Source organism: Lathyrus oleraceus, chromosome 5 (genome assembly GCF_024323335.1).
Source record: "Lathyrus oleraceus cultivar Zhongwan6 chromosome 5, CAAS_Psat_ZW6_1.0, whole genome shotgun sequence".
In the NCBI taxonomy this organism is placed as follows: Eukaryota; Viridiplantae; Streptophyta; class Magnoliopsida; order Fabales; family Fabaceae; genus Lathyrus; species Lathyrus oleraceus.
In genome coordinates, this window is record NC_066583.1 from 634,509,662 (window position 1) to 634,581,750 (window position 72,089).

Consider the following 72,089-nt stretch of genomic DNA (forward strand, 5'->3'; position numbering starts at 1 on the left):
TTTTGGGGCACGCGGGGTTCTACCGGCGCTTCATCAAGGACTTCTCAAAGGTGGCTAAACCTTTGAGCAATTTACTCGCCAAAGATCAGGTATTTCTCTTCACCGACGATTGTTTGCAAGCTTTCGAGGTTTTAAAAGAAAAATTGGTTACCGCTCCAATAATAGTCGCTCCCGATTGGAATGAAAATTTTGAATTAATGTGTGACGCGAGTGACTATGCCGTTGGAGCGGTACTTGGCCAAAGAAAGGACAAAACTTTTCATGCTATACATTATGCGAGTAAGGTTCTTAACGAGGCTCAAATAAATTATGCCACAACGGAAAAAGAACTACTCGCAATAGTGTATGCGCTAGAAAAGTTTAGGTCCTATCTTATAGGGTCTAAAGTCGTGGTGTACACTGACCACGCGGCGATTAAATATTTGCTGACCAAGCCGGATTCGAAGCAAAGGCTCATCCGTTGGATCCTCTTGTTACAAGAATTCGATGTCGAAATTAAAGACAAGAAGGGGTCGGAAAACTTGGTAGCGGATCATTTATCCCGCTTGGTGAATGTCGAGGTTACCGCATCTGAAAAGGAAATCCGGGAAGAATTTCCTGATGAAAAATTGTTTAAGGTTCAAGTAAGGCCGTGGTTTGCAGACTTTGCAAACCACAAGGCTAGTGGTTGTGTGCCGGCCGACCTAACTTCGAACCAAAAGAGGAAGTTCCTTTCGGATGCGAAGTATTATGTTTGGGATGACCCATACTTGTTTAAGTTGGGTAGCGATAACCTGTTAAGGAGATGCGTAACTGGTGATGAAGCCCAGAGCATCCTTTGGCATTGTCACAACTCGCCTTATGGCGGTCATTATAATGGGGTTAGAACGGCCACTAAAATTCTTCAATCGGGATTTTATTGGCCAACTATTTTTAAAGACGCACATACCCATGCGCAAAGTTGTGACAGTTGCCAAAGAAGTGGTGGGATAGGTAAGAGAGATGAGATGCCTCTCCAAAATATCCAAGAAGTGGAAGTGTTCGATTGTTGGGGCATAGATTTTGTTGGACCTTTCCCACCCTCTTACGGGAATGAGTACATGCTTGTTGCTGTTGATTATGTCTCAAAGTGGGTTGAGGCGATTGCCTCACCTCGGGCGGATGCCAAAACGGTGATAAAATTTTTAAAGAAAAACATCTTTTCCCGTTTTGGAACTCCCCGAGTGTTGATAAGTGACGGAGGGTCACACTTTTGCAATGCACCTTTGGAAACAATTTTAAAACATTATGGTGTATCGCATAGGGTGACAACTCCGTACCACCCTCAGGCTAATGGCCAAGCCGAGGTCTCTAATCGTAAGATTAAGAGAATCCTCGAGAAAACCGTGTCTAACTCGAAAAAGGAGTGGTCCCAAAAATTGGACGAAGCATTATGGGCCTACCGTACGACCTTTAAAGCTCCAATTGGCCTAACTCCGTTTCAATTGGTATTTGGTAAAACTTGCCATTTGCCGGTTGAATTGGAGCACAAGGCCTTGTGGGCCCTCAAATTTTTAAATTTTGAGAATGAGTCGGCCGGTGAAAAAAGGAAAGTACAACTACTTGAGTTGGAGGAGATGCGCAATGCCGCATACCACTCAAGTTGGTTGTACAAGGAAAAAGCCAAGAAATATCATGACAAGAAGATCCGTACCAAAGAATTTGTGCCCGGACAATTGGTCTTATTGTTCAACTCCCGGTTGAAGTTGTTTCCCGGGAAGTTGAAATCGAAATGGTCCGGGCCATTTCGGGTGAAAGAAGTCAAAGAGTACGGGGCCGTTATCATTGAAGATATGGACGAGAAAGACAGTTGGACCGTGAACGGCCAACGATTGAAAGTATATCTCGGCGGTCATGTGGATCGCGAGAGTTGTGCTCAGCCGCTCGATGCTCCTCTGTGAGCATCGCACCGTCGAGCTTAGCCGACGTTAAACAAGCGCTAGTTGGGAGGCACCCCAACATTGTAAGTATTTCCTGTTTTATGTTTTATGTTTTTCAGGCTGGATGACATGCAAGTGCTGCATTTGCAAAAGCACTTGCTGTCATGCTCGCTTGCAGCTCGCTAGGCGAGGCTGCAGCGAGCGCGCTCGCTGGCTGCTCGCTAGGCGAGGCAGTAGCGAGCGCACCAGTACTGTTATATTTAAACAGTTCAGCAGGGCAGTTTTGCCCTTACCCTAAAAATTCTTCTGAACTGCTCTGCTGAAGTGTGCGATTTCCCTTCTCAAATTCTCTACCGTGCATCCATATCAACAACATTTGTGTGTCGGTCATTTGCAAACACTTCCCACTTCTCCTTTCCAAATCCGTTTACCTCAAGGTTTGCCCTATTGCATGTTTCTTTTGTTGCATTATTTATTTCCAACTTTGAATGGTAAATAGGATAGGTGTGATAGGAACCTTGAGGTTGCATGCAATTTTGGGAGTTTGCAATGTTGTGCATTTAGGTTTTTAAATTGGGGATTTACTCTTACTTAGGTTTTCCATGAAATTAGGCATCCCCAATAGCATAGAACCATTCATAGTCTTGAGAAATCATTGGGTTTTGCTGTGGAAACCTTGTATGTACAGGTTTTGGGGGAAACAATTTTGAAAATGCAGAAAACCCCAAAACCCGTAAGGTTCGCTAGCACTCGCTAGGCGAACCTGGGGCGAGCATTCGCTGCCACTTCGCTAGGCGAAGCAGCAGCGAGCAAACCAGTCCCTTATAAAAGCTGTTTTGGTTCTAATCTGTTTGTTTCGTGTTTGTTGCTTTGTCTCTTGTTTTGCAGAATGGAGTCAAGAGCTAGTGCTGGCAAGAAAAGAAAGGGAGCGGCAACTACTTCACGAACCGTGCCAATCCAATTCGACCACGACAAGTTTGTGGGCCCGAAACAAGCGGCACGGTACATCGCTTTGGAGAAGCGAAACATTTTGCCTGAGAAGCGGTTTCTGATCAACCCACAGGGCACGTATCGGAGTTTTGCCGGGTTGATTGATACAAAGAAATGGGATAGGTTGATAAATCCCTTGGAACACTATGACATCGCTACAGTGCGGGAGTTCTACGCTAACGCATTGCCTGATGATGATGAGCCCTTCACTTGGGTCTCTAGAGTGGCCGGTCGGCCAGTTCCTTTTGACAGGGATACAATCAACCAAATCCTCGGGGAGCCGCTTCAGCTGGGTGCTGATGAAAGAGACCAGTACCATATTGACCTCCGGCTGCACAAGGATATCCCAGCAATTACAGCCGCCCTGCTTCTACCAGGGAAATCAGTTGAGCCGAACCCATCTGGGGTTCCTATGAGATATCATCGGGAGGACATGACTCCCATGGCTCAGCTGATTCTTCTTCTGGTTTTGACCAACATACAACCCAAATCCCACACATCTACTGTGCCGATCCCAGTGGCACACTTAGTACATTCCATCCTCGCCAATGTTGAGATTGATGTGGCGAGGATCATTGCCAATGAGCTGAAGACGGTAATAGAGAGCGGACTGAAGTCGGGGGCTCGGGTGAATTGCCCCCTTGCATTCCCTTGTTTGATTATGAGCCTGTGCATTAAGGCACGAGTGCGACTTCCGTCTCGGGGTCAGGTTAGGATCCCGGCTCCTATTGATGACCGGTATGTGGCAAAATACTGCAGAGCTAAGGCCACCGGCAGCAGTGCAGCCTCAGGTAGCACTAGGGTTTCTGATGGTCCTAGTGCTTCTACTCCCAGGGTCGATCCATACCTGCGGGCTGCGTGTGAATACAATTTCCAGTGGATGGCAGCATCGCAGAGGGCTATGATTGACATGCACGACTCGATGCAGCGTTTGCAGCTGCAGGGTAGTGGTGCACATGCTTTGATGACACGGGAGCAGTTTCTGACTAATGCAAATTGGCCCGTGGACGTGCCAGTCTATTCTGAGGGGGTGGGAGCTGATGATGATGATGAGGATGATGATGAGGCGACCGGTTCTGAGGCCGGTAGTGAGGAGGAGTCTTGAGCCCTTTGTGGGTTAAGTTTTTGTTTTTTGTATTTCAGTTTTTTTTATTATTATGGCATTTTTATTTGTACTTTTGAATTTTGTATTTTGACCAATGGGTTGTACTATTGGGGTGTTTTGTCCCCCACGAACAAAATTTTATTTTTTTCAGTTAATATTATTTATGTTTGTTGTTAATTTTGTGTGCTTAATAAAATTTTGGTTGAATGAGTGGCAAACCCTTCTAGATTGGTTGCTCCTCAAGAAGTACCCAATGAAGGTGCATCCGAGCTTGGATGGCAATGATAAGAATAACAAGTGAATGAAGCTAAGGTACATGGTTACCGTCGGCTAGAATTTTAGAATGCATTAGGAACTTTACTCTTTTTGGTAAATAGAATATTGTCTTTTTGCAACATAATTGAATGAATGTTTCATCTAGAACTTAGAACCATATATGGTGAGGAAACCTCCATTGTACACTTAAATGCTGGAGTCTAATAAGTTTTGTTGATTCATTTGATTCATTATTTGTCTGTTATTATTGTGAAATTGTGGAAGCAATTAGAAATGATCAAGGCACTTGTTTTCTTTCGAGCACAACTACATCCAAAAATATCTTACCTGTGAGTAGAGAGAGTATTTGTTAACCCCTTTGAGCCTGAACTGTTGAATCTCGGCTTGAAATAAAGCGAGATCTCAAAAATCTTTTTTTTTACAACCCGGAAATCTTGATTATTGTTCTTTTGCCGTAAAAAGTTAAGAGCATTCACTTAGGGTGTGGAAGAAATAAGTTGGGGAGAACGAAAAAGAATTGGTAAGTACCACAGCTTTTGAAAATGAAAAGAAAAACCGAGCAAGCATAGAAAAATATATGTATCGAAAATGTAGAAAATAAACATCTGTTTTGTATATTTGATGTGAAAGAAAAGAACAAAAATAGAAAGAATGAAAAAAAAAAAAATGAATGCTTGCTTGGAAGAAAAAAAAAAATTGTAGTGAGAAACAAGAATTGAGTTGTGGAATATGTGTTGTGAAGGTTACAAATAAGAAACAAAGGAAACAAAGTCGAGTAGTGTGAATATTACTGTGAATGTCTCTTTTGCATCGGCACTTTCGTTTCAATGGCCTTAGAAATGACCCTTGTTTGTTAACCCGACCAAGCTTCAACCGAAAAGCCCTTAGTGATCTTTTTGTTTCCACAGTACAACTTATAATTGTTAGACATTGTATGAATCTGTTTGATTTCTTCATTATTTGTTAGAGAGTGAGATTATTCCCGCGGTTGCAAACGCGTTAAATCTTCAATCCTTATTCGAAGAGGAGAGATAGGGTGATTCATTCAGAATAGTATTGTTGTAGATAGATAAATATTTTGCATTGCTATTTAAGTTTTAGTTCTTATGTATTATTTTATTCAAAACCGTTGGAAACGTGTATTTGCGGATTTCGCTTGTGTTTGAGCCGTTTATCCAACTTCGGAGAATCCGTTTTCTTAAAAGCAAATCCTCTTGTCTTTCAAGAGGCATACTTTGCTTGAGGACAAGCAAGAATCTAGTTGGGGAGAGTTGTTAGATGCCCAAAAGTGCTTATTTGAGCTATCATATGTGGGCATCTTTCACTCTTATACCTTGCTAATGTGGTCAAAACCACATTCATTTTACATGGAATGCATTACATTGATAAACAAGCTTGGTGCCTTTGATGTGTGTGATTATTGTGCAGGAAAGGCATGAATTAATTGATAAGGAAGACACAACAAAATTGGCAAAGGAACCAAAGCAAAAGAGCATTTCATCTGCCAGCTCGCTAGGCGAGGATGTGGCGAAGCAAAACCTTCGCTAGGCGAGCTCCTGGCGAAAGGCTCCAGTAAATTGGTTAATTAATTCGCTAGGCGAACTGAAGGCGAAGTGGCAGCGAATTCAGTCTGTTTTGGTGAAATGAGCAGCCAGCACTAGCTCGCTAGGCGAGGCTCTAGCGAGTCCCCAGCGAGCATTCCAGTAGCAAAACCTCTCAACCTCGCTGGGGCGAAGGTTGAAGCGAGTTCTTCGCTAGGCGAAGGTCTGTTCGCTAGGCGAACATGACAGTTCCACAGGCCCAGTTTTCTCTGGGCGCAGGGGCATTTTGTGCCCATTTTTGGCCTTCGCTAGGCGAGCCATTCTGCTCGCCTAGCGAACGTGACAGTTCTGCACTTGTCTATAAGTAGCAGGTGCCACCTTTTGTACAAGAGGACACTTTGAGACCACTTTTTACCAACTTTTCCATTTTTTGTACTTTCTCTTAGATATTTTACAGCATTGCTTTGTGGGGGATTTTATGCCCTAATTTCATTTCTCTTCATCTAGCAACCATCTTCCACAAAAAGAAGGTGGATTCCCATCCAACTTCGATCATTCGACTTGGATGTTGATCAACCCTCTTTTCTTACTTGCCGACCAAGCTACCATGAAAATGAGTAGCTAAGTCTCCATTTGTCAAGGTTAGATGTAGGTGATTTCCAAGCTTTGTATGTAAATGTAAGGATCCTCATATGTAAACTCTTTAACGGTAAATATATGATGAAAACTTTGTTTCTATTTAAAACTCTTTGTGTTGGTATTTGATCGAGAGATGTTTACCGATTCTTGACCTAGGTTTTCATCCAAACTTGTTTGTTAGCTAGAGATAGTAACGAATGATTTTGTTCACCATAAGGTTGAACCAAAACGTTGTCTTTTTGATAGATTGTGTTCGAGAGAAACAATGGATCAAAATGACAAAACTCACAATGGGTGTTCGAGAGAAACGCATTGAGAGGACTTTGTGAAATTATTTATCATCTAAAGGAGTTTATAATATTGTTGACCGTGCAAAAACATGCAAAGCAAATGTAATCATTGAAACCTAACTTTGACAATATTTCTCATATTAATCAAAACGTAACTTTTACCGCAATTAATTACTTTGTATGCAATATAACTTGATTAAAACCCAAAACCCTAGTGTTACTTTAAGTTAAGATTAATTCAACCATTGAACGGCAGCGATATCTTACAATCTCTGTGGATACGATAACAAAAACCCGACACTTCAAAACTGTCCAACCAACAAATACATCCATTCATATTATACGCCATACACATATTATGCAATGAGACTCCATGCATGCGGTACCGACTATTTGTGAACATATAGTTCACCTCACCGTCCAAATCCAGGCACGGCTACCAAGTCCAACTAGTCCCACTCATTTGAGACCTAGTGACTCACTCACTAATTCCTCGCCACGGGAATTAGCTACCACCCCTCAAGGGCTATGCTATGCACGCTAATTCACCTAGCATGCAAACATCGACAACAATCCATAATGACTAACTCACTAATTCCTCACAATGGGAATTAGCTACCACCATAAAGGCCACAATATGCATGCTAATCACCTAGCCATGCTACATCATCAACAACAATTCAAGAATAGACATATGCTCACACTCTAAGCCATAAAACAGTCTATTCACAAGTGCACACATAACTGATACATTCACAGCATCATGCATACCATCACACATCATCAGTATATTATCACATAAGCATATCATATCATGCCACATAATCAAAAACAGTATTAGCACACTCTACTAATGCCTATACTACTCAAGACCCAACAAAACAACAACAACATTACCACGATATCACATCTAGGAGTTTAAAACGCGAAATCTGCCCTTCAAACTGATATGGCGAACGCCATTAGGCTAATGGCGAACGCCATTAGCGTTACACGCTCTCATTCTGGAAAAACTGTCTGTCAAACTGATATGGCGAACGCCATTAGGCTAATGGCGAACGCCATTAGCGTTAAACGCTCTTATTCTGAAAAAAACCCAAACGGCGAACGCCGAAGGCATAATGGCGAACGTCATTTGGCTGTTATGTGCATAGATGTTAAATTTCTACGAATTCCTTTCAATTATCATCCAATTTCATTCATCCACTGGCTGTTATGTGCATAGATGTTAAATTTCTACGAATTCCTTTCAATTATCATCCAATTTCATTCATCCACTGGCTGTTATGTGCATAGATGTTAAATTTCTACGAATTCCTTTCAATTATCATCCAATTTCATTCATCCACTATTCCACAAATTCATCATACATCAATCTAATCAGAGATAAAACAATGGTTATCACTACCCAGTACATATTATCATATAATACCCTTTAACCGATGATAAACCCCCCTTACCTGAGTTAATCCGGCAAATCTCAAGCTTCAAGCTCTTCTCTTCTCCAACCTTCTTCCTCTTGCTCTGCCTTTGCCCTTTTCCTCTTTCACGATCGCTTCTCTGTTTTTCACGTAAAAACCTTTTTACTCCAAATGGGACTTTTTCCTTAATTCCAACTTATATATATTTTCCAATAAATAATTATCCCAATAATTATTATTCCAAAATAATAGTAATAATAATCCCAAATTCCAATTATTCAATTAAATTAATAAAAAAAATATTAATTTAAATTAAATAATTATCTTATTTTAATTGGGGTGTTACAACTCTCCCCCACTAAAAGAGTTTTCGTCCTCGAAAACATACCTCAAGCGAACAACTCCGGATAAGACTCCTTCATCTGACTCTCAAGTTCCCAGGTCACATTGCCACCTGCTGGTCCTCCCCAAGCTACCTTCACCAATGCAATCTCTTTACCCCGCAACTGCTTCAACTCTCGATCCTCGATCCTCATAGGTGATGCTTCAACAGTCAGGTCATCTCTCACCTGTACATCATCTATTTGGACTACATGCGACGGATCATGAATGTATCTCCTCAACTGAGACACATGAAAAACATCATGCAAATTCGCAAGCGACGGGGTAAAGCGATACGATAGGCTACCTCTCCTATCCTTTCTAAAATCTGATAGGGACCAATAAATCGAGGTGTCAACTTCTTTGACTTCAAAGCTCGACCAACACCAGTTATCGGAGTAACACGAAGAAACACATGATCTCCCTCTTGGAACTCAAGTGCCTTCCTCCTCTTATCATGATAACTCTTCAGTCGACTCTGAGCAATTCTCATCTTCTCCTGAATCATCTTAATCTTGTCCGTAGTTTGTTGAACAATCTCCGGTCCAACCACAGCACTCTCACCGGACTCATACCAACATAAAGGTGTCCGACATCTCCTACCATACAAAGCTTCAAACGGTGCCATACCAATACTCGAATGAAAACTATTGTTGTAGGTAAACTCAATCAACGGTAAATAACAATCCCACGCACCTCTCTTTTCTAAAACACAAGCTCTCAAAAGATCCTCTAGTGACTGAATCGTCCTCTCAGTCTGACCATCAGTCTGCGGATGATATGCAGAACTCAATCTCAGCTTAGTTCCCAAAGCCTTCTGCAAACCTTCCCAAAACTTCGATGTAAATCTAGGATCTCTGTCCGAAACAATACTCGACGGAATACCATGCAAACTTACAATCTTCTCAATATACAACTCGGCTAATCTCTCTAACGGATAATCCATTCTGATCGGAATGAAATGAGCCGATTTGTCAATCTATCAACAATCACCCAAATAGCCTCAAAATTCTTATTTGTCCTCGGCAACCCAGAAACAAAATCCATACTGATACTATCCCACTTCCACTCTGGAATAGCCAACGGTTGCATTAGCCCAGACGGCTTCTGATGCTCAATCTTTGACTTCTGACAAGTCAAACAAGAATAAACAAAACTCGCGATTTCTCTTTTCATTCTCGGCCACCAAAATAACCTTTTCAAATCATGATACATCTTCGTAGCTCCAGGATGAATACTCAGGCCACTACGATGTCCTTCCTCAAGAATACTCTTCTTAAATTCGATAACATCCGGAATACACACCCGATTACTAAATTTCAAAACACCATTCTCATCAATTCTGAATTCACCACCTTGACCTTGATTCACTAGAGTCAACTTATCAACCAAAAGCACATCGGATTTCTGACCCTTTCTAATCTCATCCAGAATACCACTCGTTAACTTCAACATTCCCAATTTAACACTATTGTGAGTACTCTCACCCACCAAACTCAAGTCTCTAAACTGCTCAATTAAATCCAATTCCTTAACCATTAACATAGACATATTCAATGATTTCCGACTCAACGCATCAGCCACTACGTTTTCTTTACCCGGATGGTAGTTCAAACCAAAGTCATAATCCTCCAGAACTCCAACCATCTCCTCTGTCTCATATTCAGCTCTTTCTGATCAAACAAATACTTTAAACTTTTATGGTCACTGAAAACCTCGAATCTTGACCCGTACAAGTAATGCCTCCACAACTTCAGAACAAAAACCACAGCTGCCAACTCTAAATCGTGCGTCGGATAGTTCCTCTCATGAACCCTCAGTTGTCTCGAAGCATAAGCTATAACCTGCTTATTCTGCATCAACACACCACCCAAACCCAACAATGACGCATCACAGAAACCTCAATGGTTCCGACGGACTCGGTAATATCAGAATAGGAGCAGTAGTCAACCTTCTCTTTAACTCTTGGAAACCTTCTTCACATTTGAGTCCCAAACAAACGCTTGCCCCTTTCTAGTCAACATTGTCAACGGTAACGCCAACTTAGAAAATCCCTCAATGAACTTCCTATAATAACCAGCCAAACCAAGGAAACTTCGAATCTCAGCAACAGACTTCGGAGCTTCCCACTGAGATACCGCTTCTATCTTAGAAGGATCAACAGCAACACCACCTCTTGAAATCACATGACCAGGAAACTAACTTCTTCTAACCAACCACACCGGTGCACCCCACGGTGACACCCTCGGACGAATAAATTTCTTATCCAACAGATCTTCCAACTGACTCTTCAATTCAGTTAACTCAACAACAGACATACGGTATGGAGCCATCGACACCGGCCTAGTACCAGGTACCAAATCAAACGAGAACTCAACTTCACGCTCTGGCGGTAATTTGTTCACTTCTTCAGGAAACACATCAGGAAAATCACACACCACGGCTAGATCGCAAATCACCAATTTATCTTTAGCCTCTAAAGTCGCTAACAGCATAAACAACTCTGCCTCATCTGCTACTTCCTCGTTCACCTGCCTAGCTGATAGAAACAAACTCTTTCCTTCCTCAATCTCAGGAAAGATCACAGTCTTATCAAAACAGTTGATATAAACTCGGTTAGACACCAACCAGTTCATACCCAGGATAACATCAATTTGCACTAGTGGAAGACACACTAGGTCCAATCCAAAGTCTCTACCAAAAATACTCAAAGGACAATTTAAACAAACTGAAGTAGTAGTCACTGAACCCTTCGCAGGAGTATCAATCACCATACTTCCATGCATTCAGATATCTCTAATTTAAGTTGCACAACACAATCCAAAGATATAAAGGAATGGGTCTCACCAGTGTCAATAATAGCTACGAAAGAAAAGCCATTAATATAACACGTACCTCGGGTCAAACGATCATCTGCAGAAGTCTCAGAACCCGATAAAGCAAAGACCTTGCCTTCCGACTGATTCTCTTTCTTCGGCTTAGGACACCGTGGACTGATATGACCCACCTCTCCACAGTTGAAACAAGTCGCAGTCTTCAACCGGCACTCTGCCGCCAAGTGACCACCTTTTCCACACTTGAAACACTTCTTCTCAGCACTGGTACACTCTTAGAAACGATGTCCAGCCTGACCACATCTATAACATTTGGCAGGGACACTGGAGTCTCCCCCACTAGGTCTCCTCATCCCACTCTGTCTCTGGAAACCTTTGCCAGCTGCATACGGTTTCCCACGATCATTCTGATTCTTGCCTTTCCTATCAACCCTCTGCTGATAGCTTTCCGCTCTGGCCTTGGTATCCCGTTCAAACATTCTGCAACAGTCGACCAAATTAGAAAACACTCTAATCCGCTGATACCCAATAGCCTGCTTGATCTCGGGACGTAACCCGTTCTCAAACCTCACGCATTTTGAAAATTCTCCAGTAGCCTCATCATAGGGAATGTAATACTTCGACAGCTCTGTGAACTTAGCAGCATACTCAGTAACAGACCGATTGCCCTGCTTCAATTCTACGAACTCTTTCTCTCTCCTTCCTCTGACCTCCTCTGGAAGGTACTTCCTCAGAAATCTCTCTCTGAACACCGCCCAAGTGACCTCAGCACTTCCGGCAGCTTCCAACTCAGTGCGGGTAGCAACCCACCAATCATCTGCTTCCTCTGACAGCATATGCGTACCGAGCCTGACCTTCTGGTTATCGGCACACTCAGTCACTCGGAAGATCCTCTCGATCTCCTTCAACCACTTCTGAGCACCATCTGGATCGTATGCTCCCTTGAACATTGGAGGATTGTTCTTCTGGAACTCACTCAGTTGACGAGCAGCTCCCATTCCCACAACATTCGGATTTCCCCCAAGTACTCCAGCTAGCATACCCAGAGCCTCAGCAATCACAGCATCGTCTCTACTTCTTCCAGCCATCTCTATTCTGAGAACCTAACAAGATGAAACAATAAGTACTGATAGGGTTACACAACACCTATCCCGTACAGGGGAAACAAAATAATTACGACTCGACACGACCGACTATGCTCTGATACCACTAATGTAACACCCTTCTAAAATACCCCAAATATTTCAATTAAAATAGCAACATATCAATCAGAGTAATTATGCCCCGAAGGGTGTCACACAATCATTTCACAACCATCATCAGAATATCCTGTCATGCTCATTTATTTAATCCAAATTATAAAGTATCTGCATAATACGCAGCGGATAAAATCAATTCAATTATTCACATCATGTAACATATTACATGCAAAATGGTTCACAACCAATCAATAAAATATTCAAACATCCCTTCCCGATGTTACATCTATCAGAGCATGACCCACTAGGAGACTACACTAGACTCCAAGCACTAGCTCCTATTCAACTCACTGCTCGTTACCTGAAAAATAGGTGTAAGGGTGAGTTCCTCAATCAATATAATAAGCATTATACAACATTATGTAATGTTAAGTAACTAACGCATCAAATCACTCTAACCAGACTACACACTCAATAACGGCAGTATCAATTCAAACATCATATTCAATACCAATACAACTCATATTCATACTCAATATCAATACAAACACACGTATAATATTGGAATACATCCATTCATATTATACGCCATACACATATTATGCAATGAGACTCCATGCATGCGGTACCGACTATTTGTGAACATATAGTTCACCTCACCGTCCAAATCCAGGCACGGCTACCAAGTCCAACTAGTCCCACTCATTTGAGACCTAGTGACTCACTCACTAATTCCTCGCCACGGGAATTAGCTACCACCCCTCAAGGGCTATGCTATGCACGCTAATTCACCTAGCATGCAAACATCGACAACAATCCATAATGACTAACTCACTAATTCCTCACAATGGGAATTAGCTACCACCATAAAGGCCACAATATGCATGCTAATCACCTAGCCATGCTACATCATCAACAACAATTCAAGAATAGACATATGCTCACACTCTAAGCCATAAAACAGTATATTCACAAGTGCACACATAACTGATACATTCACAGCATCATGCATACCATCACACATCATCAGTATATTATCACATAAGCATATCATATCATGCCACATAATCAAAAACAGTATTAGCACACTCTACTAATGCCTATACTACTCAAGACCCAACAAAACAACAACAACATTACCACGATATCACATCTGGGAGTTTAAAACGCGAAATCTGCCCTTCAAACTGATATGGCGAACGCCATTAGGCTAATGGCGAACGCCATTAGCGTTACACGCTCTCATTCTGGAAAAACTGTCTGTCAAACTGATATGGCGAACGCCATTAGGCTAATGGCGAACGCCATTAGCGTTAAACGCTCTTATTCTGAAAAAAACCCAAACGGCGAACGCCGAAGGCATAATGGCGAACGTCATTTGGCTGTTATGTGCATAGATGTTAAATTTCTACGAATTCTTTTCAATTATCATCCAATTTCATTCATCCACTGGCTGTTATGTGCATAGATGTTAAATTTCTACGAATTCCTTTCAATTATCATCCAATTTCATTCATCCACTGGCTGTTATGTGCATAGATGTTAAATTTCTACGAATTCCTTTCAATTATCATCCAATTTCATTCATCCACTATTCCACAAATTCATCATACATCAATCTAATCAGAGATAAAACAATGGTTATCACTACCCAGTACATATTATCATATAATACCCTTTAACCGATGATAAACCCCCCTTACCTGAGTTAATCCGGCAAATCTCAAGCTTCAAGCTCTTCTCTTCTCCAACCTTCTTCCTCTTGCTCTGCCTTTGCCCTTTTCCTCTTTCACGATCGCTTCTCTGTTTTTCACGTAAAAACCTTTTTACTCCAAATGGGACTTTTTCCTTAATTCCAACTTATATATATTTTCCAATAAATAATTATCCCAATAATTATTATTCCAAAATAATAGTAATAATAATCCCAAATTCCAATTATTCAATTAAATTAATAAAAAAAATATTAATTTAAATTAAATAATTATCTTATTTTAATTGGGGTGTTACAATAGCTAGTAATTGTTTTGCTTCTGCTGCTGTTTAAACTACTGTTAAGTTATTTAACTGTTGATAGTTTACCTTGTGAACAAAAAGGACAGATATATGTTTTAGCCAAAATTTGCCAAAGGGGGAGTTTGTTGATTCTAAGTGTTGGCAGCAATTTTGGTAAAACAAATAGTGTTCACAAGATGTTATGTGTGATGTCTTAACATGAGATATCCTATGTACCTGCTGGAGTTCAAGAACATGTTCATGCAGAATTGTTTCAGAATGCCACATACAATACAATGCCATGGCTTCTGATATTGGATGTACCTGTTGGAGCTTAAATGAAAGACATGTTCATGCAGGATTGTTTCAGATGACATACACAAGTTCATGGCATCTGATATGGTTGTTCCTGCTGGAAGTTATAAAAGGAATTTTTGGATTATGCAGGATTTTTCCAGGATGTCAAACCCGATGTCATGACATCCTGTACACAGAACATTCAGTATGAATGTCTGGTGTTTTGTGATTGCATAATTAAAGGCAATCTTTGTATGATTAGCTGGCACATTCAATCATGGATTACAACCAGGTTTACTTATTTTCCAAGGAGATCTAAATAGCTGTTATAAAAAGATTTGATTAGAAAATAGTTTTAGGGTTTTCAAGAGGTCCAAGCCCAGCTGGATGCTTCTATAAAAAGGGACTTAGAAAACCTGTTTGAATACACAACCAAGACTGAGCGAAATATAGAGAGAGAGCTAGGGTTTGTGTCAGTTTAGTCGTGAGACTTGTAGGTCATTCAAGTCATCCATTGATGATTGAATTGGACTGATTTGTGGTTGTAATCTGTCACTCTAAAGCTGTTAAGCAAGGGTGTGTGTCTTCTTGATCAAAGTTGTTAAGCAAGATCAAGAATGTATCTTCTTGATTGAAACTGTGAAGTAAAATCAAGAGTGTGTAATTGAAAAGTATTTTCTTTTCACAAGGGATTGTTGTTTAAAATCACTGGTGTGTGATTGTAGGGAAGTGAGTGAGTTCTCATATCTAAGAGTGCTTAGGTAGAAATTGCACGGGTAGAGATTAGGTGAGAAAGACTGTAACTTGTTGAAGTGTACGGAGAGTCTTTGAACTAATTCTATTTTAGTGAATTTCCTTCCTGGCTTGGTAGCCCCAAGACGTAGGTGAGTTGCACCGAACTGGGTTAACAATTGCTTGTGTTATTTGCTTTACCATTCTGTATATTTATCCATTGTGTGTGAACAGATATTAGTGTCGTGACATTATCTTCGACATCTTATATCTGATATCAGAATTTCACATATTTTAAATGTGGAAAAAGAGGACATGTCAAAAGTGAACGCCCTACACTTGAAAACAAAGATAAATTCAAAAGAAAGAATCACAAAAGGGAAAAGATAGCACATGTAGCATGGGATGACAATGCAATAAGTTCATCTTTAGATGAAGATCATGCAAGCAAGGCATTGATGGTCTCACATCATTCAAGTGATAAAGAACATGAAGTTAGTGATTATGAAACTAATGATATTCCATCTTATGATGAATTACAAAGTGTTTTTCATGAATCACATGATGAAATTTTGAAACTTTCTAGAAAATATTAAAGTCAAAAGAAAATCATTTTAAATCTAGAAAGAAAGGCTAATAACACTCAAGTGGAGTTAGACTTAATAAAAAATTCAACATGCAATAATTGTTCTTCTCTTGAGTCTAAAATTGTTGAATTAAACCAAGTAATTATGAATTTGTAAAAAGGTCAAATTGATTTGGAAAATATGTTAAGTAGTCAAAAAAAATCAAATGATAAATGTGGCATTGGCTTTACTAACTTTTATAAATCTAGTACAAGTCAAACCATATTCGTAAAGGCTACTAACAAATTCAATAATGAAGAATCAAAGATAGAATATATTGTAAATGATCATAAAATACCTTATAAAAGGAATCATGTATTTAGACCTACTTGTTTAAATTGTAAAGTGAAATACTATACTACTAATGCTTGCTAGATAATAAATTATGGTATTCCTTATAGTGAGTATGTATGGGTGGGGAAGATATCTAGCCCAAAAGGACCTAACAAAAATTGGGTACCTAGATGTAACTAATTATTTTGTAGTTACTTGAAGGTCTTATGCTAGCATTGTCAAATCAATATTGATTCTTCAAGACACAAGACCATATGATATGGTAGTTCTTAGGCATGTCAATGGGGCAGGACGGGGACAGTTTTTACCTATCCCAAAGTCAAACTCAATCTTCGTTCCCCACCCCAAACACAAACGGGGGATGGAGAATTAAAACTCAAACCCGTCCCAAACGGGTTCGGGTATCCCCACCCTGCCACCATCCATTTAGTAAAATCAATATTTTTAATAAAGATATTTTTTTTCCAAAATCAAATTACATTACAAATAATAAAATGAAACAACCTAAAAAAATTTCATATATACATTTCAAATATTTTAAATAATTAATACAAATCAAAATATCAAAACATTGATCACATATCTAATATTCCAAATTATGAAAACTAAATAATAATTTACATAATGAAATAAACGAGGTGTGTTTGGGGGCAGGTCAGGTGGGTACTAGTGTCCTTATTACCCAACTCGTCCACATATTTTTTAATCGAGGAAAATCCAAACCTGAACCCAAACCCATTCAAAATTGGTTTCTCCCTTCAACTTCGGGGCGGGTTTGGGTGGGTACCCGCGGGTATGAATTATGTTGTCATGCCTAGTAGTTCTATCAGTTTCATTGATTGAAAATATATTTTGAAGAAGCATCAACATTGATATCAACTTTGACATCAAATCCTTATGAAAGAGATAAATGTCTAATTTTGTGCTACTAATTTTGAATATAATAATTTATCCTTCCTATTTATCACATTGCTTTGTACCTTGTTCTACTCTCTCTTCTTTTTGATGATGTCAAAAGGATGAGAAATGATAGGTATTGTATTTGTTATTGTTCATAATATTTTCAAGTGATAAAGTCTTGCATTGCAAAAGAAATGGGGATATATAAAAGATAGGGGGGGTTTATAGTTGTTGCTCAACATTTCAAAATCTCACACTTTAAAGCAACTCATTGATGAACAAGTAAAATTTCAAAGGATGTTTTGTCATCATAAAAAAGGGGAAGAATGTGAAGAAGAGTTTTTCTTGTCCTTGGTTATAGTTTTGATGAAGACAAACGCATCAACAAAAATAAGTCAAAGCTTGAAGAATAAAGCAATCAACTTCAATGATCATAAGCTTTGGAAAATTAATGAAAGAATCAAGATGGTTTAATATTATTTACAATTCCAGTATATATATTTTAATTGCTTAGAATTATCATGATCATTTCATCTTGTGCATGCATTCATTTTAACACCATGTGGAACTTGTTTGAAACTCAATTTTTTAAGTATTTTTCACTTTCATAGCAGGTATAACCGGTTACACCAATTGGTTTACCAGTTACATAAACGTAAAAATGGGTTTTTAAAATATTATTTCAAACATTCTGTTTTGTTTAAATTGTGGCATTTGAAAACGTCGTAACAACATTTTACGGTTACACCAGTTACACCATTTCTGATAACCAGTTACACCATTTCTAATAACCAGTTTACACACTCAAAAAATTTAAATTTTCATGATAAATCTGATTCCAATATTTTGCAACTTTCATACATCAAACATGACAATGTTTCATGAATATACACTCTTTCAGAAGGGTATATTGCATGTATATATACTTGTGGTTTTAGTTTTCAAAATAGAGACTCTTAGACATAAAACTTTTATATTTCAAAAGATATTCTTTGATATACAACTTTAATATCTCATAATCCAAACAAATTTCTAAAATTTCAAATATCAACCTTTCTGCATGAGCTTTCATACATAGTCATTTAAGTTTCATTCATATTATTCTGAGCACTTAGGTGTATATGTATGGATTGTGATCAATACAAAGAGAAGATCAATTAATACATAATTTATTCAAGAGCTAAAACTTTTGTTACAAACTCAGATCTGTGTATACCTTGTTGTCTAGGATTATTGGAAACAAGAGAGTGAAAAAGAAAGGATTGATTTCTTTTTTTCTTGTGTTGCTTATGTTATAATATTGTAGGATAGATTTTGGTGGAAGAATTGTATAAAAATCTGACATAGTGGAAAATCTCTTACTGCGTAAGAGGAATGGATGTACTCTCAGATTATGAAGGGAGCCGGGATATATCATTGTGTCTTTTACTTTCTACATCTATTTTTCATTATATTTACTTTCATATCAATTATGAAAAATTACAAAACCAGTGCTAACGCATCAAATTGAGAAAATCCAATAAATCTAATTCACCCTCCCCCCTCTTAGAGACCGCGCATAAACTTACATGTGCCTCATTTGGGGGAGGAGGAGATCCATCCACCTGAAGTTATCATTGTAGATCCAACCAGGGAAGGCAATGACATAACTCATAACTAACCTTAGGAGAACCAAATAGATGACATCAAATTGAATGTATTATTGAGGAATCCATTGGTGTCCATCAATAAGAAATAAGATGTCTTAGAACTATAGTACAAGCAACTTTCAATGGAGAAATCCTAACTCGTCGTTGTACCTATAGTTCTAGAGACGAGGTCATTAATTGAAATGACTGATGCGTGTTTTTCGCAAGTATACGAACGCGTCAGAGTAATATAAAAGATTGTCGAATCCACAGAGATCAAGTGTCAATCTATCATTATCTATTGTTATGGTGTTTATCTAAGGTAATCAAAACAGGGGGTTTTAGAGTGTGCAATGAAAAGTAAAGTATTAAATTAAATTCAATTAATAAAGACAGACTCGAATGTAATTAACATAATCAATTAATAATCCAAGTACTTGCTAATAGAACTACTTATGGACAATGTTTCCTACTTTGAAAAGAACTAATTTAACAGGAACTGTCGCTTTCGCGTATTCAGAACCGAGTTGTACTCCCTAATCAAACCCTCTTATTGTCACTTATAAAAAGGCGCGCATTGCGTTAGAGTAGTAAACCTATTTTTAAGAAATATAGTATCTTGACTAAGTTGAAAAGTATTTTAACTTGAGTTTCTTAACCAAAAGAGGTTCTCGCGAACCAGACTCTAAACTTATAAACGCGTCCGAAAATAGTTTTAAAATCACTTTTCTTCTTAAGTTAAAAACTCCTAATGAACTAAACAAAGCGCTTTCGTTGTTTTTGAAATAGTTAAAAACAATTAAGTTTAAAAAGACGTTGGACGACTTTCGATCTTACCCAACGGAAATTAAGTGCGGGAAAACTTAAGTTGAAAGTCAAAATAGCCCTTAAGTGTTTCTATGAACAATTGTACGGATTATCGGTTCAATTACGATCCTTACATTCTAACCTTTTAGATTTAGTTAGACATGGTAAAGAAAAAAGATGCATTTTAATTTAAATAAAAGTAGTGCGAGTGCGAGAAATAAATAAAGTAAAGTGCGAGTGCGGGAAATAAATAAAGTAAAGTGCGAGTGCGAGAAATAAATAAAGTAAAGCGAGTGCGAGAAATAAATAAAGAAAAGCGAGTGCGAGAAATAAATAAAGTAAAGTGCGAGTGCGAGAAATAAATAAAGTAAAGTGAGTGCGAGAAATAAATAAAGTAAAGCGAGCGAGAAATAAATAAAGTAAAGACAGTGCGGGAAAATAAAATAGATAAAGGCAAAGCAATAAAAACCTGCTCCAATCGGAGGGTTGAATAAAATGCAAAGCGGAAATGAAAATGGCGGTAGGATTAACTTCCTTCCAAAGTGCTCCAAACTCGATTACAAACTCGATCACAGACTTGATTACACAATTGTGGTAACATCCCAATGCGAAACGATTACCACTTTAAAATACTGAATATATGCCTAAGTGAAACTAAGTTTGCATCTGCTCTAAGTTTGGATGATTAAACAAATGAATTCGAGTCTCTATTTATAGGCAAGTAAAATAATGGAAAAGACAAGGATGTCTTTCAGTTTGAAATTGGGAGGGAAAACTTTTCTTCTTGTGGCGCTCGCCACAACACCATGGCGTTCGCCACAAGAGCAAAGTGTGGCGCCCAAGTGGAGGTAGTGGGGAACGTGGCAGTTGATGGAAGTTGAGCTAGGACACGTCATGGCACCAAACAATCTCGTGATGCCACGAATCGGTCCACTTCCCCCATGTTGGTAAATAACTACCCACATTATTTGATTGCCCACGACTGCCTTCACCATTCAAGCACTTTGACTTCGACTGAAGCTTGTAAATGTCGACATACGGACGCGTCCACCATTCTGTCGAGGCTGCTCCGACAAGTTCCTTAGTCGAACTAGCTTTCTTTTCTGGCCGAAATTGGTCAGCTAACACATTTGCATTGGAAAAGTTTCGCTCATATCAAATTGGTTCCAAGATTATTATTTTTACAGATCATGCGTCACTCAAGTACTTGTTTGCAATGGGGGATTCCAAACCTAAGTTACTCACATTGATACTGTTGCTGCAAGAATATGGCTTGTAGATCAAAGACAAGAAAGGCGTAGAAAATGTAGCAACAATCCATGTATGAGGCAACCGTTAGGGTATACATTATACATCTTGTAGTATATACTTTCTTAGTGGATAAGTCTCATGTATATATTGATGTGAAGTACATGTGGCAATTTAGTCGCCTTGAGCATGTCAATTGGAATGGGTTATGTTGCACTGACTGTTCTATATGCTTGACTTGGAGATGCGTCTATCTTTGAGACGCGACAACTTCCTAATTATATGAGTCTATTTCAGGTATACAATTTTTTTTATTAATTTAATTCTTTTTTTGGCATTTCTAGATATGCCTTTGTTATTGTGCAATGTTAGATATACGGGCATTTACCTTCCATTCTACGCAGATCATAGAGTGCATCGAGAGTTTGATAACACTTCATTTTTTTTCCTGATTATTTATGATATGAGACCTTTATGGCTAGACACTTACCTGAGAGGTGTTTGCACCAGTTTAGATATGTCAAGGGCATCCCACGACCAATCCCTCCCATTCTATCTGAGGGCATCCATAAATGATTTGTTGGTAATATTATCAACTATGCCTGTTTCATTAGAGATCATGCATGGAGGTTTTGTTCCATACATAGTGTGTGAATGGATACTTGGGGTGATACCTTACTGTATCACACCCTCGCATCATTCCACTTGAGAAACATGGAGATGGTGTGAGACCTTATCATGTTAGGGACATTCTGATGGTGTGCCACCGCTTCTACATGGTGTGAATGACTAGCAGCATCTGCAAACGATATCAATTATTTTAAATAATATCATGGGTTTGGTAAAACTAGGATGGTGACGTGTATACTTTGACATCACATGCAACACACTTAGCCCATGAGGGGCATATTTAAATCTTATTATCATATTTTTGTATTATTTGTATATTATGTGTAATATTACCCAAATATTTGCACAACACACTTTATTAGATAACATTTTGGCATTTTCATTATTGCATGGTGAACATGACTTAACATTTGACAAACAGTTACATAACTTTATACGGACAATTACATAGCTTAACAAAACAATAATAAATAACAAAACCTAAACACTACTAGATGATGCTCGATCTTTTAACATCTTGATTATGTTGTCGATAGATCTAGAATTGTCACATCAAACTCGATCGTTCTCTTTGTTAGCCTATAGTGATATGATTTCCAAATAACCTTCAAACTCAATACGATTCTATTTTACCCTTCCATCAGTATCAATCCTTGATGCAAGAAACTCAATCTTACTCACTTTTTTATTTTCGATGTCAGGCAACATATTAATCAATTTGGATCTTAGAAAAGCGAGACATGTGGTGTCCTTCGAGAGCTCAAACTCAACAATAGATTTCACCCTCTTGAAGTACACTTATGCCTTAAACAAATCCTGATGCATTGTAAAATATTTTTCTTAACAACACATGATCCCTATTTATACAACTTTAAATTCACCGTGGGCCACACTAAATGGTCGGTGCAATCATAAATATACCAAACTATCGGACAAAATCCTAACCCTTGAATTAACCTACCAGATTTTTCATACTCCTAAAAAGATCAATATCTGTATGAGGATTTTGAAAATAATTGATAATTTAATAACACGATTTTTCAAAGTTTTACCAAAAAAAATCAGATAAAGATAAATAATTAAAGAAAACGGATAACTTTTTCTACATATTATTTTTTTTAAAATAATCAATATACCAAATTTTTTATAGACACTAAGGAATTTTTAAACTTGTAGAGGTCATTTCACTTGTTCAGATAAATCCCAAAAGATTTGGGCTTCAACAATAGGAGGCCCATTTGGCAAAACATTTGGGAAAGTTTCTGCCTCCTTCTTCTTCTTAGCTCTCTTCTGTTTCGCAAATGCTCTAAAACCCCCCAAAACCCTACTATCTCCGACCACCGCGATGGCATCGTCGCTAATTATCTACCGCCGTAGCTTGAGAGCACTCTCCTCCCTCCACCATTCCTTTTCAGCCACTTCATCACTCCCAATCAGCAGCCACATTTCATCATCACCATCATGTTCACGCCGGGAATCATCGCCGTATGTCATCGGCGTTCAATCGCGTTCATTCAGGTCTACGTCAATTTCTCTCCTGTCTTCTCGTTACACAGAAACCCCCGACGAGATTGGTCCTGATACCATCCTCTTCGAGGGTTGCGACTACAACCACTGGCTCTTCGTCATGGATTTTCCCAAAGACAACAAGCCTTCACCCGAAGAAATGGTTCGCACCTACGAAGAGACCTGTGCCAAGGGTCTCAACATCAGGTTTTTTATTATTATGAAAACTCACAAAAATATAGTTAAGATTCTTGAAAACTTGTTTTTAATTTTGAATGTGTATGTGATTTTAGTGTGGAAGAGGCAAAGAAGAAAATTTACGCTTGCAGCACAACCACTTACACTGGCTTTCAGGCTGTGGTCACTGAAGAAGAGTCCAAGAAATTTGAAAGTATTTTGCATACATTTTTATGCTTTCATTCAATAACCTTGTTTAGTTGAATTGATACATTTTTATACTTTTCAATAACAGGTCTTCCCGGAGTCATCTTTGTGCTACCGGATTCGTATATTGACCCTGTCAACAAGCAATATGGAGGTAACCGTTTATCTTAATTCTAGATATGCTTAGTTCAATTTCAATGTAAGCTATTTACTTTATGATCTCTTAAATATTAAGCTGCTTGCTGCTTTTGATCATGAGAATCACTTTTAATGTTTGATACAGGAGACCAGTACATTGATGGAACAATCATCCCTCGGCCTCCACCCATACAATACGGGAGAAACCAAGGAGGAAGACGAGACTTTAATCGACAAGGACAAGGGAATCCCTCTTACAATAATCAGGGTGGAAGAAACTTCGGACCTTCACAAAATTATCCACCCCAACAAGGATCACAAGGATATCCACCCCAACAAGGATCACAAGGATATCCACCCCAACAAAATTATTCACCCCCGCGCAACATTGATCAAGCCCCACAGAATTACTCCCAACAACAAACCTTTGGTTCTGCTCCACCACAACAGAGCTTTGGATCACCAGGACAAGGAGAAAGAAGAAATTATGCACCGCAGCAGAACTTCGGACCACCGGGACAAGGGGAAAGAAGAAATTATGCGCCGCAACAGAACTTTGGACCACCGGGACAAGGGGAAAGAAGAAATTATGCGCCACAACAGAACTTCGGACCACCAGGGCAAGGAGAAAGAGGAAATTTTGCGCCACAGCAGAACTTCGGACCACCAGGACAAGGGGAAAGAGGAAATTTCGCTCCACAACAGAACTTCGGACCAACAGGACAAGGAGAAAGAGGAAATTTTGCTCCTCAACAGAACTTCGGACCACCAAGACAAGGAGAAAGAAGAGACTCTGTGCCTAGTGAAGGTGGATGGGATTTCAAACCGTCGTATATGGAGGAATTCGAACAGGCCGACAAGGGGAATCATCATGCAAGAGAACAGTCAGGTTCCCAGCAAAGATTTCCACCTCCGGGCCCGGGCAATTTTCCCGGATAGGTATGATAGAATAGAATTGAGTAATATTTATGTTTATTTAAGAATAAGAATTTTTATTTGTAGAGAAGTAATGCTCGCCTTGTTTTAGGAATTTTGTGAAACGGGAAAGAAATGGCGAACCTATAACTCTAATATGTGCAATCAGAAAAAAAGAAGTATTTTCCTTGTTTCAGTTAATACAAAGTGTGATTTGTTCTTGTTATTTTATGCAGGGAAGATATTAATCGTTGTCTGAGTCATGTTGGTCAGCCTGTATCAAAGTTACCAAGTTTTTTCTTAGCTGATTGCATGTCCTTACTGATGGGGTCAAAATTGAATCTATTGAGTTGTCATTGTATATATCTTTCCATGTTCTGTTTTCATTACAAAGATGGATGTTGCGTGTAAGGCTCATACTAGCTGCCTCCTGGTTTGAATTGACATGTTTGAACTGGTTTACATGCTGGATGACTCTTTCTTTCCTTGATGATGAACATATTGGACATGGTTTTGTTATCAGTTGTGTTGCTTACTCTAAGTCTGGGGTTATATTTCGATTTCTACTTTGAAGTCCTCTCATATTATTATGTCTTTTTGTTGCCTTTTAAATTTTGTGTTTCTACTTTGTCTACAATGAGTTGTAGTAACCCTATTAATTCAATGAGGACATTGAGGCGTGCCTAATAATGTTGTTCTGTCTGTTCTTATTTATGTTTTTCTTGTCATCTTACTTGTAAATCTTCACTCTTTTCTTGGGTTGGATATTAAATGAAGTTTGATTTTCCTATATGCTAATTTTCTGTGTTTGAGCATGGGTCTTCTTTTCTTTTTTTTTTCTATGAAAGGTTTCAACTTTTTGTATTGATCCAAAGGCTGTGTGTAGTTTTGATGTAAGAAAAAATAATGGAGCATGTTGTGCAGCAAGGCCGTTCTCTGGCCGAGACAACTACGTTGCTACTGTCATGGTCCTTGTCTGCTTATTGGTTGAGCATTTTGGAAAGGTAAACAAATAAAATGGTGATTTTTTTCTCAATTTTGCTGCTCTTTTTTTCTGTGCATAGATGATGTATGAAAGAAACAAGAGTTAATATTTTTCACTTTGAGCCAACACAGAGTCAACCTACTGTTTTTAGACAATTTCCTCCCGGGTTACCGACTTATTCATGTGTATTTGGACTGACTTATACCTCCTAATCTCATCGCAGTCTCTCCTCCACCTAAATAACTTTAGTTGTATCAGGCACGCCTCAATGTCCTCGTTGAATTTCATGTGTCATCTTATCCCACCTTTGAAGAACATTCTAAACATATATGAAAAGGCTTTAGGGCATTAAGTTTATTTTTAAAAATTAGAAGTTGGTGTGATTCAATGCCACCAAGTGTTTGATAAAATGTTAATTATATAAATGATAATTGTTTACAATTGAATACTAACTTCCTAGAATGCATGTATGTATAAACATCTAGTCAAAATCAACTAACTAACAAAAGTGAATATTCGGGGGTATAAATATACTTGGGCGAATATTTCAGTTTTAGTTAGATGGTTGGAGTTTGGTCCAAGCATAAGCTATAAAACTCCATCTTGGAACAAACTCCAACAAGTATATAGATTAACATACATCATGTTGGTTTATCAACCGTAGACAATTGTGATCATATCAGCAACATTATGATCAATTGACACGTTCATTACTTTTACTTCTCCTCTTTCAATTATTTCTCTAACAAAATGCAGCTTAACATCAATGTGTTTGGTCCTTTCATGATAAGCTGAATTTTTGGACATATGTATGTTACTTTGAGTGTCATAATGGACATTGATTACTTGGTCGTGAAACTTTAGTTCCTTAGCAAAAACTTCCAATCACAATGCTTCTTTGACAACTTTAGTGAGGATAATGTATTATGCTTCAATGGTTGACAAGGCTATAATCTTCTGAAGTGTTACTTTCCAATTTATTGATGTGCCAAACATTGAGAAAACATATCCAGAAAGAGATTTTTTGGTGTCCATACATCCTGTATAATCAAAGTCCACAAATCCTTCGATTCCCCCTTGGTCATCATGATCTTTGGCTCCACCATAAATCAGGACCCTATATAGGGATCCTTTTATGTATCTTAGGATCCATTTCAAAGCTTGCTAACGAGCCTTTCTAGAGTTACCCATCTACCTGCTTACAATGCTCATAACATATGCCATGTCTGGCCTGATGCAAACCATAACATACATAAAAAAACCTACTATGCTAGCATATAATATGTTATTCATATATGCTCTTTCAACTTCAATGCTCGGAGTTTGTGTGTCACTTAGCTTGAATTGTTGGGTTATAGGAGTTATGTCAGGTTTTGAGTTTGACATTCCAAACCTGTCAAGAATCTTCCTTAGCTACATCTCTTGAGATAAGCACAACCTAGAATGCTTCCTATCCCTCTTGATATCAATGCCTAAGATCCTCGTGGCAGCTCCAAGATCCTTCATTTCAAATTCCTGGTTGAGTTCACCCTTTACTCTCATTATTTCTTCAACATAGTTGTTTGTTATGAGGATGTCATCCACATAGAGCAATAACATGACAAAATTTTTAGGGAGGAATCTAAAAATAGGCACAATGATCAAACTGACTCCTTGTGCCATGAATTGATCAAACCTCATATTCCATTGCCTAGGAGATTTTTCTAGGCCATACAGTGACCTGTTCAGTTTACACACATAATACTCCTTTCCCTTTTCTTTATACCCTACAGGTCACCTCCTATTACATTGTCTAGGAGATTCTTCTAGGCCATATAGTGACCTGTGCAACTTACATACATAATCCTCTTTTCCCTTTTCTTTATACCCTCCAGGTTGCTTAGTCAAAGTTGTGTCATCTAGGTCACCATATAGAAAATCACTTTTCACATCCATTTGCTCCAATTCTAGATCAAACATAGCAAGCATGGTAAGAAGTATTCTGATGGACCAATGCTTCACAACATGAGAGAATACATCATTGAAATCCAATCCATCCTTTTGAGTGAAGCCTCTTGCAACCAACCTTGCCTTGAACCTTTGACATCACTCCTTTAATTCCTTATTTTACCTTGAATATCCACTTGCAGCTGACTAATCTGGCATATGCAAGTTTCTTGATCAGGTTTCAAGTGTTGTTGTCACAAAGAGACTTTATCTCATCATCCATGGCTTTCAGCCACTTGTTATCTTTGCTTCTCATAGCATCTTTGTAGTCTCTAGGTTCTTCATCCAAAACTTCACTTGTAGAGATTAAGGCAAAAACTATAAAATCAACATAACAAAGTCTTTGAGGTGACTGATGACTCTCATAGTCTTGTCCATAGCTAACAATTAGTCATTTTTAGCTTCCTCGTTTGCTTTGTGCTTTTTCTGCAATGTCGTCATAGTTTGCTTTTTGATTGTGCACTTCATTCTCTATGTTCTCCACCTCAATAGGAACTTCTTCCTGATGATATTCTTCTTTAGAGATTCTTGGCTTTGTGCAAGTATCACCAGATTTCTTAAAGGCCATCTCAACTTCATTGAAGACTACATCACGAATAATAATGCATTTCTTGTGGTCTGGTTCCAAGCACCACAATCTATATGCCTAGACACCTTCAGGATATCCAACGAACATGCATCTCATAGCCATTGGTTCCACTCTGTCTTGCCTGATGTGAGCATAAGCTACACAACCAAATACACTAAGTCTGTCTAGGTTGGTTAGGTCATCCCGGTCAACGACATTAGTCTTTATGCTATTCGTATGTAAATGCATATTAATATTAATATAAATTGGTCCGATTTCGATAAACGTACATTGTTTTTTTTTAAATTACACAATACACATAGGCGCTAGATCATTTGGCGCATCTTCTCCTTTTTTACACATGGACGCCAATTGGTTTAACAACACCATGTGCATAAGCCAATCCAATTGGCGCCATCTCTTTAACTTGGAGAGGAGGCGCCAATTCATCTGACACCACCTCTTCAAAGTGAGATAGTTTGAGAATTAATCTGAAAAATGAGTTATTTTGGAAATATTTTTGAAAAAATAGATTAGTTGAGTAAAAATTTCAATGCATGTCATATAATTTATTAAACAAATAATTTAAATAGAAAAAGTATTCGTTTATTTTTTAATGCATAAGTATATTAAAAAAAGCAAACAAATGGGCACGGGAGTGTCCATTTGGTGTGGTTCTTTTTCATTCCACTATTACCCTTTACATAACTACCTATTTATGTTTATTTTAATTTTTAGATCAATTTTTAAAAAAAATTATAATTAGCGTCCAAACGGACACTCCCCCGCGTGATTGTCCACTTTTTAAATATACATACGTATTAAAATATAAATTTAATTATTTTATTTTGGTCTATATTTAAATTATTTATATAATAAATCTTATGATATTGTGATATATATTTGTGTAAAATAACTTAATTTTTTACTAAATACACGGTAAATATGACACAATTAATAATATAATCATAAAATAAACATCAATGAAATAAAATAGAAAATGGAATAATAATGTAGATATTTATATGAAGATATCTCTCGTATCTATTTTCTATCCTCTCTCTCAAATAATATAAAATGAAAAATATTTAAAAATAAGAAACAATAAAATTCAAATTGTATCATAATTATTAATACAAAACAATGTCTAAAAGATAATAATTTAAAATGAGAATAATGACTAATACTCGACCTTTCCATCTTGCCACGGTATACTTGTAGTAAATTTTCTGATTTTAACATTTGAGAGATAATTGATGGCATTTAAAATTAATTTTTTATTATAAAAGTGATAAACAAAATATTAAATGTTCATTTATTTATTGTAGATAACTATAGTAAGCTAAGCTGAGGATAATGGAAATGAAAAAAAAGTAAGTCCAAAATAACATGTCTCTTTTACTACAGTCATAGATAAATTAGATTTTATTTGTTCAAAATAAAAATAAAAGATAAAAATTTATTTTAAGTTTTTAAAATTTTGTTCAACTTTCTAAAATAAATGAACTCAAAAATACTAAAACATATTTAAAGTATTATCTTACTTTCAATTTTAATATATATTTAATTAATATTCTTTTTAAGAGGACATTGCAAAAAACATTATAAAACACACACATATCTATATATATATATATATATATATATATATATATAATTATATATAATTAATGAATGTGTGCCGAGATTTTAGGTTTCACGGTATGATTTCATTCGAATTCGAGATTTTAGGTTTTCTTATATTTCAATTTCAAGTCCAACACAAAGAAACAATTTGTTGAGTGTGCCGAGCGACAAGACAACAATGTCGTTTTTAAGGTATGTTTCTTCTATTTCCATTTCCAATTCGAGATCATATTCTCACTGTCTCCAACATTTGAATGGTACTATTGATCTTGTTTCATTTTTCAATCAAATGCTCCATAAGAACCCTACCCCACCCGCCATTGAATTTGGCAAGGTTTTAGGTTCTCTTGTCAAGGCCAAACATTATCCCACTGTTGTTTCCCTTTCTCAACAGATGGAATTGACTAGAGTTGCTCCTGATTTTGTTACTCACCACATTCTCATGAATTCTCTCTGTCAATTGGGTCATATCACTTTTGCTTTTTCTGTTTTGACAAAGATTCTCAAGAGGGGTTATCATCCAGAGGCTATAACCTTCAATACACTCATCAAGGGTCTCTGTCTCAAAGGTGACCTCCCTAAAGCATTGCGATTTCATGACAAGGTGGTAGCTCAGGGATTTCGGTTGGACCAAGTTAGCTACGGGATATTGATCAATGGTTTATGTAAAGTTGGAGAAACAAAAGCAGCACTAGAGTTGCTGAGACGAGTTGACGGGAAATTGGCTCAGCCTAATTCCGTAATGTACAATACAATCATTGATAGTCTGTCCAAAGATAAACTTGTTAATGATGCATGTGATTTATATTCTGAAATGGTTGCTAAGAATGTTTCTCCCGATGTTTTCACTTACAATGCTTTAATTAGTGGCTTTTGCATTGTTGGTAAATTGAAAGAAGCAATTCATTTGTTTGATAAAATGACATTGGAAAACGTCTACCCGAATGTGTATACCTTTAATATATTGGTTGATACTTTTTGTAAGGAAGGAAAAGTGAAAGAAGCACAAAATGTGTTAGCTATGATGATTAAGAGAGACATTAAACTTAACGTTGTTACGTATAATTCTTTGATGAATGGATATTGTCTTGTAAGTGAAGTGAACAAGGCCAATGATATATTCAACATTATGTCTGAAAGAGGAGTGACGGGTGATGTTTGGAGCTACACTACCATGATCGATGGGTTTTGTAAGGTTAAAATGGTGGATGAAGCTATTAATCTCTTCAAAGAAATGTGTTGTAGAAAAATCATTCCCAATACGGTAACTTACAATTCTCTTATTGATGGTTTGTGCAAATCGGGGGAAATCTCATATGCCCGGGAGCTTGTTGATGAGATGCATGATAGAGGTCAACCACCGGATATAATTACTTATAATTCTATATTAGATGCTTTGTGCAAAAATCATGACGTTGACAAGGCAATTGCATTGTTTAAAGAATTTAAAGACAAAGGTATTCAACCTAGGGTGTACACATACAACATTCTTATCAATGGATTGTGTAAAGGTGGAAGACTAAAGGATGCACGGAAGGTTTTTGAAGAACTTTTGGTCAAAGGCTACAATCTTAATGTCTATACATATAACGTTATGATCCATGGATTTGGTAAGAGTGGCTTGGTTGATGAAGCGTTGGCCTTGCTGTCAAAAATGAAAGACAATGGTTGCATTCCGGATGCTCAAACTTATGAAATCATTATTCTTTCCCTATTTGAAAACAATGAAAATGATAAAGCTGAGAAACTTCTTCGTGAAATGATTATGAAAGGTCTACTATAAGACTAATAATAGGTAAGATGCATTTCTATTTCTACATTATCATTTTGAATTTATGTTTCAACATTATTTCATCTTTTCGTTAATGTAGTTGCTTCAGTTAATGAGAAAAAGATATATGTATTTGTTGTTTGTGTCTTCACAAAATGATAGACTGCGTTTGTACTAATTTTATTACACCTCTAGCCAATTTTAGCACCACCAAATATCTTGATGCTTTAAATGAACGAATTCATTTCAATACTCATCGACACCACGAGGATGAATTTATTAGTCTTGTCGTAACCTATTCACCAATGTATGACATGACAGCCCTAAAACATGGAAGTTCTATTTAATTCATAGGTAGAATACATGTGAAATCTGATAGGATCATGGATACAAGTTTGCTTATTAGGCCTTCATGCGAGTCGTCTGATTTTGAGCTGTTGCTCTTATCTTTTGAATGTCATTGCTTTACTGTAATCACACAGGTCCATGGATACAATGTCCCTTTGAATTCGTTTCTACCAAAATCTATATTATCACCTCAAGCAGTACTATAGTTTACAGTTCTTCTTTTTAACAGCTTTGTTGATCCCTCAAATGGGTTCATGTTCAATTGCACATCCTTTTCATTCATAGTTTAAAAATATGTGGCAAGGTACTGCTAATTACTATTAGGACACAAGAATTTACATTATAGATTTAGGGAGTTGTATATATCATACACATTATGACAAACTAAACTTTATAATACTTGGCAATTTATGAGCATATTTTGGATCCACATATTTAGTAGCAAGTGAGAATATCACTCTGTTTACTGCAATTTGGTAATACATAAGTCAAATTCGTATATCCAATATAGAATTGTCTCTTAACCATTTGTCTAAGAATCTGACACACATCCCTATAGTAACCCGGAAACAATTATGTAAAAACCCGAATTTTTTGAGTTGTCTCATTCTGGTTGCTTGGGTTCAAAGGTAAACTCGTTCAGGTTGGTTGGATTCTTCAGCTGATGTATGAGACCCCGTGTACCTTCCTAGGTCAACCAAAACATATAGCAAAATGTTTAGGTTTTACACGCTGGGCTACCCTTTTTTGTGCAGCAAACTTCATTCCCTCTATGGTTGTGATGAGATAATCTTGATATTTTCTTATAAATAGAATACATCATCAGTAAAACTTTATTTTGTTATGGTTTCTATGAGTTAAGTATTGCTCTTCCCTACTTTATTTTACTGTGAACGTGTGAGAACTTCGAGTTATGTATGTAGGTGAAATATTCTACATGGACATCAACATGGGATAATCTGTAAATTGGACTAAGGGTTCTTCCTATGGTAATGAGTGAGATATGTGCCATACAGGTTGACTTTGAATATTCTGGAAATGCGCAGCAGAGATTGAATCAAGGTTTGAAGCTCCATATTTATGTAAGCAAGCAGTGTTGGAGCTGTCCCATCAGATTTTCTTGAAGGTTTCAAATACTTTTGGTAAGCAATTAAATTTTCTAGAAGGATTGAATGATTTATTTGACCCAAAAGAACATGATAAAGTGAACATTGGTTAGTACATAAGGGAGTTAGGATTGTTATCAAGAATAGCTGAAACCATGCATCTTCCCTCCCAAAGATCTCTAAGTTCCTGGTTTTATCTTCAAAGCATCTTTGTATCGTCTTTATTTGTATTTGATTAGACAACGAAGTTGCATATTTAGTATCATCATGCTGAAATCTCCTTATTTATGAAACTATCTAATACTTAAATTATAATTTATATTTAAGAAACTTAATATATGAAAATCTATTAGATCCTGTCCTTAATAAAATTTAAAATTTTTAAAGCTTGCTCCTTTCTATAACCTTTGTAAAGAATGAACTTTTTGCATTTTGCATGAAAAGAAGTTCTCAGAGAGAAGGTTGCAAACGAGAATGGTAATTACTTTACCATGATCATCTACCCGAGCTCAGCAACTGATTCAACATTTTCTGAGACCAAAGTCTAGAAAACATGCATACTAGAAATGAACTCTACTTTGAACCAATGTATCTAACAGTCTGTCAACTCTAAAAACTGCCGAGTTGATTCCTTAGTAGAATATTGTGAAATATGTCACGTCAAAGACCTCAGGTACACATAACAATTGCAACATATGTTGCAACTTTATTTGATCCAAAAGAAGAGCCATCACAACTAACCACCAGAAACCAACCAACTACCAACAAAAAAATTGGCAACATCCCCATCATTCAAAGGAATTTTAAGAACAACACAGTTCATAGAAGACATAATGAGTGTCAGACACTTAAGAGAAGTAAGCTAAAAATGACTTGATGTGTTCTTGTGGCTAATTTAAACTACTGTCGAATGAGTTACTAAGGATGCATTGCAGGTGCATAGTTTACTCAAATATGTGTTAAACAAAAGTATTGAGAACTGGAATGGTCTTCAAGTTGTTTAGTCACTAGGACGAATGCTTAGAGTTTATAATTTGTATGCTTTGTTGGGACATGATTCTATTTTCTATAGAATTGCTGGTTTTTAGAGTTTTGGATGAGAGTTTATCTTCAATTTTTATACAGCTTTGGATGAATTGATTCCTCAAAACTGTACTTGCACGGTATTAGTATGCTACACTGATATGCTATCTTTTTCGCTTCTGTTTGGTTCGAGAATCAATAAGGTTCTAAAATCAATCTACAAACAACTGGAATTAAGGGGAGTTGTGTCAGACTTAGTCACTTTAAACATCCTGATCAATTGCTTTGGTCAATTGGGTCTAAACTCGCTTCCTCTTCTGTATTTGCCAACATTCTCAAGAAGGAATACAAGTCAGATGCAGTAACTTTGAATACACTCATCAAAGGTTTTTGTCTCAAAGGGAGTTCCATAAAGCATTGTACTTTCTATGACAAGGTGGTAGCACAGGGATTTCATTTGGGACAAATTTGTTATGGCACCTTTGCTAATGGCTTATGTAAAGTTGGAAAAACAAGAGAAGCCCTGCAATTACTGAGACGATTTGATGGGAAGTTGGTTCAGCCTAATGTGGTAATGTACAACACGATTATTGATGCATATGCAAAGATAAACTTTTGATTTATATTCTGAAATGGTGGCTAAGAGAATTTCTCCTACTGTTGTCACTTATAATGCTTTAATTTGTAGCTTATGCATTATGGATCAATTGAAAGATGCTATTGGTTTGTCGCACAAAATGATATTAGAAAACATCAACCAAACTGTGACTGTGTATAGCTTTAATATATTGGTTGATGCATTTAGTAAGGAAGGAAAAATGAAACAAGCTAAAGCAGTGGTCACTGCGATGATGAAAAAAGGTGCAAAACCGTGTTGTTACTTATAGCTCTTTAATGGATGGATATTGTATGGTTAAAGAAGTGAACAAGGCAAAGGATATATTCAATGCTATGACTCTTAGGGAAGTGCCTGCCAATGTTTGTAGCTACAATATCATGATTAATGGATTTTTTAAGATTAAAATGGTTGAAGAAGCTATAACTCTCTTCAAAGAAATGCATTGTAGAAAAATCATTCCTGATACGATAACTTACAGTTCCCTTATTGATGGCTTGTGCAAATCGGGGAGAATCTCATATCATTTGGAGCTTCTCGATGAGATGTGTGATAGAGGTCAACTACCTAATATAATTACTTACAACTCTATATTGGATGCTTTATGCAAGAACCGTCAAGTTGATAAGGCAATTGCATTGTTAACAAAATTTAAAGAGCACAGTATTCAACCAATGTGTATACATACACTATTCTTATCAAGGGACTGCCAAAGTGGAAGACTAGAGGATGCAGAAAACGTTTTTGAAGATCTTTTGCTCAAAGGCTATACCGTTATGATCCAAGTGTTTTGTGACAAAAAGGCTTGTTTGATGAGGCGTTGGCATTGCTGTCAAAAATGAAAGACAATGGTTGCATTCCGGATGCTCAAACTTATGAAATCATGATTCTTTCTCTGTTTGAAAAAGATGAAAATGATAAGACGGATGAACTTCTTCGTGAAATGATTTTGAGAGATCTAGTGTAAGACCAGAAATAGGTAAGAAGCATTTCTGTTTATACATAACCATTTTGAATTTATATTTCAATATTATTTCATCTTTCCATTATTATAACTCTGGCAGCTTATTTGCGAAAAATAATGCCCTCAAGATGAAGGGTTATTTTGGAGATAAAAAGTGCAAATACACATAATCACCCTTCACTTTAAGTCTGAAGGTTACTGCTAAGTCCTAAACTGCCTCAAGTACTGTTATCAACTCTCGTAGGTTTTGTGTTCTTGACTTTAGTTTACTGTCTAATTTCATAGCCCCTATTATAGAATTGAGACTAACAAACAAGATAGTGATACTATGCTAAGATATTTACAAAAGGGGATTTGATAATACATTCTAGAGAATAGATTGTACTGTGAGATTGTGTCTATATGCATATAGGACCACATTAAGTAGGCTAAGGTTGATGTACTTTTTAAATACATTACTTTCCCACTTGTTGTAGACAAAGTAATTTCCTTTAACTCTCTATGATGCTACATGTGTTTTGCTTTTCCTCATGGAACCCTCATAACTATCCTTTGATGATATTAATAGGACTAGCAGTAAAGTCATTAGAGGTTATAAATATTTTGGGTCTCGAAGGTTTCAAATATTTTGGTAAGAATTTAAATCTTGCAGAATGATTGAATGATTTTGTTGAAATAAGCGCGACTAAGGGACATTTAAACTAAACCGTGTGTTTTGAAAAACATTACGGAGATATTATTATATATAGAGAAATTACAATTAGTTATATGATATAGTCGATGTGTGACTATTTTATATACAAATATTCTTAACACTATATATTTATAAATATAAACACTTTCCCTAAAACTTGAACATATAAGTCAAATGCCTCAAGCTTGTTACATATATAATTAGTTCTAGGGTTTTGTAGGAATTTTGTAAACACGTCTGCCAATTGATCATTATAGTTGATAAAACTTGTGACGACGTCGCCTGACTCGATCTTCTCTATGACAAAGTGACAATCTATCTCAATATGTTTGGTCCTCTCATGGAAGACTGAATTTGAAGCAATGTGCAATGCAACTTGATTATCACAAATAAGTGTCATTGGTCTTTCTTCTTCAATTTGAAGTTTCTTGAGCAATTGTTTTAACCAAATAAATTCACATGTTGCCATTGCCATGACCCTATACTCTGCCTCATCGCTTGATCTTGCAACCATATTTTGTTTCTTATTTTTCTAAGATATAAGGTTTCCTCCGACAAATACACAATACCCAGAGGTGGATTGTCTACCAATGGGTGATCCTGCCCAATCAACATCGTGTTTACCAGTGATTTCTGATAAACAACCGCGAGTCTTCCAAATTTATATATTTTTGGTAACTCGCAGGATCGACTAGATTGATCCTAGGACATGTGTCTTAAGAATTGTTATTACTGTGATTTGACTCATAGTTACGTTTGTTTCTAATTTGTGAATGACAAAAGTGTTTAGACAACGATTCTAAGTGAAACTTATGACTTTATGAACAAAGTAAATGACGATAACTTGGTATTAAAAGGTTTAAAGATAGTGAAAAGGGCTAGGAAAGGTAAAGATAAATAACTCGAAGTAAATGCTCTATGTTTTAAGAAAGTACTGGAAATGAAGATTCTGGCGGAATGTAAATGCAGAAATGAAAAGTAATGATAAACTACTGAAAAATAAGGGCAATTCGACAGATAAAAGGCAGTAAAAATACTTTGATTTAAACAATTGGTATGAAAAATATAACATGAACGAAACTTATGGTGTTCTTCATACATACATTTTTAGCGTAAAACTCTTTTCTCTCGCTCCGGTATTTCGAGTGTATTTTGTGAATTTCTGTATATCTATTTGAACACACCTTGAATCTAAAACTAAGATCCATATTTATAGTAATTCGACCTTAACGACCTTTACATGTATGACTGTCACGTTCGCCGTTCCCAAGTGTTGCATATCTTAGATGTTTCCACGTGTTGATCTGACGAAACGGCTCTGTTTTAAATTTCAAATACTTCCGCTTGAAGTCTCGACTCTGTAAATACCTATGTCGAAGAAAGCTTTATGAAAACCCAAAAATCTTCTAAGTTCCAGGCTTCGACAGTAAATAATTGCTTACCCACAAAGAGAATTAAAACAGCTTCGCTACAGTCATTTCTCGCTTATTCTCAAAACTTAATATTTTCAAAGACCTTTTAACTGTCTGTCGAAATCCCCAGCTAACAAATTGCCCCCAAGAAATGTCTATTTCGAATTACTGTAGAAATGAACATTTTTTTTGCATTTACCAGATTTCGACCAGAGACCTTTCATATTCCTAAAAGTCCACGTTTGTCAGTTAATCATGATTAACTTTTTCAAAACGTCTCATCAGAACGTGTGCGCAGTTATATATCATCATGAGTTTCAACTTCCAAGAAAATGAATAGTATTCCCTGTCCACTTTTCTCATAAAAACTTCCACGTGGCCCACTATCCTAGTAAAGCGTAACCAGTCAGCCTCATAGGTTCAGCATTATAAAAGCACATATGTCATTTTTCTCTCTCTTTTCACGAAAATCTCCAGTTTTTTCTCTAAGTTCATCTTCTTCAACCTTTCTGAAAAACGCTTCTTCTTCCTTAAACCCTAATCCTTCAAAATCTCCAAAGTCTACTACAATGTCTTCTGATAAGCAACAAAAACAGTCAAAGAACATCAAAGGTGCTGGATCTTCAAAGAGTTCCATTTCCCATAACATTCCAACCAACACAACCTTCCTCTACTTCACGAACGAAATGGTATTGAACTCCTATGTGCTTTGTCTTGGAATGAAAAACTGGATTTCTTGCAATGTGCAAGGCACTTTGATTGTCACAATACACAATAATTTTTGGTTGTTTGTATCTGAGCTCTTCCAATAACCTTTGAATCCATATAGCTTCCTTGCATGCTTGGGTAGCTGCCATATACTCAGCTTCTGTAGTAGATAGAGCTACAACAGTCTGCAGTTTGGATAACCAGCTTACCGCTCCTCCTGCAATTGTAAACGCATAGCTTGTAGTAGATTTTCTTTTGTCAAGATCACCTGCATAATCTGAATCAACATATCCTCTAACACCAAACTCCAATCCTCCAAAACATAATGCAACATCCGAAGTTCCTTTAATGTATCTCAGGATCCTCTTCACAACATTCCAATGCTCTTTACTAGGATCTGCCATAAGCTCCCACTGCTTGTGCAATGTCTGACCTTGTACATATCATGACATACATAAGGCTTCCCACCGTTGATGCATAGGGTACTCGAGACATTTCCATCATCTCCGCTTCATTGCTAGGATTCATACTTGAGGATAATTTATAATTGATAGGAAGTGAGGTAGATATTGGCTTACAGTCTTGCATGTTGAAGCGCCGCAAAACTTTTCGTAGATAATTTCTTTGAGAAAGCCAAATCTTTCTATCTTTTCTATCTCGGTGAATTTGCATCCCTAAAATCTTGTTTGCTGGCCCCAAGTCCTTCATATCGAAGAGAACTTTCAAGAGATCATTGTGAGCATTGTGTGGTAAGAGATCACGTTCCGCAAGAACTTTCAAGCCTCGTTCTGACATGTGGCCCAGTCTGCGATGCCACATTGTCGTTGAGTTTTCTTGACTAGTTGATGCAATTGACACATCACCTTCTTGCAACGTCTCTCCCATAAGAATGTATAGATTTCCAGATAGCTTCTCTGCCTTCATCACTACTAGAGCACCTCTCACCACCTTCAAGATCTCACCTTCAACATGGGTCTTGCACCCGAGATCATCTAATTGTCCAATAGATAATAAATTTTTCTTCAAACCTTTCACATGTCGTACCTCTTGAATTGTGCGAATTATACCATCATACATTTTTATTTTGACAGTACGACACCAGCAATTTCTAAGGCGTAATCGTTTCCCATGAACACTGATCCTTCTGAGATAGGTTGATAAGTGTAAAACCAATCTCGTCGAGGAGTCATGTGCCATGTTGCTCCTGAATCAATTATCCAAACATCAGTGAGCTGTTTACTACCTTTGGAATTAGTTGTTGCTCCGTTATATAGAATCTCTCCATCATCAGAGGTATTGGCAATACATCATTGAGATGAACTTGCCTCAGAAGACTTCTCACCATTCTTCTTAAACCAACAATCTCTTTTCAAGTTCCCTTTCTTGCCACAATTGTAGCATCTCACATTCATCTTACTTCGAGATTTTGATCTACCATGATTTTGGCTCCCACTGGGGCCACGTTTCACTGATCTGCCTCTTGTCATTGTCAAAGCTTTTACTTGTTTTGAGTTTTCTTGACAGTCTTCCTTATTTATACGCCTGGAATCTTCCTCAAGAATAGCTCTGACAACATCATCAAAGTATAGACGGTCTGTAACATTATTATTTGTTAAGTTGATGACAAGTGGATCATATGAATCTGGTAAGCTCTGAAGTAGAAGTTCTGCACGTTCATTTTCTGCTATGGTGAAATTTGTCGATGTAAGTTGAGCAAACATCGTATTAAGAGTGTTGATGTGATTTGTCACAAATGTGGATTCACTCATTCGAAGAGTGTAGAGTCTTCTCTTTAAGAAAATTCTGTTGTGAAGTGACTTGACCTCGTACAATTTGATGAGAACATCCCAAATCTCCTTCGCAGTTTTATTTTCGGCAACACTAGACAAAACTGAATCCGCCAATGCTAAGTGCAAGTTGGCAACAACGTTGTTATCCATCTCATTCCACTTCTCATCAGATATTCCCTCAGTACTATCTTCAATTGCTGCTAAGCAATTATCCTTCCTCAAGATTGCCTTTATCTTCAATTTCCACTGGGAGAAATTACTCCCATTGAACTTCTCAATCTCAAATTTTACCGTCATGGTAATTTCAATTAAACCGGCTTGCACAATTTCACCGTGAATAATATTTGCAGCGGAATATGGACCAACACCAAATGCTCTGATATCACTGTTGAATATTGAAAACACATCTTACTTCTTCTTGATTGGGTATACCCACAATCTCCTGGAGTAATCATCAATGAATGATACAAAATATTTTCTACAGACTTTCCATCTATATGAAAAGTAATGATGGTGTTGAAGTTCGACGACCAACACGTCAAAAAAGGAAACCAAATTGGCAGTCAGACTATGTTATGGCAAGCCATGATGCATATTGTCTTCTAATAGAAGATGGAGAACCATCAACCTTTCAAGAGGCTGTGAGTTGCTCAAGTGATTCTCTATGGATGGCAGCAATGCAGGAAGAAATGGAAGCCTTACATAGAAACAAGACATGGGATCTTGTTGTACTTCCAGAGGGTCGGAAAGCCACCAGCAACAAATGGGTCTATAAGATTAAGCGTGATGGTAATGGTCAAGTGGAAAGATATTGTGCAAGACTTGTGGTTAAAGGATATGCTCAAAAGGAAGGAATTGATTTCAATGAAATATTCTCTCCGGTGGTTAGACTTACCACTATCAGAGTAGTGTTAGCTATGTGTGCTGCTTATGATTTACATCTTGAACAATTGGATGTAAAGACTGCTTTTCTTCATGGAGAACTTGAAGAAGAAATATATATGCTACAACCAGAAGGTTTTGAAGAAAAAGGAAAAGAAAACTTGGTTTGCAGGTTGACCAAATCTCTATACGGTTTAAAGTAGGCGCCAAGGTGTTGGTACAAGAGATTTGATTCTTTCATTATTAGCCTTGGATACAACAGGTTGAGCTCAGATCATTGTACATATTACAAGAGGTTTGAGGAAAATGCTTTCATCATTTTGTTGTTGTATGTGGATGACATGTTGGTGGTAGGCCCCAACAAAGATCAAGTCCAAGAATTGAAGGCACAATTGGCTAGGGAGTTCGATATGAAGGACTTGAGGCCAACAAACAAGATTTTAGGGATGCAAATTCACCGAGATAGAAAAGATAGGAAGATTTGGCTTTCTCAAAGAAATTATCTACGAAAAGTTTTGCGGCGCTTCAACATGCAAAAGACTATAAGCCAACATCTACCCCACTTCCTATCAATTATAAATTATCCTCAAGTATGAATCCTAGCAATGAAGCGAAGAGGATGGAAATGTCTCAAGTACCCTATGCATCAGCGGTGAGAAGCCTTATGTATGCCATGATATGTACAAGGCCAGACATTGCACAAGCAGTGGGAGCGGTCAGTCAGTTTATGGCAGATCCTGGTAAAGAGCATTGGAATGTTGTGAAGAGGATCCTGAGATACATTAAAGGAACCTCAGATGTTGGCTTATAGTATCTGACGAACATTTAGAGAAGTGTGCTCAATTTTTTCCTTGTCACCATACTACTAAACCCATAGCCAACAAAACCCTATCTTCTAAAGACAATGAGGATCTAAACCAGAGAGAAGCTTTTCAACTGGACTTTATTACTGATAGTTTCAGACCTTTTCGGTCTTGTCCAACCCTAGATAAATCCTATCTTGCTTGGTTAACAAAAGTTGAGAAGAAGAAAGCCTCACTTTGGAAAGAATTGGGTATTTTTGACCTAATCCAGATGTCGAAGCTTGGATTTAGTTATTGTCAGCCTTTATTACTCCCTAGCCTATATTTCTGGGATAGTACCTATAACACCTTTCATCTTCCTTGTGGAATGATGACTCCCACACTTTTCGACGTAGCTGCCATTGCTGGACTTCCTCCAACAGGAGAAACCTTCGACCCCTACCAAGACTGTGAAAACTTGATTGATTTCAACGTTAAGAACGCTTCATTCAGTACTTACATTAATCTATATCACGCTGATGGTGAAGAAGTTTCTGATATAGAACACATAGCATTCTTAGGTCTATGATTGTCCAAATTCTTCTTTTGCTGCAAATCTCTACAAGTTGCTAAGAGATTTCTAACGCTCGCTAACCAATTGCATGCTGGTCGAAGAGTGTGTTTGAGTGAACTCTTGTTGGCTAGTTTGTACGAAAGTCTAGGATCAGCTAGTGCTAAGCTAAAGGAATACGAAGCTGGCACCAATCTATTACTATCTGGGCCTTATCGGCTTCTTCAATTGTGGCTTAATGCCACTTTCGAATCCTTTTTGCCAACACAAGGAAACGTCGAAGAAGATGCCCCAGAGATAATGAATCGAAGTATTGAGGGCACCAGACTCCTTCGACTGACTCCAGTTGATGACGTTAATAATTTACAAACTTCCCTCACCAAATACACTTTGATGTTCTCGAAACGTCATCATTTCCTTCCTTCGATGGCTCCTTTTGCCAGTCGAACGCATGGTCTTTCCTGATTTACTGCCTCGCTCGAAGACGCTGTGAAAAATGCCAACACAGAGATCAAAGAGATATGGCGTGCCTTTCTCCTTCCAAGGCTACTTGTTTCTAGGATTCTGCTAGTGAAGAGTCACATGTGTCTGTTGGCTTATCAGCCTAATTTTGTCTCTCGACAATTTGGGTTGTGTCAACTTATCCCTTTCTCTTTATTCAAATGAAAGCGCGAGATCTACTGCGCAGGGACTGAATGGAGCGCTAGAGACATTGCCGTTCACAAAGAATTCCATGCCAATTTTGCCGAATTCCAATTAATAGCCTTCCAACCATCGTTCTATTCCACCAATGGTTTCGCCACTTGGTGGACAGATTTCTATTCCAAGAACATGTTTTCGACTGCTGAAATCAAAGAACGTCTAACGAAGGCTTTTTCATCTTTGCAGGAAAATGTCCCCAAGGGTAAGCTTACTCATTCTACAGAAATCCAAGCATTCCAAAAGTACTTTGAATCTGTCTATAACCCAACGAACATCGTTGACACTGTTTGTTATGCAACCCCAATTTTAAAAGAAAAATTTGAAAAGCAGATTGCCAAAAGAGAATCTCTCAAAACTATAAAACCTGAATTGAAATATGACTTGGCTTTTGAGTGCGAACCACCCAAATTCCCAAAGTTACCCAGTGCAGATTTTGCTTTGTCATTTTCCCCCTTACCCTTACTGGTTCACGTGTGGGAACATTTTTAACATACTAAAAAATGACCAACAAAAGCCTGCAAAAAGAGTAATTGCTACCAAACATACCTTAGACAGTTTCAAAGGCTTCCTTCACTTCAATTTATCTGCAGTGAGAATTACTTCTCCGACATGTGAAGGTGTGGAATGTTTGGATTTCTTGGTTTTACAACTTCTTTTCGTTTCTTACCAGTCTTTTAACCATTTGCATGTTTCGACTAACTCAAATCCTTCTTTAGCTGTCGAAAGGAAGGTGGTGAAGAAAGAAAACTAGGACGAATGCTTCCAAGCCAACTAGGACGAATGCTTAGAGTTTATAATTTGTATGCTTTGTTGGGACATGATTCTATTTTCTATAGAATTGCTGGTTTTTAGAGTTTTGGATGAGAGTTTATCTTCAATTTTTATACAGCTTTGGATGAATTGATTCCTCAAAACTGTACTTGCACGGTATTAGTATGCTACACTGATATGCTATCTTTTTCGCTTCTGTTTGGTTCGAGAATCAATAAGGTTCTAAAATCAATCTACAAACAACTGGAATTAAGGGGGAGTTGTGTCAGACTTAGTCACTTTAAACATCCTGATCAATTGCTTTGGTCAATTGGGTCTAAACTCGCTTCCTCTTCTGTATTTGCCAACATTCTCAAGAAGGAATACAAGTCAGATGCAGTAACTTTGAATACACTCATCAAAGGTTTTTGTCTCAAAGGGAGTTCCATAAAGCATTGTACTTTCTATGACAAGGTGGTAGCACAGGGATTTCATTTGGGACAAATTTGTTATGGCACCTTTGCTAATGGCTTATGTAAAGTTGGAAAAACAAGAGAAGCCCTGCAATTACTGAGACGATTTGATGGGAAGTTGGTTCAGCCTAATGTGGTAATGTACAACACGATTATTGATGCATATGCAAAGATAAACTTTTGATTTATATTCTGAAATGGTGGCTAAGAGAATTTCTCCTACTGTTGTCACTTATAATGCTTTAATTTGTAGCTTATGCATTATGGATCAATTGAAAGATGCTATTGGTTTGTCGCACAAAATGATATTAGAAAACATCAACCAAACTGTGACTGTGTATAGCTTTAATATATTGGTTGATGCATTTAGTAAGGAAGGAAAAATGAAACAAGCTAAAGCAGTGGTCACTGCGATGATGAAAAAAGGTGCAAAACCGTGTTGTTACTTATAGCTCTTTAATGGATGGATATTGTATGGTTAAAGAAGTGAACAAGGCAAAGGATATATTCAATGCTATGACTCTTAGGGAAGTGCCTGCCAATGTTTGTAGCTACAATATCATGATTAATGGATTTTTTAAGATTAAAATGGTTGAAGAAGCTATAACTCTCTTCAAAGAAATGCATTGTAGAAAAATCATTCCTGATACGATAACTTACAGTTCCCTTATTGATGGCTTGTGCAAATCGGGGAGAATCTCATATCATTTGGAGCTTCTCGATGAGATATGTGATAGAGGTCAACTACCTAATATAATTACTTACAACTCTATATTGGATGCTTTATGCAAGAACCGTCAAGTTGATAAGGCAATTGCATTGTTAACAAAATTTAAAGAGCACAGTATTCAACCAATGTGTATACATACACTATTCTTATCAAGGGACTGCCAAAGTGGAAGACTAGAGGATGCAGAAAACGTTTTTGAAGATCTTTTGCTCAAAGGCTATACCGTTATGATCCAAGTGTTTTGTGACAAAAAGGCTTGTTTGATGAGGCGTTGGCATTGCTGTCAAAAATGAAAGACAATGGTTGCATTCCGGATGCTCAAACTTATGAAATCATGATTCTTTCTCTGTTTGAAAAAGATGAAAATGATAAGACGGATGAACTTCTTCGTGAAATGATTTTGAGAGATCTAGTGTAAGACCAGAAATAGGTAAGAAGCATTTCTGTTTATACATAACCATTTTGAATTTATATTTCAATATTATTTCATCTTTCCATTATTATAACTCTGGCAGCTTATTTGCGAAAAATAATGCCCCCAAGATGAAGGGTTATTTTGGAGATAAAAAGTGCAAATACACATAATCACCCTTCACTTTAAGTCTGAAGGTTACTGCTAAGTCCTAAACTGCCTCAAGTACTGTTATCAACTCTCGTAGGTTTTGTGTTCTTGACTTTAGTTTACTGTCTAATTTCATAGCCCCTATTATAGAATTGAGACTAACAAACAAGATAGTGATACTATGCTAAGATATTTACAAAAGGGGATTTGATAATACATTCTAGAGAATAGATTGTACTGTGAGATTGTGTCTATATGCATATAGGACCACATTAAGTAGGCTAAGGTTGATGTACTTTTTAAATACATTACTTTCCCACTTGTTGTAGACAAAGTAATTTCCTTTAACTCTCTATGATGCTACATGTGTTTTGCTTTTCCTCATGGAACCCTCATAACTATCCTTTGATGATATTAATAGGACTAGCAGTAAAGTCATTAGAGGTTATAAATATTTTGGGTCTCGAAGGTTTCAAATATTTTGGTAAGAATTTAAATCTTGCAGAATGATTGAATGATTTTGTTGAAATAAGCGCGACTAAGGGACATTTAAACTAAACCGTGTGTTTTGAAAAACATTACGGAGATATTATTATATATAGAGAAATTACAATTAGTTATATGATATAGTCGATGTGTGACTATTTTATATACAAATATTCTTAACACTATATTTATAAATATAAACACTTTCCCTAAAACTTGAACATATAAGTCAAATGCCTCAAGCTTGTTACATATATAATTAGTTCTAGGGTTTTGTAGGAATTTTGTAAACACGTCTGCCAATTGATCATTATAGTTGATAAAACTTGTGACGACGTCGCCTGACTCGATCTTCTCTATGACAAAGTGACAATCTATCTCAATATGTTTGGTCCTCTCATGGAAGACTGAATTTGAAGCAATGTGCAATGCAACTTGATTATCACAAATAAGTGTCATTGGTCTTTCTTCTTCAATTTGAAGTTTCTTGAGCAATTGTTTTAACCAAATAAATTCACATGTTGCCATTGCCATGACCCTATACTCTGCCTCATCGCTTGATCTTGCAACCACATTTTGTTTCTTATTTTTCTAAGATATAAGGTTTCCTCCGACAAATACACAATACCCAGAGGTGGATTGTCTACCAATGGGTGATCCTGCCCAATCAACATCGTGTTTACCAGTGATTTCTGATAAACAACCGCGAGTCTTCCAAATTTATATATTTTGGTAACTCGCAGGATCGACTAGATTGATCCTAGGACATGTGTCTTAAGAATTGTTATTACTGTGATTTGATTCATAGTTACGTTTGTTTCTAATTTGTGAATGACAAAAGTGTTTAGACAACGATTCTAAGTGAAACTTATGACTTTATGAACAAAGTAAATGACGATAACTTGGTATTAAAAGGTTTAAAGATAGTGAAAAGGGCTAGGAAAGGTAAAGATAAATAACTCGAAGTAAATGCTCTATGTTTTAAGAAAGTACTGGAAATGAAGATTCTGACGGAATGTAAATGCAGAAATGAAAAGTAATGATAAACTACTGAAAAATAAGGGCAATTCGACAGATAAAAGGCAGTAAAAATACTTTGATTTAAACAATTGGTATGAAAAATATAACATGAACGAAACTTATGGTGTTCTTCATACATACATTTTCAGAGTAAAACTCTTTTCTCTCGCTCCGGTATTTCGAGTGTATTTTGTGAATTTCTGTATATCTGTTTGAACACACCTTGAATCTAAAACTAAGATCCATATTTATAGTAATTCGACCTTAACAGCCTTTACATGTATGACTGTCACATTCGTCGTTCCCAAGCGTTGCATATCTTAGATGTTTCCACTTGTTGATCTGACGAAACGGCTCTGTTTTAAATTTCAAATACTTCCGCTTGAAGTCTCGACTCTGTAAATACCTATGTCGAAGAGAGCTTTATGAAAACCCAAAAATCTTCTAAGTTCCAGGCTTCGACAACAAATAATTGCTTACCCACAAAGAGAATTAAAACAGCTTCGCTACAGTCATTTCTCGCTTATTCTCAAAACTTAGTATTTCCAAAGACCTTTTAACTGTCTGTCGAAATCCCCAGCTAACAAATTGCCCCCAAGAAATGTCTATTTTGAATTACCGTAGAAATGGACATTTTTTGCATTTACCAGATTTCGACCAGAGACCTTTCATATTCCTAAAAGTCCACGTTTGTCAGTTAATCATGATTAACTTTTTCAAAACGTCTCATCAGAACGTGTGCGTAGTTATATATCATCATGAGTTTCAACTTCCAAGAAAATGAATAGTATTCCCTGTCCACTTTTCTCAGAAAAACTTCCACGTGGCCCACTATCCTAGTAAAGCGTAACCAGTCAGCCTCATAGGTTCAGCATTATAAAAGCACATATGTCATTTTTCTCTCTCTTTTCACGAAAATCTCCAGTTTTTTTCTCTAAGTTCATCTTCTTCAACCTTTCTGAAAAACGCTTCTTCTTCCTTAAACCCTAATCCTTCAAAATCTCCAAAGTCTACTACAATGTCTTATGATAAGCAACAAAAACAGTCAAAGAACATCAAAGGTGCTGGATCTTCAAAGAGTTCTATTTCCCAGAACATTCCAACCAACACAACCATCATTATTGGGGACCGAGAATACATCACTGCTCCAAAACTCTTGAAAGAACAAAAAGCAATTTTCGCTTTTCAGGTAATGGTTCCTTCTCTTCTTTCTGGAAATGCTTTATGGTTTCTAGGCCCATTAGTATCTGACGAACATTTAGAGAAGTGTGCTCAATTTTTTCCTTGTCACCATACTACTAAACCCATAGCCAACAAAACCCTATCTTCTAAAGACAATGAGGATCTAAACTAGAGAGAAGCTTTTCATCTGGACTTTATTACTGATACTTTCAGACCTTTTCGGTCTTGTCCAACCCTAGATAAATCCTATCTTGCTTGGTTAACAAAAGTTGAGAAGAAGAAAGCCTCACTTTGGAAAGAACTGGGTATTTTTGACCTAATCCTGATGTCGAAGCTTGGATTTAGTTATTGTCAGCCTTTATTACTCCCTAGCCTATATTTCTGGGATAATACCTATAACACCTTTCATCTTCCTTGTGGAATGATGACTCCCACACTTTTCGACGTAGCTGCCATTGCTGGACTTCCTCCAACAGGAGAAACCTTCGACCCCTACCAAGACTGTGAAAACTTGATTGATTTCAACGTTAAGAACGCTTCATTCAGTACTTACGTTAATCTATATCACACTGATGGTGAAGAAGTTTCTGATATAGAACACATAGCATTCTTAGGTCTATGGTTGTCCAAATTCTTCTTTTGCTGCAAATCTCTACAAGTTGCTAAGAGATTTCTAACGCTCGCTAACCAATTGCATGCTGGTCGAAGAGTGTGTTTGAGTGAACTCTTGTTGGCTAGTTTGTACGAAAGTCTAGGATCAGCTAGTGCTAAGCTAAAGGAATACGAAGCTGGCACCAATCTATTACTATCTGGGCCTTATCGACTGCTTCAATTGTGGCTTAATGCCACTTTCGAATCCTTTTTGCCAACACAAGGAAACGTCGAAGAAGATGCCCCAAAGATAATGAATTGAAGTATTGAGGGCACTAGACTCCTTCGACTGACTCCAGCTGATGACGTTGATAATTTACAAACTTCCCTCACCAAATACACTTTGATGTTCTCGAAACGTCATCATTTCCTTCCTTCGATGGCTCTTTTTGCCAGTCGAACGCATGGTCTTTCCTGATTTACTGCCTCGCTCGAAGACGCTGTGAAAAATGCCAACACAGAGATCAAAGAGATATGGCGTGCCTTTCTCCTTCCAAGGCTACTTGTTTCTAGGATTCTGCCAGTGAAGAGTCACGTGTGTCTGTTGGCTTATCAGCCTAATTTTGTCTCTCGACAATTTGGGTTGTGTCAACTTATCCCTTTCTCTTTATTCAAACGAAAGCGCGAGATCTGCTGCGCATGGACTGAATGGAGCGCTAGAGACATTGCCGTTCACAAAGAATTCCATGCCAATTTTGCCGAATTCCAATTAATAGCCTTCCAACCATCGTTCTATTCCACCAATGGTTTCGCCACTTGGTGGACAAATTTCTATTCCAAGAACATGTTTTCGACTGCTGAAATCAAAGAACGTCTAACGAAGGCTTTTTCATCTTTGTAGGAAAATGTCCCCAAGGGTAAGCTTACTCATTCTACAGAAATCCAAGCATTCCAAAAGTACTTTGAAACTGTCTATAACCCAACGAACATCGTTGACACTGTTTGTTATGCAGCCCCAATTTTAAAAGAAAAATTTGAAAAGCAGATTGCCAAAAGAAAATCTCTCAAAACTATAAAACCTGAATTGAAATATGACTTGGCTTTTGAGTGCGAACCACCCAAATTCCCAAAGTTACCCAGTGCAGATTTTGCTTTGTCATTTTTCCCCCTTACCCTTACTGGTTCACGTGTGGGAACATTTTTAACATACTAAAAAATGACCAACAAAAGCCTGCAAAAAGAGTAATTGCTACCAAACATACCTTAGACAGTTTCAAAGGCTTCCTTCACTTCGATTTATCTGCAGTGAGAATTACTTCTCCGACATGTGAAGGTGTGGAATGTTTGGATTTCTTGGTTTTACAACTTCTTTTCGTTTCTTACCAGTCTTTTAACCATTTGCATGTTTCGACTAACTCAAATCCTTCTTTAGCTGTCGAAAGGAAGGTGTTGAAGAAAGAAAAACCTGTGGCGAAGGCTAGTTCGACTACTGCTTCCAAGCCAACTACCTCTTCGAGCCAGGGAGTGCCTTCTGGTGCCGCTCCAGAAAAAACGAAGAAGGGTTCAAAGGTATTACATCAAATAACTTCTCTATCTCTTTCGAATTTCTTGTATTTATTTATGATTTTCTTTCTTCAGGGTAGTGGCAAGTCTCCCTTGACACCCAAGAAAAGAAAAACTCCTCCTACTAATGTCATTCTTGTCGAAGATGATGAAGAGGATACTCCTCCTACTCCACTCAAGAAGAAACAGAAGAAACGTAAGGCCACAGTTGCCCCTTTCCAACCAAATCAACAACAGGGTGTCGAAACCACCACTCTCCCTCCTCTTCCAAAGAAAACTCCATCCCAACCTTCTAGTGCTGCAAAGCTGGAGCGTATTGGGAGCAATGCCTCCGATCCAGAGGTTCAACAGGTATACTTCGACCTTGAGTATTCTATCGTTCGACAAATTTCACATTTCCAATCTAACATTTCAGTTTCAGGACAAAGCCACCACTCCCCTCATTTCTACTGACAATCAAAGCGATCCTTCGAGCGACATGAATCCATCTCCTCCTCCGACAGTCAGCGGTGCTATCCGAAACAAAGGCTTTTCGACTAGGGCTCACAATCTTAAAGAAGATAACGCTCAGAACGAAGAAGAAACCTCTTCCCCTGGTGAAGATGGTAAAAGGGATTCAAAGCGCGTTGACGAGAAGGACTCAACAGGGAAAGAAAACTCTGAGAGTACTCCTAGTGATTCTCCTACCAGGGTTGTGTTCCCTTCAAATGATGCTGATGAGGACGATCAGGATTCAGATGAAATTGAGGGGTATTTTCGAGAAGATGAAGACATAAATATGGGAGAAACTGATGCTGAGGGGAATCAAACTGGAACTAGTAATGCCAGCGTCGATACCGTCTCAAATCCCACTAAAGTTCGACCATCCATCACCCAAACTTCACCCACATCACTTACTGAGGAAGAGAAAAGATCTTTAAAACAAAATGATCCCCTTAAGTATGTGAGGTTAATGATGGCTCAAAGAGAGTCTTCTTCAGAGCAAAGTGTTTCTGGAGCTTCGACCCAATCTGGTGCTAGTGCAAACGAAGCATCACATGACGAACTCCTTCAGCAGGTGAAGAAGGCAGTTTTTGACGTAAATCTCTTTGATGAGCTAAAGAATAATGTGGGGGCGAGCTTTAGCATAAAGAAGCTGATAAGCAAAATTAACATCACTGCTTGCCCCACTGATGTAGGTGAAGCCCTTATTGATATTCAAAACCTCATTGACCAAGTGTGTGCTGAATATCATAGGGAGGTGGATGCCAAAGCTAAGCTTCTATCGACTGAAAAAGCTCAAGCCATTGAATTTGACAATGCCCTTCGAACTTCACAAGCTTCTGAGGAGTTAACCGCGTCCAGAAAATCAGCTCAAGCAGAGTTCGACACTTACACTGCTTCGATACGCCTCTGGGAATCTCATATTGCAGAATTGCAGCAAAAGATTTCTGATGCTAAGGCGAAGCAGGCTGCTATCCGAGGCTTGGATAGTACTGAAGCTGATGATCTGGCGAAGTAAAGCGTGGACCACGTTGAAAAAGCTACGGCTATGAACGAAGATATTGCACGCCTCAGAGGAGTTCAAGCGGCTGTTCAGTATAAGATTGGCTTGGCAAAGAAGAATATGATCGAATGAGGGCCACTATTCCTTTTTGATTTCCTCCTGTATTTGCTTTATTTGATTCTTGTTTACTTGTAACTTGATTCAGACGAAAACCAATTTGGCACATATTTTGAATTTAAATATCTTCTCCTTTTTGGCCATGATAGTTCTTTACTTACTATGCTGTTATGATTCTAACTTCGTGCATAAATGGTTTATACCTCTTTAAGTATTTTCCATTTACTTTTAGGATCCTTCGATCCTCTGCTAGTTCTTCTATTTCGTATGCATTGTTTAAAAAGGCTTTTAGAATTCGAAAAGGTCCTTCCCAATGTGGAGACCATTTTCCTAATGCCTTATTCTTTCGATCCATAGGCAATATGACTTTCCATACTAAATCATTCGTAGTAAAAGTTTTACCTTTGACCCTCTTATTGTATGCCCTTGCTACCCTTTCCTTCTGTCTTCTTAATACTTCTAACGCATGTAACCTTTCTTCGTCCAAATCCACCAGCTCATTTATCATCATTTCCCAGTATAAATCAGATGGGATTTCTCCTTGTCTTTGGATTCTCGCTGATTGTAAGTAGACTTCGACAGGTAGTACTGCATCATGTCCAAATGTAAGCTGGAAAGGTGTAGTGTTAGTGGATTCTTTAGGGGAAGTTCGACAAGCCTAGAGTGCTTGGTCTAAAGTGTTGTGCCAATTTTTTGGCTTTTTCCCTACATGCTTTTTGATTAGCCCAATTATCACTTTGTTGGCTGCTTCAACTTGCCCATTGGCTTGAGCATAATAGGGTGTGGATGTTAATAATTTGAAACCCATTTCCTTTGCAAATTCTTGCATCTTTCGACCAGTAAAGACTGATCCTTGATCTGTTGTTATACTTTCTGGGATTCCAAATATGTATAAAATCTGCCTTTGAATGAATTCGATAACAGTTTCTTGGTCCACATTTACTAGAGGTACTGCTTCGACCCATTTAGTGAAATAGTCAATTCCTACAAGTATGTATCTTTGACCTTTGGATGAATGGGGTATAATTTCCCCAATTAGATCCAACGTCCAACCTCTGAAGGGCCAAGGCTTAATAATTGTATGAAGTTCACTTGCAGGAGCATGTTGAATTCCTGCGTGTATTTGACATTCCTAGCAACCCTTAGCAAATTCTATGCAATCTTTTAACATGGTGGGCCAATACATTCCATATCTGAAAAGCAACCATTTCATCTTATGGCCTGCCTGATGTGCTCCACAAGCTCCAATGTGTACACTGGATAATGCCAAGTAAGCTTCGCTTTCTCCTAAGCATTTCAACAGGATCCCTTCAGGGGTTTTCTTGAATAATTCATTCCCTATCAATATATAAGATAGAGCCCTGTACTTGGTTTTTCTTTCCGTGTCTGTCGAAGGGTCCTTGAGATGATTAATAAATGGATTCCTCTAGTCTGTATCTATCAAGGTATCAATGGCCAATACTTCAAACTCCTCTTTGTTAGCATATCCTAACTGGGTGCTTTCCAAATCCGTCGGAGATAATCTGGCAGCCATTGCCTTTCCTCTTACTTCGACAAGCTCTTCTAGCTTTTCTTTTGAAATTCTATACCCTGAGGCTATTTGTGCTAAGTCATTAGCCTCTTGGTTTTTTATTCTAAGGACATGTTTTATGTCGACGTATTCGAATTTTTTGAGTAACCTATTTGCAATGACGAAGTACATAATCAAATTTTCTTTTATACATTTGTACTCCTTCGTCAGTTGCTTGATTACTAATTCTGAATCTCCTTTAATTTCGACCCTAGTTGCCCCCAATTCCAACGAAGCCTCAAGTCCTGCAATAAGAGCTTCATATTCTGCTTCGTTGTTGGAACAAAGGGGACCTTCAATTCTATATTGAGTTTTGTTGGAATTCTGTCAGGAGAAATTAACATTATCCCAACCCCACTACCATTCTTATGAGTGGAACCGTCGAAGAATAATTTCCAAGGTTTCAACTCAACTTGAAATTGAGGATTTTCGACCAGTGCATGGTCTACAATAAAATCTGATACTATTTGTCCCTTCATTGCCTTTAAAGGCATAAAGGTTAAAGAGTATTCAGTGAGCGCTAAAGCCCATTTGCCAATTCGACTGTGCATTATTGGCTTAGATAACATATACTTGATGACATCAAAATGCGAAGGGACGTATAAATCAATAGGTTTTATATAATATTTAAGTTTAGTACATGAGAAATGCAAACAAAGACACAACTTTTCTATTGAAGTGTATCTAGTTTCTGCATCATTTAAAACCCTACTAAGGTAGTAAATGGCTCTTTCGACGCCATCTTCATTCTCTTGCGCCAACATGCTCCCTATGGTAGTGTCGGAAGCTGATATATACAGTCTCATAGGCTTCTTTCCACACGGTGGTGCCAAGATAGGAGGATTCGTCAGATAATGTTTGATCTTGTCGAATGCCTCTTGGTGTTCGTCATTCCATTTGAACTTGCCTTGTTTCAGGCGCATAAGGGGAGAGAAGGCTTGAGTTCAACCACTTAAATTCGAGATGAATCTTCTTAAGGAAGTTTATCTTTCCTAATAATGATTGCAATTCCTTTTGGTTGATGGTGCTTTGGTCTCCATAATAGCCTTCGTCTTGTTCTGATTGATTTCTATCCCCTTTTTGTGGACCACAAAGCCCAGGAAATCTCCAGCTTGCACAAAGAATGCACACTTAAGAGGATTCATTTTTAAGCCATGTTTTCTCATTCTTTCGAATGATTGGCTGAGATGGGATAAATGGTCTTCATCCGACGTAGATTTTATCACAATGTCATCTATGTATACTTGCATGAATGTCTCTATATAATCATAAAATATAGAGTTCATTGCTCGCTGGTATGTTGCCCCAACGTTTTTTAGGCCAAAAGGCATGACTATCCATTCATAAGTGCCTATTGCCCCTGGACATCGAAAAGCTGTTTTAGAAACATCTTCTTCTGCGATAAAAATCTAGTTATAGCCAGAATATCCATCAAGCATGCTGAGATACTCATAGCCTGTGGCTGAGTCAACCAACATTTCTGCCACAGGCATTGGATACTCATCCTTAGGGGTTGCTGCATTTAGATCACGAAAATCTATACATACTCGCAAAGAGCCATTTTTCTTGATAACAGGGACAATATTAGCAATCCAATCGACATACCTTGTGGTCCTGATGAAGTTGCAACGAAGAAGTCTTTCGACCTCTTTTTTGATCTTTGTGAGGATTTCTGGTGCGAATCTTCTTGGAGTCTGCTTGATGGGCTTCTTGCCATCCTTTATAGGCAGCTTTAATTCGACCAGGTCCCTCTTCAAACCAGGCATCTCGTCGTAATCCCAAGCGAAGCAATCTTTGTTCTTCCTTAGTAAGTCAATCACTCTCACTTTCAATTTGGGGTCCAGTTTAGCGCTGATGTAGGTAATTCTTTTTGCACTTCCATCTCCGAGATCAATCTCTTCGAGAGGATCTTGCGCTAACATCTTTGCACTTGACGTTACTGGATCTTTTTCAAATCCCAGAGGCTCTTTGTCGTAGATGGCGTCCAACCTCTGTTCTGCTGGTTCCACAAATACTTGTTCGTCAGGGAGTTTTGGTTCAAAGAATTCCCCTGGTCCTGTATTACATATTCCACTATATGTGGCTTTGTTAGCCATGTTTGTTATCTCGGCTTCGAGAGCCGCTTGTCTTTTGTTCTCAGCCATGTAGGCCGAAATCTTTTCGAAGAAAGAAGACTCAGTCATAGTACAGGCCTTCATCCCAGCCTGTTGGCCGTATCTCAGATGATTCTCCTATTTCTGGGTCTCCCATAATCTCTCTATCCCACTGGAAGCCATTTGGGTGGAGAGTCAAAAAGTACAAGGCATTTTTATTTGGGGCGTAGCCTTCTTCCGCTGGGTAACACGGTCCTATGTGTGCCAAATTCCTGTCGAAGTTTCTCTTGTCCACATGGTTTACTTCTGCTCTGAAGTAACTTTGGTCGGCTTCGACATTCTCTACCACGCCATCTTCTCTCCAGATAGATATTCTTTGATGCATAGTCGAAGGGACCGCTTCCATTCCATGTATCCACTCTCTCCCCAGTAGTAAGTTGTAATTTTCTTTTGCAGGTATTACCATAAACATCGTTGGTCTTGTGATTGACCCAACAGTTAAGTCCACTTGTATGACGCCCAACGTCTGTCCTATCTTTCCTTCATAATTTGACAGTACCATGTTGTGAGGTTTGACGTCAGTGTCGAACATCCCTATCTTTTTCAACATGAATTGGGGCATCAAATTAACGGTTGCTCCCCCGTCCACCAAGACTTTATTCACTCCCACCAGTCCAACTTTGGCCCTAATGTATAGGGGTTTAAGGTGACTCTGCATCCCCTGGTGTGGCCTTTCGAACATAGCGTTCTGTTCTTCGACATCACCATTGTTCAGAACATAATAACACACTGGTTGATGCTTTGCCATCTCCGCAGCGTCCGCTTCCTCATTATCTTCGACCTCTGTTTCCTGGTTATACTCGTACGGCAAGACTGAGACCACGTTACAATTCATATTCACGGAAGACACTCCGTCGGACTCGAAATCATCTGTGAGCATTTCCTCTTCTTTCGCTTGTTCCTTCTGAACCTTATGAGTTATGTTTTCATCTGGAAATAACTTTCTTCCTACGGGTGGTTTGGTCGAATCCATGATATTTGGGGGATTCTTGACGCTGTTGGATTCTCCAGTTTCTCTTTGATTCATTTCTCTTTCTTCTTTCCTCATCCTTTGATGCCTTCTCCATTGGGATCTCGACATAAGGTTCTTTCCTTTGTAATTTTCTAACCCGACAACCTCTCTTTTGGACACCTGAAATTGTTTTCTTTACGCCCACGAGGTTCTTCCTCCATCTTCGAAACTCCTCCATTTTCCTTTCTTTGATCCCGCCTGAGTCCACTTGTCCTTAGGGACTTCTGCTGGCAATTTAAACATGACTCTCTTCGCCCTTGGGTGAGGGTTATCCGGTCTCCTAGGTGCTCCCATCTTGTCGAAGCTATACATGTTTGGATTTCCTCCATGCCCGTCCCAACCTTGGTCATATGGGATTCTTTCGAATGCTTCGGCTAATTCTCTATTGTACACTGCCCCACACCTGGGACACATCAAACATTTCGTTTCATATTTGTAGCAGCGCACAATGAAACCCAGAAGGCTCTCTCCTGATGTGGGATACACCTTCTGCAATTGGCTTTCTTTCCTCCAGTTTCTCTCGGTCTTTGTTCGTTGCCATCCCTCGTAATCCTCAGCCACCCTTCGAGATATCCTGATGCTGCATCTAGGGCACAACAATATGTCAGCATTCTTTTTGTGACATCTCCAGAGATACTCACGTAGGCTTTCGTTGGCTTTAGGATAGCCACACTTCGTCCCTTCTTGCTCCATCTTCAAACATTCCTCCACTTCCTCCATTTCTGAGGGAATTTGCTTCAGGTCTACCATGTTGACGCCCATACTAGCGCCATCAGTGATTGAAATTGCTTCGAACTTCTTTCTTAGGCCCTCAGTAGCCTCGGTTGTTTTCCCTTTAAGACCTTCAGTGGTCCTTGGTTCGACGTTAGCCACCTCTTTGCCCTTGATAGAAGTTCCAAAGGAAACGTCGTTACTTAGGCCATCAGTAGCCTGCTTTCCATCCAAGGTGTAGCCTCCAGTTCCTGTTGCTTTTGCAGCCTCCACTTCCCTTACGTCAACCATGTTGATTTCGACAGGCTTAACATATTTGGTCTCAACAACGTTAAGGGGATCGGTATCAACTTTCATCTGGTTTTTTCCTTTGTCGACGAACTTGAGGCGGCCATCCCTGATTGTGTTCTGAATAAGATCCCTGAAAAGAAAGCATTGTGAAGTTTTCTGGCCCAAAAAACTGTGATATTTACAGAAACCTCGTTTCTTTCGTTGTTCTAACGGAGGAATCTTGGTATTAGGAGGAACTATCATTTGGCCATCTTTTACTAATAGATCGAAGATCTCGTCACATTTGGTAACATCAAATGTGTAAGTCTTTTTGGGAAATCTATCGTTCTTTTCAGTTTCGACAGGATTTCTGCCATTCGAAGGTGTAAGTAATTTGCAGGCGTAGGGTGGTGCTTCTTTTAATTCTGCCAAATCTACTTCGAATTCCTCAAGACCATAGGGGTCTTCAGCAATTTCAGACTCTTCGTCTTTGAATTCGACATAAGCAACCCTCTCTTTCTTATAATTCTTACTTGCTCTGGCCTTTTCAAATTTTAAGCGTTCGACTTGTCGAACCCTATATGCTAATTGGGCCATGTCTCTTAGATGCTGGGTGTCTAACTTTTTCCTGATGGAATAGTCCAGACCTCTAGCGGTCATTTCGACCAACTCGTGTTCAGGTACTATTGTAAAGCATCTAGATTTTAACAAGCGGAACCTATTCAGATAATCATCTATAGGTTCGGTGAATTTTCTCTTGATGCTGGCTAGTTCCTTAAGACTTATCTTAGTTTGGCCCATGTAGAATTGTTCATGAAACAATCTTTCTAATTGGGGCCAAGCATCTATGGAATTTGGTGGCAAAGTCGTAAACCACGTGAAAGCGTTCTTTGTTAAAGAACTAGGGAAATATTTCATCCTCAAGTTCTCACTGTTCGCCAAATCCCCTGCCTCAGTTATGTATCTAGCTATATGCTCTATAGTGGATTCACTAGTATCCCCTGAGAATTTGGTGAACTTAGGGATTTTACAACCCCTTGGTAATTCTATTTGCAGGACATACTCTGACAGAGGAGAAGAATAGTTTGGCCGTCGAAGTCCCGTGTTTAGACCATTCTGGGCCATGATTCTCTCTATCATACTGGTTAGGTCATTTTCCATCATGTTTTCCCGCCTAACCCTATGAATTACTTCGTCTGCGTCCTGGTCTCTATTAACCATTATCACTCTCCTAGGTTGTTCTTCAGGGACTTCCCGTCGAATTGGCTGTTGTTCCAATCTTGCTCCCATGACTCTTTCGTCAGGGGCTTGCCTTTGTGGTTGAACCTGATCTATCGTTGGTTCTTCGCCCTGGATTATAACCTGGTTTGGCCTGCGTCGAACCGCAGGTTGTGGGGCGCCTAGAAAATCTGCTACGCATCCCATCTGTGTTGACAATTGTTGGTATGTTTGGGCGTTGTCAGTATTAGTCCTATTCACATTCTGTATTAACAGAGAGAAAATGGTATTCATTTCTCTGGCCAGAACTCCTACCATATCATGGTTACTGGCATCCATTTGTTGTCTAAAGGCTGCCTGATTATTCGTTGTAAGGGTAGGTAGTAGGGTGGGGATTCCTTGTGATTGGTTATTTCGACCTATATGGTTCATGCCGGATCCAGAATTTTGGATTGGCGAAATAACCGTATTATGTGGCTGAGTATATATGGAATAATTGTTTTGAAGCCCTGCCATGGCAGTTGATGGCATTCCATAAGGGTAATCTCTCACAGGCCTAAAGTTTTCGAATCCTGGTGGCCTAGGGGTTGAAACTGCAGGCATATCTGCCGCGCCTGATATGATAGGCATTACTATCAAATTATGCAAGGCCATGGATCCAATCGTTGGTATGGCCTGTGCATTAGGGATTTCAGTGGATACATTAATCGAATTTGCTCCGATTGTGCCCGTTCCCTGGGGGGAGGACTGTTCCCCTTGACTGGTTGTATTAACCATCTTTTTTGCGTTTTTTTCTGTTGGTTATAGGTTGTGAATTATTGACTATCCTGCCACTTCTAAGGATCATACAACACCAATTTTTAAACCAAAAGAATAACGCCAATTTTGCGAATAAAACAACTGTTGTAATCAACAATCCTTTTGACACTGTCCCACTGGGCGTGCCAATTTGTTTACCAGTGATTTCTGATAAACAACCGCTAGTCTTCCAAATTTATATATTTTTGGTAACTCGCAGGATCGACTAGATTGATCCTAGGACATGTGTCTTAAGAATTGTTATTACTGTGATTTGACTCATAGTTACGTTTGTTTCTAATTTGTGAATGACAAAAGTCTTTAGACAACGATTCTAAGTGAAACTTATGACTTTATGAACAAAGTAAATGACGATAATTTGGTATTAAAAGGTTTAAAGATAGTGATAAGGGCTAGGAAAGGTAAAGATAAATAACTCGAAGTCAATGCTCTATGTTTTAAGAAAGTACTGGAAATGAAGATTCTGGCGGAATGTAAATGCAGAAATGAAAAGTAATGATAAACTACTGAAAAATAAGGGCAATTCGACAGATAAAAGGCAGTAAAAATACTTTGATTTAAACAATTGGTATGAAAAATAACATGAACGAAACTTATGGTGTTCTTCATACATACATTTTCAGCGTAAAACTCTTTTCTCTCGCTCCGGTATTTCGAGTGTATTTTGTGAATTTCTGTATATCTGTTTGAACACACCTTGAATCTAAAACTAAGATCCCTATTTATAGTAATTCGACCTTAACGGCCTTTACATGTATGACTGTCACATTCGTCGTTCCCAAGCGTTGCATATCTTAGATGTTTCCACTTGTTGATCTGACGAAACGACTCTGTTTTAAATTTCAAATACTTCCGCTTGAAGTCTCGACTCTGTAAACACCTATGTCGAAGAGAGCTTTATGAAAACCCAAAAATCTTCTAAGTTCCAGGCTTCGACAACAAATAATTGCTTACCCACAAAGAGAATTAAAACAGCTTCGCTACAGTCATTTCTCGCTTATTCTCAAAACTTAATATTTCCAAAGACCTTTTAACTGTCTGTCGAAATCCCCAGCTAAAAAATTGCCCCCAAGAAATGTCTATTTCGAATTACTGTAGAAATGGACATTTTTTGCATTTACCAGATTTCGACCAGAGACCTTTCATAGTCCTAAAAGTCCACGTTTGTCAGTTAATCATGATAAACTTTTTTAAAACGTCTCATCAGAACGTGTGCGCAGTTATATATCATCATGAGTTTCAACTTCCAAGAAAATAAATAGTATTCCCTGTCCACTTTTCTCAGAAAAACTTCCACGTGGCCCACTATCCTAGTAAAGTGTAACCAGTCAGCCTCATAGGTTCAGCATTATAAAAGCACATTTGTCATTTTTCTCTCTCTTTTCACGAAAATCTCCAGTTTTTTCTCTAAGTTCATCTTCTTCAACCTTTCTGAAAAACGCTTCTTCTTCCTTAAACCCTAATCATTCAAAATCTCCAAAGTCTACTACAATGTCTTCTGATAAGCAACAAAAACAGTCAAAGAACATCAAGGGTGCTGGATCTTCAAAGAGTTCCATTTCCCAGAACATTCCAACCAGCGCAACCATCACTGTTGGGGACCGAGAATACATCACTGCTCCAAAACTCTTGAAAGAACAGAAAGCAATTTTCGCTTCTCAGGTAATGGTTCCTTCTCTTCTTTCTGGAAATGCTTTAGGGTTTCTAGGCCCATTAGTATCTGACGAACATTTAGAGAAGTGTGCTCAATTTTTTCCTTGTCACCATACTACTAAACCCATAGCCAACAAAACCCTTTCTTCTAAAGACAATGAGGATCTAAACCAGAGAGAAGCTTTTCAACTGGACTTTATTACTGATACTTTCAGACCTTTTCGGTCTTGTCCAACCCTAGATAAATCCTATCTTGCTTGGTTAACAAAAGTTGAGAAGAAGAAAGCCTCACTTTGGAAAGAATTGGGTATTTTTGACCTAATCCAGATGTCGAAGCTTGGATTTAGTTATTGTCAGCCTTTATTACTCTCTAGCCTATATTTCTGGGATAATACCTATAACACGTTTCATCTTCCTTGTGGAATGATGACTCCCAGACTTTTCGATGTAGCTGCCATTGCTGGACCTCCTCCGATAGAAGAAACCTTCGACCCCTACCAAGACTGTGAAAACTTGATTGATTTCAACGTTAAGAACGCTTCATTCAGTATTTACATTAATCTATATCACGCTGATGGTGAAGAGGTTTCTGATATAGAACACATAGCATTCTTAGGTCTATGATTGTCCAAATTCTTCTTTTGCTGTAAATCTCTACAAGTTGCTAAGAGATTTCTAACGCTCGCTAACCAATTGCATGTTGGTCGAAGAGTGTGTTTGAGTGAACTCTTGTTGGCTAGTTTGTACGAAAGTCTAGGATCAGCTAGTGCTAAGCTAAAGGAATACGAAGCTGGCACCAATATATTACTATCTGGGCCTTATCGGCTTCTTCAATTGTGGCTTAATGCCACTTCCGAATCCTTTTTGCCAACACGAGGAAACATCGAAGAAGATGCCCCAGAGATAATGAATTGAAGTATTGAGGGCACCAGACTCCTTCGACTGACTCCAGCTGATGACGTTGATAATTTACAAACTTCCCTCACCAAATACACTTTGATGTTCTCAAAACGTCATCATTTCCTTCCTTCGATGGCTCCTTTTGCCAGTCGAACGCATGGTCCTTCCTGGTTTACTGCCTCGCTCGAAGACGCTGTGAAAAATGCCAACACAGAGATCAAAGAGATATGGCGTGCCTTTCTCCTTCCAAGGCTACTTGTTTCTAGGATTCTGCCAGTGAAGAGTCACGTGTGTCTGTTGGCTTATCATGTAAAAATGCATTTTGATGTCAGGTTGATGAAGAGGCCAATGTCGAATGGCTGCAATGGCTAAAAGAAGTCTGTCAAATGCCATCTTGGCTACATGCGAGAAAATATCACTATAATCCAACTCAAAAATCTGAGTGTATCCTTTGGCTACCAAGCGAGCTTTAAACCGATTGATCTTACCATTTGGTCCAACCTTCACTGTATAAAGCCAACGACAACCTACTAAAGATTTTCCAGGGGGTAGAGGAACCAATTCCCAAGTACCACTACTTTGAAGAGCACACATTTTACCAATCATTGCTTGCCTCCACTCAGGGTGAGATAATGTTTCACCTAGAGTTTTAGGAATAGAAACAAAAGACAAAAGAAGACAAACAAATATTCTTCAAAGGGGAAAAACGATGATAACATAAATAAAATATAATGTGGAGAAGGATTTTGTGTTTGACATATACATTTTCAAAGGGAAATCATAAGATCAAACTCAGGTTGCAGGATCAAATTTGGTGATGGCGAAGGCGTCGAAGGAAAGTCTGTAATGACCTCAGAGGCAGGAATGACCTCAGGGATAGGTATGATAGAAGTTGGTTGGTGATGCTGATATGTTTGAAGTGGACGAGAAGTTAGGGGGGAGGGGGTCAACAGTAGGGGTATTTAGTGTGTCATGTTCCCTCGAATGACGAGGAATAATGACAAATGGGAATTCCAGAAGATGTGTGGGAGTACTTTTCTGAAGGGGTTCCGGAGTTACTTGGCTTGACTCGAAATATGGAACAAACTCAAAGAAGGTGACATCGGCTACGAGGTATCATTGTAGAGTATGTGAATAACAACGATAATCCTTTTTGGATCAATGATAACCAAGAAAGACACACTTGAGTAATCAAGTTGATAGTTTATCAAGTCTAGGGGGGAGATTGTGTACAAAACATGTTGACCCGAAGACTCGAGGTGGAATTGGGTGAAAGGGAGAGTTTGGAAACAGGATTGAATGAGGGATTTTATTATTAAGCACAGATGAGGGCATGCGATTTATAAGATAACATCTCGTGAGCACAACATCTCCCCAAAATCGGAGAGGAACATTGCAATGGAGAAGTAGGGTACGAGTGATTTCTACGAGATGTCGATTTTTACGTTCGGCTACCCGTTTTGTTAAGGTGTATGAGGGCAAGATGTTTGGTGGAGAATACCATTGGATGACATAAAAGTTTGAAATTGTTGGGATAAATATTCACGTGCATTGTCACTTCTTAGGGTATGAATAGACGAATCAAATTGGATTCTTATTTCCTGATAATATTGTTCAAAAATAGAAAATAATTTAGATCTGTTCTTCATTAAAGATAGCCACATGCAATGTGAAAAATCATCAATAAAGGTTACAAAATACCTAAACTCGAATGTAGACGCAATACGAGAGGGATCCCAAACATCGGAGTGAACTAAAGCAAAAGGGGACGTAACCCATTTATTGACTCAATCGGGAAAATGACTACAAGTATGTTTCCCTATTTGACAAGACTCACAATGTAAAATGGATAATTTAGATAAGTCGGGCACTAACTTTTGTAGCTTGTGAAGACTTGGATGATCTAACTGCGAATGTATAGTGAATGGAGAATCTGTGATGGAGCATGTGGTAGATGACGCAGAGAAGTAGTAGAGGCCTTGAGACTCACATCTGACACTAATCGTTTGCCCCAAAGTCCGATCTTGCAAGGTAACATTATTGTTAGTAAAAGTGATAGAATAATTAAGGGATCGAGTTAAACGACTGACTGCCAGTAAATTAAATGAGCAATTAGGTATGTATAGGACAGAAGTAACATAGAGAGATAATAGAATTTGAACAATGTCAATCCCTTGAGATCGGGTTTAAGAACCATTTGCGACAATTATACTAGGTAGGAAACAAAAGTAGAGAGGGAAGAGAAAAGACCTTTATTTCCGGTAACATGATCAGATGCACCAGGATCGAGGATCCAAGCACCAAGAGGAGATGAATGAGAGAAGCAAACCGATGAATTACCAGTGTGTGCAACTGAAGCCATGTAATTAGAGTTTTAATTAGTCTGACACCACCATAGAAAATCCTCGTAGCTTGGCGTAGAGTTCTGAAGAGAAGGTGAAGTCTGCAGAGTGTCTGAGTGATTGATTTGAGGTGCATTTATCTGGCATGTAGGTCTACCATGCAACTTCCAGCAACGATCAATAGTATGCCCAAGACGATTACAATATTCATACTTGGGACGAGGTTTGGAGTTGGATGACCCTCCTCGAAAGCGATTTTGATTATTGCCAAGAGATGCAAGGGCAACAATGTCACCTGGTGTCAGAGCAAAAATATATGGAGGGGAAACTGGGCCAAAAGCATGTGGTGTAGCCAAGCGCAACAGTTGTTCACTAACTGCATCATAGTTAGGAACAATAGTACCTGATAAAATCAGGTTACAAATAGACTCATGCTCTGAGGGTAATCCGATAAGTGCCATGATCATGAAAAATTTACTCTGTTGTTCGGTATGAGCTGTTGCATCTTTTGCGTAAGGCATGATGGTGGCGAAATTTGCTTTCAAGGCATCATGCTTACTCAGATAGGCTTGCATATCCATATTCTCCACCTTCAGAGTGTTGATTTTGTGGATGACTATATAAATAATGAACATCATTGGAGAAGACTTTTTTGGCCTTTTTCCAAACCTCATAGCAAGTGAAGAAGGCTTGGTGTTGCGCTTGGAGATTAGGTGCTACGGAAAACCATAACACAATGCACATAGATGCATCAGTTTTCTTCCATTTAGAAAGTTTGACGACGAGAACATCATCAACTTTTGTGGTTAAGTGATCTTCATATCCCTGACTGTGAAACCACATCTTAACAACATCAACCCATATGTTGTAGTTGGATGAGTCATATAGCTTTGCACATGGAATACGCAAAACTTTGATAAATGAATCACTAAAACCAGAATTGGTGTCTCCCATGGCTTGGACAACAAAATAACGAAGTGAAATCGGGGTTGTTTGCACAAGAGCACTATTTTCCGTGAGCCGAAAAGTAAAACAGAGGCCGGATCTGCCACGGATGGGGAGAGGCAAGTAGACTGGTAGAAAAATGGTCAAATCGTCAGCAAAACGCGCTGGCACGTGCAGGGCAACGACGAAAAGAGGACAATGGCCGGATCAGAGGGCGGAGAGTTGGATGGTGGGGTCGGTTTTCCGAAACGTCGCCGGGAGTGTTGCCAGAATAGTAACGACAACATAGTGGTTACCTGAGAATTTAAAAGTGACAGGCAAATCGGAGTGATAACACGGTTTGTAATTTTTGTTCTCACGGAAGACAGTGGGTCAACAGGGTAAAGCACAACGAAAAAAGAATTGCCTCTTGGCAGACTCTAAATACCATGTTGAAATAGGCGAGCTAAGAGACATTTATATTAAATCCTGTGTTTTGAAAAGTACTACAAATACATTATTATATATAAAGAGAGATTACAACTAATTAAATGATATAGTCGACGTAGGACTATTCTATATACAAATATTTTTAACATTATATTTACAAATATCAACAAATTTATTTGACCTCAACGTATAAATTAAAATGGAAACCTCATTCGAAATATAACTTATTCACCTGTTTATACATTTTCTATGAACAAGTTTCTAATTGATTTCTCCTTCTTTCTGGCGAACCTAGAATGATTTCCAATGAATTTCTGATAGTACTGACTTATATTTTTTACCTCCTTTTTGTCTGCAATATTTTAAAAACTTATTTGGGAGTCAAGATATAAATCTTACAAGCATGTGAATATAACTCTGCATATAAGTCTCTTGCATCAACTGAATTTCCTAGTTCCAGATCTAGGTTAGACTAAAATGAAGTTACTATGGCTTTCGATGTCCTCTACATTAATTTCACTTTAGAACTATATTGGTGCTGGTATGTGTCATACCCCAAAATTTGCCCGTTAATCTTGCAAGACATTTTCAAGGCACTCTCACTCATTTTTCAAGGCATTGATCTTAAAAGAACAAAGGCCCAACTCACAAGTGGCCAAATCCAGAAAATGACTCAAAATGGCTTGCTCGCTAGGCGAGCAAAATCCTTCGCCTAGCGAACCCTTCGCTACGCACTCGCCTAGCGAAGCTTGCGAATACCAGAAAATTCTGGGCTTCATTCTGAGCCCATCAGGTCACAAAAATTATTATAAATAGCAGAGCTTCATTCAGAGAAAAGACAGACAGAGGCAGACGGACAGAAACCCTAGCCAGGAAACCCTAACAGAAGCAACACAGCAAACCCAGGAGGCTAACCCAGAAAGTTCAGAGCAACCCTAAAGGAAACCCCGAAGGAAACTCATCGGCACCAAGGTTATCTCCGCCCAACTCAATCCGGCACACAACCCTATGAGTGACTTGCCAATTCAAGATCGCAATTCAATTGCAAACAGGTTTGCATTACTATTACCGCTTTATGTTCTTAATTTGCATATGGCATTATGATTGAATTTATAAAAATATCTTAAGTTTTGCATGTGAATTTAAGTATGTATGGATATCTTGAACGTTAACCATGTAATTTCTATGATGGATGCCATAGGGTGTGGAGCTTTCTGGAATTGTACTGTTGTAGCCTACGGTTAAAAGATGATTGTCCCTTCGAATGCTAAGGTATCCTTACAAATGTTGCCTTCAATGACCAATCGATGACCCTACGATGACCCTTTACATCCAAAGGATAGAATTACTTACTTTTCAATAGTAAGGACAGTTCTACCCTCATAAGCATAGGAAATGCCCATAAAGACCTTGGGTAGGTATAACTCTTAAATGCTGAATCACAACTCAAAATACTTTTCACACCTCACTTTGCAAAACATCTACTAGAAAATCACCACTTGGTATACGTTCGCACTAGAATCATTGCCAAGTTATATTTTTCTCAACAGTTTTCTAAACAGCTTTCAAAATTAAACGAGATAAACACTTTGTATACATTCGTACAAGAATCATTACAAAGTTAAACTCTCTTTCCAAAACATTTTCTAAGCAATTCACAAACACTTTTTCAGACAAGAAAAACATAAGTGATCAAGCAATAAGAGCCCATGGATAACCATGGATACAAAGGGTGCTAACACATTCCCTTTGTATAATGTACCTCCCGAACCCAAAATCTAATTAAGGTCTTTCCTGTTCTTTTCGCCTTTCCTAATTGGATAAAAGAAAACTCGGTGGCGACTCTTGCTATCCGCGACATTTGCTTTCCAAAGCAAAAACACACAAAAGTCAGTTCACCGTATGACAGAACTGGCGACTCTGCTGGGGAGGACAAAGAGAGGTTACCTTAAAAAAAAAGGATCACTTATTTGAATTGTCTGATTTACTTTTAAGGGATTGCTTGGGTATTTTTGAGTGAAAGATCCTACACCCGGATCTAGTGTACCTTAGGTAAGTAGCAATAGATCATCGCGACTATCCGGCGTATACTGGAATGGTTAAAATGATGGCTACGGTTAATGTGACACTTTGGATGTCCTGATGTTCCTCATGTTTACTTGAGGAGAAATTTGGCGTCTGCGTGGTGCCATCCAAGCATTAACCAGACCTTTAGAACCCTAATTGACTCATCCTGGCCATTAGAAAGTAGTGAGATAACTGACTTCGGTTCCGACTGGGGTTGGTTGAGACTCGATACTACACTCTTTGAGATTGGACTTTAGGGAAGCTTTGGTCAACCACTTGGTGTTGCACTGAAGTGGACTTAAAGGAAGGTCAATGATTGGAGATCCTTTTAGAACCCGGTTACTATTCTAGGACAGGTTGAACCAACCAAACTTCAGTGGGGAGGGTACTTACCTATGGAACTCATGCAAGCCTTAAAACCTAGGAATGATTGCGGTGTGACTTGCTTGTGCTTGTTATTTACATAACAACATAACATCATAACATCATAACATCATGGCATTGTACTAATCATTTCAAGGACTTAGGGATTTGACTTTGCTCTGTAACAGGGCTATGGCTTCCAGGAAGACTATCCGGATCAATCTTGTAGAGATCTCTCCTCAACTCAAGGATTTAGTGTCAGAACTTCCTGATCATGCTCAGTTCATCAAGAAACATGGTTCCCTCCTCAATTTGGTTACCACCGGTTTCAAAGAAGATATGACGAGAGTTTTATTCCAGTTCTTCGACCCTAAACATCATTGCTTCACCTTCCCGGATTATCAGTTGGTACCCACATTAGAAGAATTTTCCAGGCTGCTTGGGATACCTATCCTTGATCAAGCACCTTTCAGTGGTTTAGAGAAGATTCTGAAGTCTGAAGAAGTTGCCGCAGCTTTACACATGACAAAGTCCGACATCGAAACTAATTGGGTAACAAGAAGTGGAGTCAAGGGTTTACTTGCCAAATTTCTGATAAATAAGGCCCGGGAATTCTTAAAAGTTACGGATGTCCATGCTTTCGAGGATGTCCTAGCATTACTAATCTATGGTTTGGTGTTATTCCCTAATCCAGAACAATTCATAGACATGAATGCTATTAAGATATTTCTCACTCATAACCCTGTGCCTACCTTGCTTGGAGACATTTTGCATTCCCTTCACACTCGTACTATGAAAAGGCAAGGGACTCTCATGTGCTGCATACATTTATTGTCTAGGTGGTTTATTTCGCACCTTCCTCAATCAGTCTTGAAGAATGAGCAAAATCTGAAATGGTCTCAAAGGATAATGTCGCTCTCACATTCAGACATCCGTTGGTGTCCTCATCTCAAAGAAAATGTTATCATCATTGACCGTTGTGGAGAGTTCCCTAACGTACCACTCCTAGGAATAAGGGGAGGTATTACTTATAATCCTGCTTTAGCCCTACGTCAGTTCGGTTGTGCTCGAAGAGATGGTCCACATGAGATAATTATCCAAGGCACTGTGTTTGACTATGACAACGATTCCCAAGGTCTCCGCCAAAGGTTTGTACGAGCTTGGGGCATGGTGAAAAGAAGTACCTTAGGACAGAAAAACTTTATTCCTATGGAACCTTATCTCAGATGGGTATGCGCAAGAGCTCGTGAACTTGTCATGCCATATCTTGCAGCCGGACCATTGATTGTTGAACAGAAGTTGAAGGAGGTACTTCTCAGATAATTTCTTATCCAGATATGCCTATTGATGTTGAAGAATTGAAGAGGTCCTGGATCCAGTTGAGAGAGGAAAGGGATACTTTCGAAGCCCAGTTCTGTGCTGAAAGGAAGAAAGTGTCAGAACTTACCAGCCAACTTAATGAGGAACGAAGACTCAATGCATATCTTCGCCCAAAAAGAAGCCGTCCCTGGGAGATTTGAGCTTTCATTGTATTTATTATTTTGTTGTAATGAACATTGATTAAAGAAATTATTAATAAAAGTTCCTCTCTTTTTGGTGGTTTACGCAAAGTTAAATTCCAAAAGTCCTTGAAAACATTTCATACATTGCATAGCATAACATAACATTGCATAACAGGTATTCTAAAAGATCAATGTTCTTACGGTCTTCCTTCTAAACAGAAAAATGGCCCTCGAACAAACTGTCAAGGATCTCCAGGCTCAGAATGCTCAATTCCAGGAGATGATCTTGAGCTTATCCAAGGGGCAGGAGGAACTGAAGGCTCTCTTGCTCGAGCAGAAGAAAGACAAGAAACCTGTGAGTTACATAAACCTGAGAAGAAGGCTTAAAGGACAGGCCGCAGGAGTCCAGATCAGAATGCCGAAGGATTAAGAAGAGGAGACAGAAAATGATAGAAGAGAAGAGAAGAATGTTGGTCCCTTCAACCCTGAGGACGACGATGAAGATTATGAGAATGAACAGTACTCTCCAAAAGATGGCAAATACAAGTTGCTGGAAGAACGTATGCTAGTTATGGAGGGCCAGAAGGCGCCCGGTCTGGATTTTGAAAGCTTGGGTCTGGTTTCCGACGTGGTCATTCCCCGCAAATTCAAGATCCCCACTTTCACTAAGTACGATGGTGCGTCTTGTCCTCAGATGCATCTGAGAGCTTATGTGAGAAAGATTCAGCCGTATACCTCTGATAGGAAGCTATGGATCCATTTCTTCCAAGAGAGTTTGTCTGGCACACAGTTAAAGTGGTACTATCAGCTCGAAAGCTCTAACATCCGCACCTGAACTGATTTAGCAACAGCTTTCTACAAGCAGTACCAGTATAATTCTGAACTAGCGCCTACTCAGCTACAGTTGCAGAATATGACTATGGGATCTAAAGAAAGTTTCAAAGAATATGCTCAAAAATGGAGAGATTTGGCTGGCAGAGTCAAACCCCCTATGACCGATCGAGAATTAGTAGACATGTTCATGAGTACACTAACGGGCCCATTCTACAGCCATCTACTGGGAAGTTCTTCATCGGGTTTCACTGAACTTATATTGACAGGTGAACGTGTTGAAAGTGGTATTCGAAGTGGAAAGATACAGGCGGCTACCTCTGCAAGCACCAAAAGGTCCTATCAGGGGAGGAACGAATCAAATGCTGTGTACGGTCAACGGGGTCGTAGCAAGAAGAATCGTGACCATACCATTGGAGCAGTTACGATTGCAGCACCGCCATCTCAAAACTTCTAGCACAGACAAGACAGGCCAAGAAGGCAGTTTACCAAGATCAATATGACTTTAGCACAAGCACTACAGGGTATGCTAAAAGCAAAGTTGATTACCCTCAGAGATCCTCCTACGAATCCAACACTACTTCTCCTCGTTATAATCCCAATGCTAGGTGTGCATATCACTCCGATAGCTCCGGGCATGATACAAACGATTGTTGGTTGTTGAAGAATAAGATTCAGGATATGATCGAGGCTGGAGAAATTGAATTTGATCCTCCAGAGACTCCTAATGTCATCACTGCACCTATGCCTAACCATGACAAGACTGTTAATGTTGTGGATGACAATTCTCACATTTCTAATGTAGCTGACTTAGCATCTCCTCTCCTGACCATCAAGAAGAATTTATTGCAAACTGGTTTATTTCCAGGTTGTGCTGAAAATTGTGATCTCCGTATACTCCGACCCAATGATTGTTTGAAGTTGAGGAATGGTATTCAACGACTGATGGACGATCGTACAATTCTCTTTGAAAAGATTCCTAAGGTGGAAAGCCCTATTGAAGAAATATCTGTGATCGCTAGGTCCAAAGTTCCAGTGAAGATTACCGCTACTAGAGTGCCTGTGAAGATCACTGCTGAGCCCAAGGTAGCTCCCCTAATCATTATCGCACCTGGCCCAGTACCGTATTCCTCAAG

At 38.4% G+C, this 72,089-nt stretch overlaps 1 protein-coding gene and 3 pseudogenes across 1 annotated transcript; 3 read left to right on the forward strand and 1 right to left on the reverse strand.

Moving 5' to 3' along the window:
* Window positions 1-22,910: 22,910 nt before the first annotated feature.
* On the forward strand, window positions 22,911-25,196 carry LOC127087429 (multiple organellar RNA editing factor 1, mitochondrial). The gene is made up of 5 exons (XM_051028323.1): window positions 22,911-23,444; window positions 23,531-23,628; window positions 23,710-23,775; window positions 23,905-24,698; window positions 24,911-25,196. The coding sequence occupies exons 1-4, from the start codon at window positions 23,077-23,079 to the stop codon at window positions 24,696-24,698; spliced, it is 1,326 nt and encodes a 441-aa protein (XP_050884280.1). The 5' UTR covers window positions 22,911-23,076; the 3' UTR covers window positions 24,911-25,196.
* A 4,694-nt stretch (window positions 25,197-29,890) lies between these two features.
* LOC127082575 (pentatricopeptide repeat-containing protein At3g22470, mitochondrial-like) lies at window positions 29,891-36,194 on the forward strand (annotated as a pseudogene).
* On the forward strand, window positions 32,883-46,137 carry LOC127087433 (pentatricopeptide repeat-containing protein At1g62670, mitochondrial-like; annotated as a pseudogene).
* On the reverse strand, window positions 40,243-40,568 carry LOC127087434 (uncharacterized; annotated as a pseudogene).
* Window positions 46,138-72,089: the final 25,952 nt, after the last annotated feature.

Bases quoted from the DNA above. Each gene is read 5' to 3' on its own strand.
- LOC127087429 (XM_051028323.1), top strand. From the start codon at position 23,077: ATGGCATCGTCGCTAATTATCTACCGCCGTAGCTTGAGAGCACTCTCC. The intron at 23,445-23,530 runs GTTTTTTATTAT...ATGTGATTTTAG, and splicing joins GCCAAGGGTCTCAACATCAG to TGTGGAAGAGGCAAAGAAGA. The intron at 23,776-23,904 runs GTAACCGTTTAT...TGTTTGATACAG, and splicing joins TGTCAACAAGCAATATGGAG to GAGACCAGTACATTGATGGA.